Source organism: Dermochelys coriacea, chromosome 2 (genome assembly GCF_009764565.3).
Source record: "Dermochelys coriacea isolate rDerCor1 chromosome 2, rDerCor1.pri.v4, whole genome shotgun sequence".
NCBI classification, from domain to species: Eukaryota; Metazoa; Chordata; order Testudines; family Dermochelyidae; genus Dermochelys; species Dermochelys coriacea.
This window is the reverse complement of record NC_050069.1, coordinates 38263752-38335840: the sequence shown is the minus strand read 5'-3', so window position 1 is coordinate 38335840 and position 72089 is coordinate 38263752. Positions and strand designations below refer to the sequence as shown.

The 72089-nt window shown below is 44.0% G+C and overlaps 1 long non-coding RNA gene across 1 annotated transcript; it reads right to left on the bottom strand.

Annotated features, from left to right (window-relative positions):
- Positions 1 to 51148: 51148 nt before the first annotated feature.
- Positions 51149 to 71597, bottom strand: LOC122458619. The gene is made up of 3 exons (XR_006278688.1): positions 71388 to 71597; positions 55213 to 55216; positions 51149 to 51163 (listed from the first exon to the last, which is right to left on the bottom strand). It is a non-coding gene; the product is annotated as an uncharacterized LOC122458619 (long non-coding RNA).
- Between the last annotated feature and the right edge of the window lie 492 nt (positions 71598 to 72089).

Below are 72089 nucleotides of genomic sequence, written 5' to 3'. Positions count from 1 at the left end.
AAGCAGCCCTGGAAACAAATGCCAGAGTTGCACGGAACTTGGAGCAAGATTAAAGTTCTGGTCTTGTTCTCCCACTTTAGAGTGCTTCAAAGCTGATGCAGGCCTACACAAGAACCAGGCCCTGGGTAGAGGATGGATCGAAAGTCTAGTTTGTAGGGCTTTCTTTATGAGTAAGGCCTGGAGCAAAATATCTTTATAAAGGCCCAGTACACCAAACAACTCAGGAGATGGCCTTCCCCCTGGCACTTCTGACAGCTTGTATGTGCATTTGACTCAAGGAACATAGAGGCATACAGACTACTACTTAGAAAGTTGGTCTTTTTTCCTCATTTTTAGGTTCTGGATCAGATATAATGCCTCAGAATAGAGCCACACACAGGAAATGAAACTGTATAATGGCCCAGAAACTACTTTAAATTACCAGTCTAAAACCTTTTTAATAATCACAGAATCATACAAGTGTAGGACTGGAAAGGGCCTCAATAGGTCATCTAATCCAGTCCCCTGCACTCAAGGACTGCGTAATAACTAGGCCTTTCCTGACATGTGTTTATATAACCTGTTCTTAAAAACCTCCAATGACAGAGATTCCACAACCTCGCTAGGCAACTTGTTTCAGTGCTTAACCACCCTGACAGCAAGTTTTTCCTAATGTCCAACCTAAACCTCCTTTGCTGCAATTTAAGCCCATTGGTTCGTGTCCTATCCTCAGAGGTTAACAAGAACAATTTTTCATCTTTCTCCTTGTAACAACCTTTTTATGTACTTGAAAACTGTTATGACCCCCCTTTTCTTCTCCAGTCAACAAACCCAATCTTTTCAATTTTTCTTCATGTTTTCTAGATCTCTAATCATTTTGCTGCTCTCCTCTGGGCTTTCTCCAATTTGTTCATGTTTTTCCTGAAACATGGATCCCAGAACTGGACACTATACTCCAGCTGGGGCCTTATCAGCACCTGTGTATCTGAAATACAAGAGCAAGAGATTCCTTGTGACGAAGACAAGGAAAAAAATTCTCTATACCTGCAGCATTTTCCTCAGGGGCTAGTAGCTGCATTTTGCCATCTGGGATCGCTAGGTGCTTCACTGTTAAGGTTGCTGAGGGGAATGTGCTGAATTTCTGCAGTACTGGGACCCTCCGCTAATCTTCATATGACCTTGACCTGAGCTGGCAGAAGCTGACAGACTCTGGGGAAAAGCTTGCTCACTCTATTTTCAAATAGGCAGAACTGGCTCTAGCATATTGGGAGGTGCCTGTGTCCTTCTTCTTCCGCCCCTCACCAAAAAATAAATCAGACATGTCTACCATGATCACAACCCAAAGTGCAAGGCCAGTCGCAGAACTCTGGGGGAGGAGTCAGTAAGATGATTGTCCAGGCTACAAGCAATCTTCTCTGCTGGAGCACAAGGGGAGTGGATTGGTGGGTTGGCTCTGTGCCTAATTGCCAACATTTGAAAGTGTTTTTCAAGGGAAAATTCTTCAAATAAGTTAGTGATCTGGAGTCATGATGCCCCCACTATGTGCGTTTTTCCCTCTTCCTCTAATTAGCCAGCCATAGATCCCAGAGTAGCCAGCAATAATGTTAAGTTCAATATGAGTTCAAAATAGCCAAACTATCCTGTTCCTGAAAACATACGGGGCATGTGCCAGAGAACTAAAGTAAAATTAGAGAAAATAAATTACATTACATTAATTAACCTAGACATTGCATGTCTTTGATTGCCATTTTTATTCTCCTGTTTCTCTATCATCTTTCTCTCCTTCCACGTCCAACCCATTCTTTCCTCTCTTCTTTCTTTGAAAGGTATCTTCTCCTTTTCTCTCCTACTTCCTGTTTCGTATTCCCTGCAGCCTGTCGGCTATTCTTTGTCCTCTCAGATGTAAAGCTGTTGCTTTCCTCTGGCTCACCTTTCTCTGCTCTACCTGTCTCTCACCTCTATTCCAGCACACCTCCACAGCCCTTTCTGTCTCTCATTATTATGTACAGCACTTTACTAATATTAATAACAATCAGAATGCACACACGAAGGTCCAAAAGTAAGCATTTTCATCACAACGTTACAGCTGGGGGACCCTAAGGCAGAAAGGTTCAGTGACTGACTAAGGCCACAGAGGTCATGGCTGAGATTAGAATATAGGAGTGAGTGCCTGACCTCAACTCCAAACTTAATCCACTAGACCACACTGCCTCATGTGCTACTGAGCTGTTGTGTCACCATCTCCATGATCACAAGTCATAATGGGTGTTCCCCAAACGAGCCAGCTCATCAGCAGACAGTCAGGAACAGCCAGGGAACTTGTGGTGGCTCCAACATCATTAGCAGCAGCCCAGCTGGCAAATCTCCTCCTCAATAGCCGCCAATTGGTCTGACTTTTGCTGCCCCTCCAAAATCAGGGACCCCCACGGTGGTGGGTTTCACAAGCCCCAAAGACAGCCTGCTGGCTATAAGAGGAACAGTGAATAATTCCTAATTTTTAGCAAAAGTCACTCTGACAGCCAGCCCTAGTGACTGGTTGACATTTTCAAGGCTATCTTTCCCATGAAAATGGCTAAGAAATTACTTGTTTTAAAATGAAATCTGAGATTAGCCTTAACAATTACAGATTCACCCAAAACAGAGAGGAATCACAGGATTCATAGGCCTCTAAATGCTGGCTATGACTGCAGGAGCAGAAATTGGCTCTAAGGGTGCAGAATATGTTTAATTAAATAAACAAGATAGTCTAAGATCTTAAAACACATATCTACAATTCAGGAGACCTGACTTCTATGCCTAGCTATGCCACAGACCTGTTCTACACCCTTTAGGCAGTCACTTGGAATGGATCAAAGAAGGTATTTAGTCCCCTAATCCCCAGATTTAAGCATTTATGTCTTGGGTTCAGAAGTCTAAATCCCAGTTTTGGTTTCACTGTGATCTACAAAACTCCTGCTGAACCGTATAGGTGCCTAAACTCACTCTGTGCCTAAGTTTTCAGAGTAAAAGTTCCCTAGGTGCCTATGTCTCTGCCTCTGGTCTCTGCACTGCTGCTCCACTCCAGGCAGCCAGACACCTAAGCTCCAGAGCAATTCATGAACCAATGAAAGATAGGCATTTGGCCACCTAAGCCACATGTGGGGCCTGATCCAATCAGGGTGCTCAGAGGCTGCCTACAGAATCAGATCCCATTCAAAATCTGCCATCGCTGGCTGTAAATCATCCACAGTGGAATCAGTTATTTGGAGGTTGTGAGCGGGGGGAGGAGGAGGAGAGAGAATGCTAGAGAATGACTCTGTAGTCCTGTGATTCGGGTACCACAGGGGAGGTAGGAGAACCAGGGTCTACTCCCCCTGCCCCAATTGCTCTGTCATTATTTTTCCACAGTGGAAAAGCTTCAACAGGAGAGACTGAGGGAGCCCCACATCAGAATATCCCATAGCTCAGCTATTAGAGCACTCTCCTGCGAGGTAGGAGACCCCTCTTCAAATCCTTTCTCCTCTGGCAGAAAGTAGGGCACTGAACCTGGGTTTCTGACATCCCAGGTCAGTGCTCTAACCACTAGGCTGAAAGTTATAAGGTGGGTGATGGTGACAGCAGCACCACCTCCTCTCCTGCCCATTCTATATGGAGCAAGGCAGCACTCATGGCTTAGGCACCTAGGCCATGTGACTCTAGGCAGCTGGTTCCCATTCATGGACCGCTAAGTAGAAAGACTTCTCCCTGCAGCCTGGATTTAGAAGCCTATCTCTGAGAGAGGGGCAGGTTTAGCAGACACCCCTCTGGTTGGCATCTCCCGTTGGCTAGCTTAGTTGTGGAGCCACCTAGCATGCTGGCTTTTGTGGATATTATCCTTAGGTGCCTATCTCTCCCCATTCATTGTATAAGAGCCTAGGCACCTAACTCAGACTTTGTGAATTGCAATGTGTTCCTGTGATTCTCTGGGTGCCTAAAAGTTAAGTGCTGTGACACTCAGCACAGCAACCCCTAAGTCTCTACATGGATTCCATCTCTGTGCCTCATTTCCCCATCTTTAAAATGGGAATAGCAATGCATACCTAAGATAATTCACAAAGGCACTGAGACACCCTTAGATAGAAGGTTCTATAGTAGTGACCAATATAATTAGAAAGTGTAATTTGTACTTCCAAAACTACCTAAATGGCTTTGGAAATGCTTTAAACAAAAGGCTTTGCAAAGACTCAAGGATAGCATCAATAATGAAAATGCCAGCGATACATTGTACGTTTTTGCTATTCTACTGTACTCCGACACTTGCCATGTTATGTGTTCAATTTGTTTTACTCTCAGGCAAAATAAGCTAATCACTGCAGCTGCAGGGAAAAAAAGCTTTGCTAATTGAAAGATAAGCACACTCCAGAGGAGCCTCCTCCACAAAGCAGTTGACAACACAAAAAGTAGCTAGTGAGAAGTCCCACAGTGCTTAGCTAATAAAGATAAATTATTTTGTTAACAATTTAAAAACTCAAACTAAGCTACACTCATTTTAAAAATGATTATATTTACTTTCTTATTATCTATCCCTTTCCTCTTGGTTCCTAACATTGTTAGCTTTTTTGACTGCCATTGTATATTGAGCAGATGTTTTCAGAGGACTTCCCACCCTGACTCCAAGATCTCTTTCTTGAGTGGTAACAGCTAATTTAGACCCCATCATTTTGTATGTATAGTTGGGAATAAGTTTTTCCAGTGTGCAGTACTTTGCATTTAAAAACACTGCCTTTCATCAGCCATTCCGTTGCCCAGTCATGCAGTTATGTGAGATCCCTTTGTAACTCTTCACAGTCCATTTTATACTATCTTGAGTAATTTTGTATCATCTGCAAACTTTGCCAACTCACTGTTTACCCCTTTTTCAAGATCATTTATGAATATGTTGAACAGCACTAGTCTCACTACAGGTTCTTAGGGACACCGTCATTTACCTCTCACCACTGTGAAAACAGATCATTTATTCCCACCCTTTGTTTCCTGTCTTTTAACCAGTTACTGATCCATGAAAGGACCTTTCCTCTTATTCCACGACTGCCTACTTTGCAAAAGAGCCTTTAGTAAGGGACCTTGTCAAAGGCTGTCTGAAAGTCCAAGTACACTATATCCACTGGATCACCCTTGTCCACATTTGCTGACATCCTCAAAGAATTCTAAGAGATTGGTCAGGAATGATTTCCCTTTACAAAAGGGGTGTGGAGTCTTCCCCCAGCAAATCGTGTTTATATATGTGTCTGTTAATTCTGTTTCTTACTATAGCTTCAATCAATTTCCCTGGTACTGAAGTTAGGCTTCCCAGCCTGTAGTTGTCAGGATTGCCTCTGGAACCCTTTTTAAACATTGGCATCAGATTACCTATCCTCAAGTCATCTGGTACAGAAGCTGATTTAAGTGATAGATTACATACCATAATTAGTTCTGAAATTTCGTATTTGAATTCCTCCAGAATTCTTGGATGAATACCATCAGGTCGTGGTGACTTATTACTATTTAATTTATCAATTTGTTCGAAAACCTCATCTACTGACTCCTCAATCTGAGACAGTTCTTTGGATTTGTCATCTAAAAAGAATGGCTCAGGTATGGGAATGTTCCTCCCATTCTCTGCAGTGAAGACCAGTGCAAACAATTCATTTAGCTTCTCTGCAATGGCCTTGTCTTCCCTGAGTGCTCCTTTAGCACCTTGATCATTAAGTGGCCCCACTGACTGTTTGGCAGGCTTCCAGCTTTTGATGAATTTACAATTTTTTTTGCTGTTGGTTTAAGTCTTTTGCTAGCTGCTCTTCAAATACTTTTTTGGACTTCCTAACTATACTTTTACACTTTACTTGCCAGCGTTTATACACCTTTATATTTTCCTCAGTAGGATTAGCCTGCCAATTTTTAAAGCATGTCTTTTTGCTTCTAACAGCTTCTTTTATTCTGTTTAGCCATGGTTGCAATTTTTTTTGTCCTCTTACTTTTTTATTTAATATGGGCTATTCATTTAATTTGAGCCTCTATAGTGATGTTTTTAAAAAGTTTCCATGCAGCCTGCAGGTATTTCATTCTTATATCTTCATATACAATGAGTTCACAGGCAAAGTATATAACAAATGTGTGTTTAGTGTGTATGTGTAGTTTTGTCAGTGGGTGTAATTTTCAGGTTAACTGCATCTATATCCTTCCCACCACCGAACCCCCACAGATCCATTCCAGGACTGACCAATCAGGTGTCAGGTCTCCAGCCATCACTACCTCTGGGTAGAGACCCTTGTCCTACTCCCTTCTGACCAAGGGGGTTTTAAGGCTGCACATTACAGTGTTAGGCAGAGAGCTATCCCCAGAAACCCAGTCTACCTAAAGGCTGGCACCTGTGCTTTGCTTTCTCTCTGAGGGCTATAAGCAGTGAAGTTGAGTACCAAGTTACCACACAGCTCTTTCTTAGCAAAAACCTATATTCTTAAGGTAAAAGCAGTACAGAGATAATATTTAAAAAAAATAATAAAGGTTCCTATACACATGCCAAAAGCTTACCAGAGGTCACCCATCAGTTTAACAGGGTCCCAGTAGCTCATAGTCCTTCTAATCTTTCTGCAAGCATTGCTCCAGCCCCCTGGGACAGAAGGTCCTGTCCATCTGCTCAGTCACAAAGAAGGCATTGGGTTGGTTCAAACTCATACTATTATACCAAAAGTCCTTTCTTTGTCCCTAGTCTCTGGAAAACCTAGCTTGAATCAGTACGTTTAAACCACTCCAGTGGGTGATACCTCTCCACTGCTTTATTTATAGTGCCAGTTGGCTATCAGCCCCACACGAGGCTGTCAGCTGGAGCCACACACCTGCTTCCCTGGCACTGACAGCCCAAGCTGTCAGCCCAGTGCTGGGCTCACAGCAGGAGACCCTACCCTGCCCTGGGGCTGACAGACAAAGTTGTGAGCCCAGCACAGGGCTCAATTTCACAGCAGAGAGCTGACAGCAGTGAAATTGACATTCTTGTAAGTTTCATGGCTGCTGTTATTTCACATTTCCTCTCTGACTGCAGTAGGGGGAAGGGCTCCAGTTGTGAGCCCCACAAAGCTGTCAGTGCCCCACAATGCTTCACTTCAGTTGGTCAAGCACTCCTTGTCAGGACCCAGACGACCAGCAGAAAGAAGGTAGTGTAGACACCAACAGCTGATTCAATTACTGCGGTGGCTATAGGTCGACCTAACTTAAATTGACTTAATTTTGTAGCATAGACAAGCCTTTAATCCCCTCCCACTGGTTTTAGTTCCTGTAGAGTTGTGGTAACCCTCCCCCATGGAGAAGAATACAATCATCCAGAAACCATTCTCAAATTTAATACAGTATTGCATGTAACTGCAATATCTGTCTGATCTCCCCCATAAAGAAGTGGGGGTAACTAGAGTGCTCAACTATCAATGTAGAAGAACCCTGTGGTTTATACCCTTGACAGGACAGCCAATACCTTTTATCATTTCAAATCACAACAAGTTACATAATAAACATTCTTCCCCATAGCCCAGTTCCTTTTCTCTGGCAAAAGGGTTTGCCTTTTGTTCCCCACACACTGAGTCAAGATGAGCAGCAGTTCCTCCCCCACCCAGCTCAGAGTTCTTTACATTTTCACAGACCATCAGATAGATGGGGAGGTGGGGCTGGGAGGAGGAGTTCCCCCTCCTTTCTGGATGTCTCTGGTATTAGTTTTTTGTTACCTGCAGGGAGGATCCTATCTCCCTTCTCCCTGACAGCTATTCTATTTGCATTTCTGACTGGCTGACACCTCCCTCTGCATGTTTGCAGTCAACTGAGGAAGTTTGATTCACCTTCTCTCCTTTTCCAGAGGAAAAAGTTGGATTTGGTTTTAAAGCCCCAGTTTTATTTCCCAGAATAACGTATCACAAGACAGTCTCCCATATTCCCACAGAGATACCCAGAACCTTCTTTGGTGTCCATATTGACTCCAGCCACAGGCAGAGAGCTGAGGTTCATTACGCCCACCATCTATATGCCTGTCAGCCCCTGATTTGATACACTCTCATGTCTTTCCTCCTGGGTCGCATGAGCATGACTTGACCCTCTTCTCCTGTTCAAGTCAGCAGAGTTTGTTGTGGTCAGCAGCAGGCTTCTGTCACTCTAGCTTGCCTCCAGCAAATCATGGCCCTGCAACCCACTGGTGTGCCTGTATATTCCAGGACTGCTGAACATCTGCCAGCTCCCCTGCTGAGACTGTCTGGTGTGCAGGAAAGATGGGGCCATGGCCCCATCCAGATGTCACCTCTAATTTTGCTCCTGTATGGTTTGGCTAGTCACAAGAGGTTCCTCACACCTTCTCCTCCTATCCAGCTCCTCCATAAAGAACAAGCCATAATTTAGCCTTTAGTTTATGTTTTTCAGACAGCAAAGATACAGGTTCCTGGCTAACAGTATATATGCCCCCACCCTTTGTAATACAGTGCCCAAACCAATGCATTCATGTGTTTATTTTTATGAGCTGGGAGATGTTTTCATATTTATATGGCAAAATAATGAAAAATATAAGAATAGCCATACTGGGTCAGACCAAAGGTCCATCTAGGCCAGTATCCTGTCTTCCGACAATGGCCAATGCCAGGTGCCCCAGAAGAAATGAACAGAACAGGTAACCATCAAGTGATCCATCCCATCGCCCATTCCCAGTGACTGGCAAACAGAGGTTAGGGGCACCATCCCTGCCCATCCTGGCTAACAGTCATTGATGAACCTATCCCCCATGAATTTATCTAGTTCTTTTTTGAACCCTGTCGAACCCTGTCTTGCCATGTTGAGCATACCAAGGCAGATTTATGGATATCAAATATCTTAAGTGGTATCTTTATTTATGTACCCTTGAACCTTCATTCTGAGTCATTTTACAAAATATTCAGTCTACAGGCACAAAGATCTCTTGCTATTTGTTAGAGCTGACTAAATGTCAGAATTTCCATCCCACTGGAAATTCCAGCAGTTCAACATTTGTTTTCATCCTGCATTGAAACAAAAAGTTGAAATATTGATTTTTTTTTTATAAAATGAAAAGTTCAGAAAAATTTCAATTCATAAATATTGAGACATTTAGTTTTGAGGCAGGTCAGCATTAAACTATATCAGTCTCTGATGCCATAATGCCTCATGGGAGTTGTCGTTTGAGTGCCTCATACCCTCTTTCCTACCTGTGGGCTGAGCTCCTGGGTCAGACTACACCTCCCATATGACTAAGAATGATCAGACATTTTTCATATGATATCCTCCAACATACTAAAACCAAATATCCTAGGACTTACTTTCAAAGAATTCTATTAGAGTATCTCCTGGCAGAGACATTCCTATTTAATCTAGCAGTTGAAGCTACATTTTAAAAAATACCTGGGTAATATCATTGCTTTAGTAGCTGAGATATAAAGTTATATACCCAACAAAGGGCTCTGATGGCATCAAACTGTATTTGATAACATCAGCCCTGAAATGTCACTGTTTTCCTATTCAAATTTTTTTTAAATCATTCCATTATCTCTATATATTGGTTAATTACGATATCATCCTTTGTTTTCCTTATTTCTCTGTCATGCGCTGGATACTTCTGCTACCCTTTTGTTCATTTGAAAAAACAAAATCAGTAAAAAAGAATTTACAAGTAGCTATGTTTGCTTGGCAAACCAGTCTTGCTTTGGGGAATAACAATTTTAACTTTTAAGTTTTGTGGTAAGTAGCCTACCTCCAGAATACTGTTCATAAACAAGTTGGATATAGTACTACAAAATACTTAAAACATTTCCTTTTCCACAAAAGACTTAAAATCTGAATAAAAGTGTTGCAAACAAAGAAAAATGGAAGAATTATGAAGTTCTCATTTCTAGGAATCAACCATGACTGCAAAGGATACACGATTTGACCTAAAACCCATTTATATAATTGGGAGTCTCTCCATTGACTTCAGTGGGCCTTGGGTGAGTCCCAAATTCCGATTATTAGGTTAATCTCAGATATAACAATACTAGAAGGCACCAAAGTTTATCTGAACTAAAGATGCACACCACAGTGATCACTACAACTCTGTGACACTTTATTCCTCCATCAAGAGCAGGCACTAGAAACATACTATGGACCAAATCCTGCTTCCACTGAAGTCAGTGGTAAAATGTTCTCTAACCATTAGGACGATCCTATGCTGTGCTGTACAAACCACGAGGGGAGCACATACTGTGCTGCACAGAGGCAATCTGCAGAGAAATGAAGAGATGGGAGAACCATACTCTGGGGTACAAAAACATTCGTGTTCACAAAACAAAAATAAAAGTTAGTTACAAGTTGTTATTACTACTAGGTGTCCTTAAGTGAGAAATAAATAGTATGTTTTATAACTGGACACTACACTTTTTGGCATGAGTAAATTTTTTAAAAAGGTAAATATTCAGACTCACAGACCCATCTATTAGTGGCTCTGAGAGGCACCTTTGTGTATTCCCATATACTGTCAGTTTTCAAACCCACAGGGGACTCATTTTTCCACTATTAACTCCAGACAACATCTCTCTCTGCTATGATCTTTATTTGTATCACAGTATGGGCTGTTATAAATGTTTTGATTTGACTATTTTAATGGGCAAAGTTTGACATCCATTTAGCCATTCTTTTCTGTGGAGCACTTGGTAAACATCCAGGAATGACTAAATGGTCTGTATGTCATGGGAGATGCCTATGTTCCTACCTTAAGTGAACTGCAAGCATGAGAGAGAGAAGTTGCACTCTCATCTTTTACTCCCCCCTCCTCTCTCATGCTTTGTGTGTGTGTCTTGTTTCTTCTTAAGGATCACAGAGATTAAAGCCAGAATGGACCATCAGATCATCTAGTCTGACCTCCTGTATATCACCACTTGCACCCGCACACTAAACCCAACAAATGAAATTAGACCAAAGTATTACAACCCTCAGGAGACTAAGCGATTGCATGCCATAGGCAGAGAATAGGAGGGACTGAGGTGCACCAATGCCTGAGGCCCCTGCAGTAGGAAGGAATTGATGGTGATATATACCTAGATAATCCTGGCAAATGACTCGTGCCCCACACTGCAAAGGAAGGGGAAAAAACCCAAGGTCACTACCAATCTGACTGGGGAGGATGGGGGAAATCCTTACTGACCACCCCTCTATATGGCAACCAGTTAGACTCTGAGCATGCGTGCAAGAACCAGCTAGCCAAGCACCTGAGAGAGAGAATTCTTAGTATCAACTCAGAGCACCAGCTCACCCCGTCCAGTGTCCCATATCCAGTCATGGACATCCCTGAAACTTCAGAGGAAAGAGACAAAAATGAAAAATAAAAGCAGAATAAAAGCAGGGGGGTGGGGAGAATCGGGTTCCTCCCTGAGCCTTGAAGGTGACCATCTGACGACCTAAAGCATGAGATTTTAGGAACATTAGACACACACTGGAAGGGACACCTAGATCTGCCAAGCGCTGCCTCCCACTATCATGAGCAACCCCAACATACAATCTCACTCTTAAATCCGTCCCACTGTCTCTTCAAATTAATTAAGTTGCTTGCCCCCACAACTCCTACTGGGGGGCTGTTCCAAAATCCCACTCCTCTGAGAGTTAGAAACCTTCTTCAAATTTCATGGACAGTGAATACCCATTTGTTCTTATGCCAACATGGTCTTTTATCTTAAATAGCTCTTCACCCTCTCTGGTGTTTACCTCCCTGATGTACTTAGAGAGAAGAAACAAAGCCAGACTTTGACAATAGAGTCAATAGACCTAAACTGACCTAAACTGACAGTCCCTTCCCCCACACCAGAAGGGCATTTGATGCTATCTGAGAAATAATCCAGCAAATATTTTTCTCTTTAAAAGGCTCTATACAAATAATGGGATGGGGGAGAGGAGTGGGTTTGTTAAAGCGAAGATTTACTTTATTTTTTCTGTTTAAAATGATTTGTTTAAAATTATTTTATCTTCCTAGGTGTTTATTAAAATAATTTCTTGTTTGATGAAATACAAGTGAAACCAAGTCCCTAACAACAAAAACCCAATCCCAAATTATCAGTGATGTTCTGGCAGTAAGAAAATTAACAGGTAACAAGAAAACTATAACACCCTAAAAACTCTAGCCAATCTTCAGAGTGAAACAAAAGTAAGGTGTAGAACCTGCTTGAATTTATGGTCTGGACTAGTCCACTAAGACTTACGTGAGGTATATTTTATGAGAGGAAATAAGATATACAGTATTGGTAAAATTCTTCAATCCTCTAGATTCCCAAAGTAATGCCCAGTTCTATTCTATGCTATACAGGAGAGTAAGGGAAAGAGGGTACTATGCTGACACACACACATATCACTATTTTCCACAGAAACAGATAAAAATTTGTCTAGCATTACAGGTGACATATTTGTTTAAATGTTAGAGTAAAATAACACATGCCTCTCATTGTGTACAGCTATATAAGGAAGCACAGACCTGGATACTGGATTTTAAAGTTAATTAAAATTGTATTTCATTTTTAAGGAAATGTTTGGTGCCACAATGCCTACAATGTCAATTCAATTTAACCATTATAGTCTACAATAATAATTACTGGGAACTCCAGGAAACCACAAAACACTAAGTCTGCTTGCAAAAAGACTTACAAGAATATAAATTACACTTTTTTTTCCCTGCAACAAGGAACAAATAACCCTTACCAAGGATTATTCATTCCCTATCACAAGAACACTCGGATTGCTAAAATAAAATAGACCAAAAAAACTGAACAATGGAAACTAAGAAAGAATTAGTTACAAGAACATGTCACAAGCCTTTCCAAGGGTGTTTTTATCCAACCTTGTGGTTGGTTCTATTATGTGTGCTAGGTCAAGAGCAACTAAGCTTAACAATTATTTCAGCTCAGACATCTGCAAAGGTTCAATGTTGCCAGAAAATCTGATGTTCTACAAGTAAAACTTGTAACATTAAAACTTTGGTCCTGTCAGGTTGTGTGGAATGAAAGCCGTGTGTAAACATTGTATATGCTGAGACAAACACAGACAATCAAAAGCAGAGATGAAAGAAGTCTTCCTTGGCAATTTACAGTACTGTAACTGCATTTTGAAACAGCACAGGCCAAACAATGTATTTTAATAAAACTCATTTGTTCCCCCATACAAAAACCATTGACGTTGGTCACATAATTAACATTAATCACATTTTTCTTCTAAATATTTATTAGAGATACTTACGATGGTACATATAGCAAAACCTCAGAAAAAAAAATTAAACTGCCAATTATTTCAACCAAACATAAAATAGTTATGCAACCATGTTTGGTATCCCTATCCAAGACTAACTACTAGACTGAATCAGTGTACTATACAGGAACAAGACATTTTGTGAGGACTATAAATACCAAATCTTTCAGGAAAAGGTGGACTATTTTGGCAGAGTAAACACATTTCCAGGCAAGAATAGTCCAAAAGGAAGTAAGAGATCCGGATGCCAAATACAAAACAAGGAACACTTGTAAACAGCCAGTACATATTTCCATTCTTTGGAGGGTGTACCTGGATTCTTTAAAGCGTGTGTGTGTGTGTACCTATAGTGGCAGTCAATTCAAAACTTTAAACAAATGTAATGTAACTGTTTTGAAAAAGTTCCTCACTTAACAATAGACCGGCCTTCCTGCTTACTGCTCCATTTGTTTCCTGGTTCCTGCTCCCCAAATTCAGTGCTCCAGTTTGTGTGTGTGTGTGTACATACACATAGCATGGGTGCATGTAGTTATTCAAGACTTGCTGCTGCCCTTTGGACTATGATTATGTTTTATTCAGACTGTTGCTGACTTAACTGGTGATTTCATGTTTTGATTGGTGTACCTACCTGCGTGTCTTGCTTTAATTTCCTTATGTTTTAGGATTGCTGCTCTGGGGAACATCAGAGCGTAACACAAGGAGTTAAATGTTTTTACAAGCAAAATGAGTCAGTCTGTAATCGTCCACAAGCACAGAAGCCTGTCCTGCTCCCAGGGAAGAGAGAGTGGGAGTTTAGTCATTGACTTAAATGGAAGCAGGATTATCCCTCTTATTTTGTTGCACTAATAGAGTTCTTGCTCCACACACAGAAGGATGATATCAGCATATCAGCTCAGATAGCTAGTACAGTGCTCTATGCCTCAAATAGGACTACTCAATAACAAACATGAGGAAAGGGTTTTCCATAAAGAGAATGGATAGGAAAGTGTATAGAGAAAAAAAAATCTGTCATTTCAGATAGACCCACCTTCAGTAGTTGAGGGCACACCTGGAAAAAATTTGAAAATATTTTAAAGGCACTAAAATCTTTAAACCACTTTTCGCCTTTAAGGGTACATTGACACTGCAATAAAAGACCTGCAGCATGGCTGCCACTAGCCTAGGTCAGCTGACTCATGTTTGCAAGGCTAAAAACTGCAGTGTAGACATTTGTGCACAGCCCATGCTCCAGCCTGAGCCCAAATGTCTACACGTATGGTTGCCATACTTCAGGTTCCCAAAGAAAGGACATTGCTGGAGGGGAGACTTGTGGGGCTCTGGAGAGTTGTGTACTGGGAGCAGTACTTGAGGGGTGCTGGAGCGGTATTTGGGGGGTGCTGGAGGGGGTACTGCAGCGGGGGGTACTCATTGGAGTGAGGGGCAGTATCGCTCCCTGTGACGGTGGCAGGGTGGCTGGGGCAAGCCCAGAATGCAGCAACAGCTGTCCATCAGCGCCTCCCTATCGGACCCCTTCCCCAGGCCTGGAAGCCAGGGCCTGGTTGGGCAGGATCTGGCAGCTGTGGGTGTAGGGGAATGGACCAATCGGCTGCAGATGCAGAGAGGACCAATTGGGAAGCGGACCAATCAGGGCTCTTTCTGAACTGCAACATCTGCTCTGCAAAAATCCTGGACATTGCCTATTATTTGAAAAATCCGACCAGGCAGAAAATGGAGGATCAAAAGAGAGGCAATGTCCAGGAAAACCCACACGTATGATAACCCTATCTACACTGCAATTTTTAGCCCCACAAGCCTGGATCAGCTGACCCGGGCTGTGAGATTCAGTGCATGGATTTTCTATTGCAGTGTAGATGTAACGGTAGTTTTTAGAGCTGGCTGTTATCTGGCTAAATCCGAGCTGAATATATTTGTCTCTGTCTTCACTGGTGACAACAATGGGTGGTGCAGCCTTGCAAAATTCTACTTATTCACCTCACCTGGAGTACATATTTTTTTTTATGGGGAAGTAAAATATCATTCTTCTCTTTTACAATCATGGTAAACATAGCAGGCAGTAGACTGTTCCTGAATGTCATGACAACTGTGCAAGACTGTAGTAATGTCGGCATGCATTACTGTCTATACTCCCTGTGCACTGGATGATTGTATAGGGTGTGGGAGATTCAGCATTTGAAATTTGGTGCACTGATTACACAAAGAAAGGAAGAGTTTTTGTTGTTTTTAAAAAGAAGCACAGATTTCCTTTTCTTACAATATCACTAATAGTTAAATCACATATACTTATCACAAAATAAAAAAGGAAAAAAATCACTTCATGTAGTTGTTTGAAACTTTTGTATATTTTCAATATACATCCTTTCACTTTAAAAATGAGGGGTGCCCTTAGTGCAAGCAACCCTCACTCAAAATGACAGAAATGATGACAGATGCTAGCATGCTAGCTATACCATTTTAAAATTGATGAGGTAAGTATGCAAAGGGAGAGATGTTATGATTCTGTTTTCTGCCTACTGAATCTTTAAATTCTCACATTATGCTCTTTGTGTATGGAAAACACAACAAGTGCCTCTTTTGTTTTAATGAGCTATGATATTGTAATACAGTCACGATCTCATGCTGAAGCTCATACTCATTCTAGTTTCCTCATCAAATAGAAATATAACATGACTAACAATAAACCATGGTAATAAGCCTTTTATGCTTGTGAAGTTGCATAAACATTTATACCAGTGGTGGGCAACCTGCAGTCCGTGGGCTGCATGCGGCCCATCAGGGTAATCTGCTGGCAGGCAGCGAGACAGTGGCCGCGGTTTGCCATTCCCAGCCAACGGGAGCTGTGGGTGACCGTGCCTGGGGACGGTCAATGCAAACAAACCGTCTTGCTGCCTACCAGTGGATTACCCTGACGGACCACAAGTTGCCACCACTGATTTATACTGTCTCCAGCTGCAACCTATATGGGGTGACATGGTCACACATAGTGAACAGCTCTGCCATTCTATCCAATATGAGTTACTGTGTAGAATCACATTGTGAAAGGACAAGTAGCTACACAAACATACCATATTACATAGAGAGTATGCACTAGTTCTTATAAAGGACATATTTCTAAAAAAATAGCAGCAAGTCCATCAGTTGGTACACATTCCTAATGCTGATTCTTGTATTTTAAATTTGGCCTCTGTTCAAACAGGATTCTCACACACACACACATGCCCCACCCCCACAAATCATTTATTGAGGACATTCTGATGTCACCATTTTAAAAAGAGTTGGGTCGACAGGTCACACAGAAGCTATGCATAGGCCATACCTGTCAAGTGATGGCATTGCACAGTGCACAAAATAGATCTCACCAGTACATGTTCTTATTTTATTTTTATGCAGCACAAAAGGGAGCCACAGTCCTCATCTTGGTCTCTGGATGCTACTGTAATGACATTATTAATAATGTATAACAAACTACAGCAATTAGAAAGGAAAAAAGCACATGGTACACGGTATTTGTATTTTCTTGTAACGAGGAAATTTGTGGAAGTTTCCATTTAGCAACTAAAACCGATAGCTGGTATTCTGGGTTCTCAGTATGGGTCCCTGTCTGCGGGCTCCAATGAGGGAGATTACATAGAAGAAAACCTTACCAAGAAGAGAACAAGATCATAAGAGAGAAAGTTGGCTACAAACACTTGTGTGGCTGCTTCTGCTCCGTGTTAAGTTCATTTCATGAAACTGAACATCTCTATGGAACATCAAGGAACACACTAGAGACTTATTAAATAACACCACACACATTGACACAGCCTGTAAAAAGTGATAGTATTTCTGTGTCACTTCTCCACTGCCTCTGCCACTGTGGGGCGAAGGGGAGACCTCAGAATTTCTTTCAGAACCCCAAATGTCAGTGTTTCCACCACCACACTTTCCTAGTAACCATTTCAGGCAGAATACCACCACCAGGTGCCAGCACCACTACCCCAGCTTATACCAGTGCACACTCCTGGAGTGAATCTGGACCCATCACCAGAAGGGATCATCAGAGAGCAATGTAGGGCATCCCCCATTCTAAACAAGAGAGTCAAACTAGACTAAATCATCTGCAAGATTCACAGTTCAAACTATAGACAGTGTTGACCTTTTCATATTGAGGACTGGGTAACCCAAGCCAGGCAAACTCAATGAGCCTCCCTGTCAGTGGAAGTTACCATGGCAGACATATGGTAGGAAAGACTGATGGTGGAAGACTGAAGGCAGGCTGTGGCCACCTGCAGCAAAGATGGCCAATTGCTACCTGCTCACGTGCCAGAGTATTCTCTCAGCATAAAGCCAGTGCTGGCTTTGTAACAAACCAAAGGATCCTGCTTACCAAAAGTAATGTTGAGCACATCACTTTAGTACCTTTGGTGTTCTACTGATATACTGTATAGCATATATCCATGATTCTACACATATAGCATACATTCAAGACACTACAGATAGAGAATGAGCAGAAATCCACAAATATATACACCCTATCACCAGCACATTTCATAGCAGTTCTAATGAACAAGTGGAATTTTCTGCTGATAGAAACTGTAAACCATTGTTTCCAGCCTACTAGCACTTGTAGGCTTTGAAACATGAACATTTTTAAGTCCTTGTTGTATTTACCAAGGGCTTCTCATTAGGTGACTATCTCTTTATCAACAGAAACTCTACTCATATGATAGACAATCATAATATTTAGTGAGATAAAAGAATGGAAATAGTTACTAACAAAGCTTCATTCATAAGAGACTGTACAATCAAACTGTTTAATTTGTTCTGAAAGTCAGATTCATAGTGTTAAAGCTCATTCTTTACAGTGTTAAAGCTCAGGATTTATATAACAGCACTAACGGGAACTCCCTCTTCCTAATTAAACATGTGTTATTTGTACTGTAAATTATACAGTGTTGCTGTAAAAAGGTGACAGTGTTTGAAAATCATCTCTGTGTCAGAGCCATGTTAAAACCAATAATCTCCAAATACCATTCCAACCTTTCCTTAAGCCTTATTGAGTTTGGATGTTGCCTGTATATACACAAGCATCACATGCATTTTACAGCGCTTTATAGTCTATGTGTGTGTATATTTTATAGGCACACACACACACACACACACACACACACACACACACACACACACAGAGAGAGAGCAGGAGTGTATATATGTACTCTGAATGCAGACAGCCTCCATCTCTTCAGCTTCCAGGGGGAGGCACATCCGGAAACAGCAGCCGAGGGACTTCACAGTTCAGCCACTCCCTCTCAGGACATCACCATTTGAAACTTGTTAAAATTCTGTTTATGTTGTCATAGTAATCGCAAACTACAGCTTGAACATTCACTGCCCAGCCACCCTCCCACAGCCCTGACTCACCAGCCGATCCAGCTCATTGCCACTGCCGCTCCTCCCTAGCTCTGACTCTCACCAGCCGATGCAGCTCTCTGCCACGCGGCCACTCCCCCATGGCTCTGACTCTCACTAGCCGATCCAGCTCATTGCCACCTACCGCACCTCCATGGCTCTGACTCTCACCAGCCAATCCAACTCATTGCCACCTGCCGCTCCTCCATGGCTCTGACTCTCACCAACCTATCCAGCTCATCGGCACCTGGCCACTCCCCCGTGGCTTTGACTCTCACAGCCGATCCAGTTCATTGCCACCTGCCGCTCCTCCCTGGCTCTGATTCTCACCACCCAATCCAGCTCTCTGCTACTTGACTGCTGTCTTTCCCAATTCCTCTCATTTTCCCTTTTTCTTCTACCATGAGCTCCACCTCCTTTCTCCCTCTCCCCATTCTGACCCAACAAACCTAGCCCAGCTCCAGATCTTCTTTTGCCATTTCCTTGCATCTGGTGACATTTCCCACAACCCTGGACTTCCATTTGTCCTGACCCTCTTCACTGCCTTCAGTGGACCCTGTCTCTCAACCCTGTTGTGTTGGCTGGGTGAATCTAGTGATAGAAGAGAGCAAAGGAGCTGAAGGTGTTGAGTGGGAAGAGATTCAGCAAATGAGCTGATGGAGGAGAGGGAAGAGAGGGCTGTGTGGAGGACAGGAAATGAGGTATTTCAAATCAGCTGCAGCACAGTATTATCACCTACAAAATCCACTAATCAAAAAGATACTGGCAAGCTGCCACTATGATAACTCGTGTGGTATTAAAGTAAGGCCTATACTGAAGGGTCAGTATCAACTCACAACTCAATGGTAAAACGGTCTTGGAGGGAAAGTAAAATGAGTGAAAACTTGCAATAGTAATATTCCTATATGAATAAAACTAAACTAGGAATTACCTTCTGTGATGGGGCAAAGCCAGATGGCTATGGAAGAGTAGTCTTATTGGGATCCGGGAAGTGGGCGGGCGAAGCCCGTCCACTGCTAAAGGATCCCCCACAGCCTAAAAAGGGGATCCACAGGACCTAGATACCCAAAAAATTCCGGGGGACAACTAATAAAATAACAGGGACAGGAGTGCGGTCAAAGGGTCAAAAGAAGGGAACCGGACGGGGACACCGAGCAGAGAACCCCGGACAGAGCCCACTGCTCCTCAAAGGCGTCAAGGGAGTCAGAGGACGCCGCCCAGAGGAACTCTGCCCGGATACGTGAACGGACCGAGGATCGGAAATAGGCCCTACAGTCACAGGAGACTCCATCGGCCAACCTCCTCACTCTGGTTTTGTAGATGGCCATTTTAGCTAGGGCCAGGAGGAGGTTGACCAGGAGATCCCGTGACTTTGTGGGGCCACGGATAGGGAGTGCATAAATGAGAAGGTGAGGGGAGAAGTACAACCAAAAACGTAATAAGATATTGGTGTGGAGCCGGAATAGGGGCTGCAGCCTGGCACACTCCAAGTAGACATGTGCCAGGGTATCCCTCACGCCGCAAAAGGGGCAGGTGTCTGGGATTGTGGTGAACCGCGCCAAGTACACGCCCGTGCTCACGGCTCCGTGAAGGAGCCGCCAACTGACATCCCCGGCGGGCTTTGGGACTAAGATGGAATATAGGCTGGCCCACCGGGGCTCTTCACCCTCCAAAGGTGGCAGGAGGTCCCGCCATTTTGTATCAGGGCGGGACACGAGGGTACGGGCGTGAAGGGTGTGAAGCACGAGCGTGTAGAGATGTTTTCTTGGTGCGGTTTCAAAACAGACCGGCTGCATCTCGTGCAGCCGGCTTCTAGTGAAGGGGTGAAGGGATCGGTTGGGTCCACGGGGCAGGGGTCCAATTAAAAGGTCCGGCGGGCCTGGGGTAGTGGGTGGGCGGGGCGTGCCCTCGTGCAGGACCCGGTCGAGATAAACCCGAGCAGCGGGCGGCAAAGCGGCCTTCACCTCCTGAAGTATGCCTCGGGGTGTATAAGGTCTGGAAAGCCTCATGCGCTGAGCGAAGGTTAGGGGATCCAGCCAATCTCCCCGGTCATAGTCCAGGAGGTCTCCGACTCTTGTGACCTCTGCCAGGACCAACCTCTGGCGCACCGAGCGGGACTCCGCCACCTGCAAACGGAGCTGGGGGTTGTGTAGCAGGGGCTCCGCGAGGAGATCTGCCCCCTCGGTGGCCGCCACGGACCTGCTCGTTGTAAAGAGTTTCCAGGTCCGGAGGAGGTCCTGGTAGAAGACCGGCAGCCCGGAGAGGTCTCGCGGAAGACCTCTCGGATGGAGATAAAGGAGCTGCCGGTCGTATCGGAGCCCTCGGAAGCGGCGCAGGAAGGCGTGCGCCAGTATGCTCCACGCCGGACTACCTGCACCATAAAGGAGCCTCTGCAGGGTCTGGAGGCGGAAGACATGGACCTGAGTAAGCAGACATTTCAGGCCCTGCCCTCCCTCCTCCACAGGTAGATGGAGAACCCCTGCAGGGACCCAGTGCAGTCCTGACCAAAAGAACTCCAGAATCGATGTCCGCAGGTTGGTCAGGAAAGCCGGGGCTGGGACCAGGGTGTTGAGCCGGTACCAAAGCATGGACAGGATTAGTTGATTAAGCACTAACGCTCTCCCTCGAAGGGAGAGGCACCGGAGTAGTCCTGTCCATTTCCGGAGCCGCTCTATCACCCCGCCCTCTAAATTCTGCCAGTTCTCCGGCGGAGAGGGATGCGTGGCAGAAAGGTAAACGCCCAGATAGAGCAGCGGACCCGTGCTCCACCGGATGGCTTGAAGCGCGGGTGGGCGGGGGCTCGCCTGCCGCCAGTCCCCTACCACCAAGCCAGAGCTCTTGACCCAGTTGACCCGCGCAGAGGAGGCTGCTGAATAGATGGCCTGGCAAGCCTCCACTCACACCAAGTCGCCCGGGTCCTGGACCATGAGGAGCACGTCATCAGCGTACGCCGACAGGACCAGCCGCAGCTCCGGCTCCCTCAGCACCAACCCTGTCAACCTCCTTCGGAGGAGACAGAGGAAGGGCTCGATCGCCAGAGGGTACAGCTGGCCTGAGAGGGGGCACCCCTGCCGTACTCCTCGCCCGAAGTTGACCGGTTCGGTCAGGGTCCAGTTGAGTCTTACCAGACACTCTGCGGAAGCGTACAGCACCCGGAGAAAGTTCACAAACCTGGGTCCGAAGCCAAATGCCTGCAGAGTGCTCAGGAGATACCCGTGATCCATCCTGTCTAACGCCTTCTCCTGATCTAAGGACAGGAGGGCGAACGACAGACCATCCCTACACCCAAGTTCCAATAGGTCCCGGACCAGATAGAGGTTGTCGAAGATGCTGCGGCCCGGGACGGTGTAGGTCTGGTCTGGGTGGACCACGTCCGCCAGCACGGACCCTAGCCTCAGGGAGATGGCTTTTGCCACGATTTTGTAGTCCGTGCTGAGGAGCGAGACGGGACGCCAATTTCGTAAATCGCGGAGGTCCCCCTTTTTTGGCAATAAGGCCAGCACGGCTCGCCTGCACGAAAGAGGGAGGACCCCGCTCTGCAAAGACTCGGCCCAGACGGTGACTAGGTCTGGGCCCAGGATGTCCCAGAACACGCGGTAGAACTCCACGGTCAGCCCGTCCATGCCGGGAGATTTATTGGTGGGCATGCGACGGAGGGCTTCCGAGAACTCGGCCAGAGTGAGGGGCAGCTCTAGCCGGTCTCGGTCGCCCACGCTGACCGTTGGGAGCTCCTCCCACAGCACTCTGCAAGCGTTAGGATCGGTCGGCTCCGGGGAGAAAAGGCTTGCGTAGAAGGCTCTCGCCCTCTCGCACATCTCCACCGGATCCGTGAGGGGGGTGCCGTCTTCTGCCAGTAGGCAGATGATATGTTTCTTAGCCCCCCTCTTTTTTTCCAGGGCGTAGAAGAAGCGGGAGCCGCAATCCATCTCCCGAAGGAGACGGATGCGGGATTGAACAAAGGCACCCCGGGCCCGATGGTCCTCGAGGCTCCGGAGCTCCTCCCGTTTCTCCCGGCACGCTCCGCAGAGGGGTGGATCCTCGGGGCTGGCGGCCAGACGCCTCTCCAGCTCTAAGACCTCCCGTTCCAACTGCTCTATCGCAGCATCCCTCCGTCGGCTGGTGCCCCGGGTGTAGTCACGGCAGAAGAGCCGGGCGCGCACCTTCCCTACGTCCCACCACCGCTGTGCCAAGGGAAAGGCACGCCGCTGCCCTCGCCAGGCCAGCCAGAACTCCCGGAAGGCCGCCACGAAGCCCGCATCCTCCAGCAAGCTGTTGTTAAAATGCCAATAGGCCGGCCCCGGCCTCTCCGCGCAGAGGGAGGCTGTCACGGTGGCTATGTGATGGTCAGAAAATGGGGCCGGCCGGATGCTGGAGGAGTGGGCTCGTGTAAGATGAAAGCGTGATAAATAAATGCGGTCCAACCGGGAGTGGCGTGACCGATGGGCCTCCACCCGGACAAAGGTGAACGTGGAAGTGTCATCCGGGTGGTGGTCGCGCCAGATGTCCACCAGGGAGTGGTGTTCGACTATCTCCTGGAGGACGGCGACGGCGGCCGGGCTCTGCTCGGTTCCCGAGCGGTCCCGTTCCTCAAGGGTGATGTTAAAGTCCCCTCCCAGGACCAGGCACTCCTGAGGATCCAAGGTGCCGAGGAAGGCGGATGCCTGCTGATAGAATTGCAGCCACTCCGGGCTCGCTGCTGGGGCATAGATGTTGACGAGGTTGACTACGAGCCCCTCTATTTGGACCCGGAGGTGCAGCAGGCGACCCGGCACAGCCTCGGCGACCCCCAGCACCTCGGGCCGTAGTTCGGGGGAGAACAGGGTCGCCACTCCACCCGTATGAACTGTGAGGTGGCTAAAGTAGACCCTGTCCCCCCAATCCAGCCGCCAGCTGTCTTCGGCGGTCGGATCCGTATGGGTCTCCTGCAGGAAAACCACAGAGTACCTCCCCTCTCGAAGGAAGGAGAGCACCTGGGACCTGCGGAGACCCATCTTACAGCCACAGGTGTTCAATGTTGCGATGGTAAAGGGTGCCATGAGGAGGGCTGGGGGGGATCCTCGCCGGCAGGGATGCTCGTGGCTCCCGGCGGGCCGCGCAGCAGTCCGTGACCCACCCCATAGGTGAGTAAGGAGTCACGGAAGTGGCGGACCCGCTGGTAGGCCGCGGCGCCCTGTCTCCCGGTCCTTTTCCCCTCCCCCATGAGGGCCCTTGCGGCCCGGAGGATTTGATTCAAGTCCCCCCATCGCTGGAGGGCAAGCTGGACTTTGTTGCGGGAGCCACGGACGTCTTCTAGGAACTCCCGCAACTCCTCTCGCAGCGCATGCGGGGCTGGGGTTATGGTCTGGTTGCTTCCCGATGGGGCCCTTGGTACAGCCCCCTGGCCCAGCGAGACGGGCAGACAGGGTGCGGACCCCCGACGGGGCTCTTGATGGGTTGACCTGAATGCTGGGGCGATAGGGGGCGGCGGAGGGAGGATAGCAGCCCCTGGTGGGTCGGGACGGGCAAACACAAAGGCCATTCCCTGGGAGTCATCTGTTGGAAAGGGGAAGGAGACTGTCCCGGGGTGGCAATAATATCTCGGGAGGTGGGCGGGAGAAGGGCAGGGGCAGGGGTAGAGGTGAGATACTGGGTCGGGAGAGGGCTCTCACCGATGCCGGGCGCAAGCTGTCTGGTGGATTTGGCAGCCACGGCATCAGGAGGTGGACTTTCTTCTGTAGGGTCCTCTCCCGGAAAGGAGGTCGAATGCTCCTCACCAGCGAGGGATGCCCCTGGTGGCTCAGGTTCCAGCCACGTGGCACTGGCCGTCGCCTCAACTGGCTCGGCGGCTCTCAGCGGGGTGCCCTCTGCAGCCGGGTTGATGGAGGAGTCCAGGGGCTCCTCGGAGGTGGGAGCAGAAGCAACGGTTAGGGGGAGGGAGTATGGGGAAAGGGGGGCTGGAAAGAAGTCGCCCAGATCGAGGCCCGCTGGCATAGGATCATCCTCCCCCTGGGTGACCGGGGTCAGACCCAGGGCCTCGATCTCCTCATATATAGAGGGGAAATTGTTTTCCGCTACCCCGGGATTCTCCCCGCCGGCACCTGAGGCGATGGTTACTTCGGGGCACACTGGGGTTTCAGATGGTGCCTCGGGGGTCTTGGAGGGGAGGGACTCCCGTGGAGGGGAGATACCGCCTTCCAGTGCTGCCACGTCTTCCCCAGCCGGCTCTGGTGGGTGGAACACACCCGGGGGTAGAGCGGAAGGCTCGGCATCGGTGCCCCCCTTCCTGGTCTTCCGGGGGGCCTCCGCATCAGATGGGAGGAGCGGAGCTCGAGCCTTCCGCTTGCCCCGCTTCCCCTGGACTAGGGCCCAGCCCTCCATGGCATCATCCGGGGGCTGGCTAGCAGGGGTTGTGTCAGGGGGCAGAGGCGATGGCTCAGGGACTCGAGGGGGTAACGGTGGGGCAGCACAAGGGAGGGAAGATTCCCCTTGGGGTGGGCCCTCTCCCATACTTGGCGGTGTCCCTGCCGCACCCTCCTCCACAGGCCCCGCCAGATTGCAAACAGCGGGGGCGGGGTTCTCCCGCTCGTTTGGGCATAGTGGGGGAGGTACCCCTTGGGCCCGAGCAGGAGCAATGGTGGACTGGGAAGGAGGAGGGGCGGTTTCGGGTGCCGGGCAGCCAGGGGCGTCGGCGATGACGGGGCCGGTGTCCTGCCGGGGCTCGGGGGTCCCGAATGCCCCTTCTTCCCGGGCCAGGGGGCAGTCCCTCCGGACGTGCCCCATCGCCCGGCAGAGGTAGCACCGGGCCTCCCCCGTGGAATAATGCACCCTGTAACGGGCCCCCTGGTAGGGGACTAGGAAGGACCCCTCGAGTGCCTCTCCGTCGCGCGCCGCCGGCAGCAGTTGAAGCTGAACTTGCCGGCGGAACGAGAGGACGTGACGGAGGGCGGGGTCTTTGCAGCCCAACGGGAGAGGGCTGATGACAGAGATGCGCTTTCCCAAGGTAGAAAGGGCGGGTAACAGGGCGGCATTGGGGAGAAAGGGAGGGACGGAGGTCAGGACCAGGCGGACGCCCAGGTCCTCTAGCGGCTCTAAGGGGACGAACACGCCCCCCACCGCCAGGCCCTTCTCCACCGCCTCCTGGGCGGCGGCCTCTGATGCTAGGAAGAAGACGACCTTGCCATACATTTTGGAGGCCGCCACAATGGCCGTGGGCCCCACCACCCTCGCCAACGCCCGCACATAGGTCTCCACGTGGGGTGAGGCGGGCACCAGGAGGCAACGGACGCCGTGCTTCCTGGTCATGGTGGGAAAGGGGCCCCGGCCGCTATAGATGGTAGCGGAGGCGGTGGGCTGGAGAAATGATGTAGCGGCAGGCGGGGGGGCTGCCGCCACCTGGGCGTATGCTCTAGGGGCCGGGGGAGGGACACCTGCAGAGCTGGTGGAGGGAACAGCGGGGAGGGGCGCCCCAGCTGGAGATGGGGCCGGGGCATCGGGGACAGCCCCTGCCATGGAGGGCCTGGTCTTTTTAGCGGGGCCCTTCCCCTTCTTCTTCCCCTGGCCCTTCCCGCCGGCTGGGAGGACTCCCCGCAAATCTGAGGGGGTGATAGACGTGGCAGCAGTGGAGGTCACCCCGGTGCCCGTCGCTGCTGGTGCCCCAACGGGGGCGATGGCAGATGGTTTGGCAGCAGAGGTAGAAGCTTGGGGGGGTGACAGAGGGGCAGGCGTGGGAGGGGGAGCTCGGGCTACTGGAGAGGTCTCACTCGTCTCATCCCCCGCCATCATGAGCAAGGAGGAAAGGGAGGACATCAAAAGGAGGAGGGGAGAGGGGAAGCAGGTCGACCACTCCTCCCCGCTAGGCTGCAGGCAGGGGAGGAGGGCGCCAAGAGGGGTGGGTTGGACGGGGGGCAATCAGGGGTTAGGGGTCAGTCACCGACACAAGGTGGAAATTCCGGCTCCTCTTGGTGCACTGGGGGGGGGGATTCAACAACATTGAGGGTGCAGTGAAGAGGGTTGCCACTAAAATGGGGAATTGCACAAGCACATGGGAGGGGGCATGGGCACACGGAGCGAGGGGCTAAGCTGTCTGGGGGTAGAACAGGGCAACCAAGGGGCTAGCTTCAGATGCTGGGGCGGGGCAAACAAACAAAGGCTGCAGAAGGAAATGGGCGGGGCAGGCAAACAAACTGAAGCTAGTAAGGGGGGCTGGAGCAAAAGAGGAGGCAAAGCAAGTGGCAAATGGGGCAGGTACTAAAGGGCAAAGCTGGGGGGTAGGCAGTCCAGGGGGGGCACATGTGCCCATGTGCACTTGCACAAGTCTTTTTTAGCTGGCTGCTGCTTCTGGCCCAAAGGGTGGAATAGGGCGTGGCAAGCCAAGCAAGCAGCTGAGTCCAGAGGCAGGAGCTGAGGCAGATGGTATACAGCCAGTGGGGGTGGTGGAGGGGGCAGCGGTGGTGGTAATAGTGGTGGGGGTTGGGGGGGACACACAGATGGATCGGGGGGCAGCTCCACACCACACCCCCTGTGTCCCTACAAACACAGTCAAGACCCCCACCACAAGAGCACAGTTTGAAAATTACTCAGTCTTAGGGCCCCCTCCACGGTGGTCTGCAGAGTCTCTAGGTGCTTCCCCACTGGCAGATGATCCTCTTCTTCTCCTCCTCGGGCTTCAGCAGCTCCAGGCAGCGGCCTCTGCAGCAGCAGCAGCTCCAGGAACTCCAGGTGGTCGTCCAGGCAGGCAGAAAGGACTCCTCTCAGGTGGTGGTGGTGGTATCCACAACAGCAGTGGCTGGGGTCCCTCACTCCTCCGCTCTGAGGAGTGGGCTAGCAGCCCCCTCCCCACCCCAGGGCTGCAGTTGGAGCAGTAGCAGCACCCAAGAGTGGGGGGTCCAGCAGCCAAGTAGCAGAGAATGGGGGGTGTCTGGCCCAGGCAGGGGAGCAGCTGGAGCAGCAGGGAGAGCTTAGGGCCTAGCAGCAGCAGGAGTAGCAGCTTCCCACCTCCCTCCAAGCTAGAAGGCTATGGGAGGGAGAGAGAGATTCGCTTCAGGCTAATCCCTGGTACCAGGTTAAGTGAAATGGCAGCTGCTCCAGGTCAATTAAGACACCTGGGGCCAATTAAGAACTTTCCAGAAGGCAGGGAGAAGGCTAGGTTGATTGGGACACCTGAAGCCAATCAGGGGCTGGCTGAAACTAGTTAAAAGCCTCCCAGTTAGTCAGGTGGGTGTGCATGTCAGGAGCTGTGGGAAGAAGTTTTGTTGGAGAGGCTGAGTAGTACACACCATATCAGGCACAAGGAAAGAGGCCCAGAGGTAAGGGTGAAGTGGAGCTTGAGGAAGTGAGGGCTGCTGTGGGTGAGGGAAGTAGCCTAGGGAATTGTACATGTCATGTTGCTAAAAGGTCAGCTACCATAGCTGATACTATTAGGGTTCCTGGGCTGGAGCCTGGAGTAGAGGGTGGGCATGGGATCCCCCGACCTTTGGCCCCTGTTTAATCACCGAGACTGGGAGACAACAGAGACTGTGCAAGGAAGGATAACTTCTCACCTTCCCCGCTGGCTTATGATGAAAATGGCTCAGTAGTCTGTGACCCTTGTCTCTAGAGAAAGAAGGGTTACGTGGAAGGTCACAGTGAGCCTCTGAGGCTAGTGAAATCCGCCAGGAAACACGGGACCCACAGAGACAAGGACAGAGCTTTGTCACACTTCCCATACTCTCTCCACCACCCCTTCTCCTTCTCCATCAATAATTCTACCACCCTTCCCTTTACCCAGGCTCATTACATCGTCTGCCCCTTTGACTCAATATCCAACACCCATCCGCTGCATAGTTTTCACATTGCCATTTAGGTCACATCGGAATCTGGCTATAGAGTATAGATTTAGGGTCAGGTGACCCAGGCAACCACCTGGGGTGCCGGACTTAGAAAGCACAGGGCTCAGGGTGCTGGTTTTGTTGTTAGCCACAAAAGGGAAAATAGAATGTTTGGTTTGGTAGAGCTCCTTGGAAATACGATAATGTCATGAGTGAGCACCTACATCAAGTAGTTCATAAAGAAGCTATGGATCATTACTGTAGCAAAACAAATTGACTGACCTTATGACAAGGAAGATGCTTGATACCATACTGATCGGCTCAGCAAAGTAAAATATTATGTTGTAATAATGGACAGCACTCCCAACATTAGTCACACTGAAAAGATATTTACAGTAAGATTTGTTGACAACGAGGATGGCTGTTTCCAAGTACAGGAACACTTGATCTGTTTCCAGTCTGTGGACAACTACTGAAAAAGGCCCAAAAGAATTGTTTTTGAGTGTTTTGAATGAGAATAAAATAAAGCTTCAGGACTGCCTCGGCCAAGGCTATAACAATCGTGCAAAAATGAAGGGAAGAAACAGTGGTGTCCAACATGGGCGACGAGTGAAACCCCCCTTCAGAGAAGCTAGCCCCCTGGCCTAGCCCCTTCTGCCTGAGGCCCTATTCCCTATCCGCTGGAGTCCATGCCCCGCACCGCTAGAGTCATGAGCCCCCAGCAGCCAAAGGAGCCCTGGCCAGCCCACCCCAGCCACACCAGCTTAGCCCAAGCATCAGCCCAACCCTGGAGCTGGCCTGAGCTGCCCTGGACCACTGGCCCAATCCCTGGGCTGGCCCAAGCCACCAGCCTGTCCCCCAGGCTGGCCCGAACCACCCCAGGCTGCCCAAATTCTTGGCCACTGGTCCGAGCCCGAAGCTCCAGACCAATGGCTAGAGCTGAGCCCCTACTGGCTTCAGGGGAGAGAGGGAGTAAGGGCATGGCCTCAAGGTGGAGTGTGGGAGGGGCCACGGCCTGCATTAGGGGAGGCTTAGCCTCCTCTGGCTTTTGATACCCGTTGCCTATGGTGTCTAGGCAAGGATCCTTGCACTGAATCCAAGAGCTTTCTCCATGCCTTGTGGCTGCCATTCCCTCAACCTGGTTTTGTCAGATGCAGTGGCATCTTCTTTAGATTCATTATCTCTCTTTGGAATACTGCAAAGGATATACGTCCTGTTTTCAGCATCAACTATCATGTGGAAGATCCTCATGGACAATGTTACAAATCTGACCATGAAGCCACTAAGTGACACTCGCTGGGAGAGCCAGTGTAAGGCCAGTGCGGTACCAAGTGACTGTGGTTTACGATGCCCTGATGGAACTGGCTCAGTCAAATAAAGCAGAGGCCAGAATCCAACAGGAGGCACAAAGCCTGGCAAACCAGATCACTGACTTCAAATGTTTGATCTCAATTGTGGTTTGACACTATATCCTGTTCCAAGCAAACATTGTAAGCAAGGCACTACAAACTCAGTCAATGGACATCATGACTGCTACTACTTTGATGAGAAGCTGCTTGATTTTATTGTAGGCTACAGAGACAATGGATTTAAAGATGACATCATGGCTGCGAAAGAAATGGCAGAAAACTTAGGAGTTGAGCGTAGTCATCAGAAGAAGAGACTGTTTGGTTACAAGGGCATAGATGAGGCGATGGGAAGCTCGAAAGAAAAATTCAAGAGAGGTTTTTTTCTTGCTCATTGACACTACTTGAATGTCCATCGAAGAAAAGTTTGGACAAATGAAGCACCATTAAAAGACCTGGGAGGTTTGTATGACCTTAGTAAGCTGCCGGCAGACAGGAAAATGCTCTTGAACAATTGTACACACCTTCACTGGACGCTGACACATGGGGAATGTTTGGATATCAATGATAAAGACTCTCCATGTCAAATTGGACAACATACATCAAATTTTGCCATGCAGGAAGCATTCTCCACTCCAAGTTCTCCAGTTCATTCATGATGCAGAGTTGAAGGACACTTTTCCTAATGTGTGGATTGCTTTGAGGATTCTGCTCATGTTGCCAATCAAAGTAGCGAGTGGTGAGCACAACTTTTTAAAGCTCTTTAAAACATTTCTTCAATTGATGATGACTTTTTTTCTAACTGACATCGCTTGCTATTTTATCACTTGAAAATGTCATTGGTCACCTTTGGATCTCTCTGACACTGTGCTTCAGTTTGTGAGGGCAAAGGCAAGAAAAGCAACTTTTTGAACTAAAGGATTAGGGTTCTCACTTACTGTAACACTATTTAATACTTGTTCATCTCATGTTGGTGCATAGCTCAATTTCTTGATGTGAGTACATTTCAGTTATTAAAATTAAAAGGTTTCTAGAAGATTAGTGGAAAATAATTTGTTTATATAGGGTATGAATAAATACAGATTTACAGATTCTAGGGTGCAAATTTATCATCTTATATGACAGGGATGAATCAGGCATGCAAATTGTACATTGAAGTCATAAAATGGGCTAAAAATGAAATAAAGGTATTCAAAAGTTTTTGACAAATGGAGCGTGGACATCAAAGATACTCCTTGCCTGGGGTGTCATTTGGTCTAGGACCAGCCTTGATGTCATACACTGCACTATGTTTAATTAAGCCTAATGGTTTTTGGTTGGGACCCATGTTTTTCTTGAGGAGATATGTGCAGCTCAAGACTGATGGCTTGATAAACAGGAATAAACAGGAAAATTAATTCCCTTTACTGAGCTATTGACACCATTCAATGCAAATTCTGAACAGTAAATGTTTGATTACTGAAAGCCTCTTCCCAAGAGTCCATTTGATTCTACTCAAAAACATTACCACCAAGTTTCTCTCAAAACATATGAAGTTTATTCTTATAAACCACTCAAAATAATGTAGGCAGATACAGAAAGGACACTTGCTCTTCACTCTTGGAATTATTTGACTAAGGTAGGTTCTCTCCTTTTTGCTTCCATGAAGACTCAGGAAGAGGACACCTTCTGAGTCTCAAACATAATTTTTCTCTTGATTTTAGTAGCTCTTAGAACCAAGCCTTTAACTCTGAAATAAGGGACTCTGAAAGTCAATAAGCTGAAGCAACTTACTGTGTGTGTGTGGGGGAGGGGAGAAGAATGATGGAGAGGTGTAGTTTCCTTTTTAATGAAATCTGGCATCATCTCTCAATGGAGGGTGTATCGTCAAAATATCCCACCAATGAAAATCTAGACTAATATACATTATCAAGCCAGCAGGGTATATGATCATGTCTTAGAAGCACAGCAATTGACAGCACAGGAACTGCTATAGACTTGTCAGACCAAGGATCTACCTAGTCTAGTGCCCAGTACCAGATGGTCAGAGGAAGATGCAAGAATCTCCAGTTATGGAAAAACCCACCAACAGGAGAAGTTTCTTTCTAACTCCAGGCATTGAGTGGTTATATCTCAGACATTCGTATCCTATTCAGTGGAGCTGTTGATGTTCTGATTATTCATATAAATGTTTAAGATTTCTATTTAATTCTGCTAAGCTCTTGATCTCAGTCACACCTTTTCAGTGAGTTCTACAGGTAAATTAATCCAAAATCCTATTATGCGACTTCGAGGTCTGCTTCTTGGTGGGATAGCACAGCCAGGCCAAGTCCCCAGAGTAATGACTCAGAGATGAGCTCCATCTTGGAGACGTGACACCCTGTAGGGGCCATACATAAGGGCCAAGTAACATCCATTTACCCATCTAAAAGTAACTATACTACAATCCTAATACTTTTAACATTTTTCCTCTACTGTCTCCAATAGGTATTCCAACAAGAAATGATACATTACAGCACCTACCAGGAATATTTTTTTAAAAAAAAAAAATCTATGATCGTTACCCCCATACTACTGCACTTTTTACTGTGGTCTCTAGACTAATTCACCCAGTCAAAGCTATCTTACCCTCAGCTGATAAGAGTCTCAGCATAAAGGCATTGGTATTCAATGTACAGCTTCCATCAACTCTTCAGCCAAGTGAAATGGAGTTCTGCACTCACATATTATCATGTATTATGTATTACTATTTTCCTGAATTGTCTGCGTGTTTGAACAAAAAAGACTAATGCATTGACGTGCGTCATGCAATTACACAAGACTTTTTAAAAGAGATATCCACTTAACAATTTTAAATTCTGGCAAGAGGTTTTTGTGCACAACTAATACCCAAATCAGGCACATCCCCATTCTCTACAAGCAAGGCACTGGGGAGGCAAGGGCCTAGCTGTGAAACTGGCATATTGCTTGCAGTCACTTTAGTCACCGTGCCTCAGTGGATCACAACTGAGAATATCAAATTCAGGACAAACTGCTAAGAAATAGGGCAAACACACCCCAAAATTGGTGGTTATTTTCCCATAAAATATACCAAACCAGCAACATCTCACCACACTGGCTGACAAGAAGCCAGAAATGCAGTCTCCTTAGGTATCTCAGTCCTTGTTTCAACATCCAGACAAGACTTAATGATGAGTGGTTATTTAAAACCAACTTCATCAAACAAAGGGTTCCACTGATCCCAAGGACCACCCACATACCCAAGACAATATATAACTCAGATCTTACCCAATAATCAATCATTCTGTTGCCAATCCTAATATCTAAATCTAAACAGAGGCAGCTGTGGGAGTGACTCCTGTAGTGGAAGACACATTGAGGATGACTGGATGTGGGAGCTGTGGTATGTACGTGATCCTGGAGGGGGGAACCGGTAAGAGTTTTTTCTGCATGAAATGCCGTCTGATAGAGCTGATGGAGGAAAAGATCCGAGGTTTGGAGATGCAGGTGGAAAGTCTGGTTGAGTTTAGGAAGGGGTTTGAGCAGTTGATGGAGCAAAGATATGAGGTATCTGAAGGGAAAAGCTCAGACTCATGGATGGAAGCAGGGCTGGGGAATTTTGAGGGGAGACTGGGTGAGGAAAGTGGTCAGTGGAAACATGTGACTAAAAGAACCAGGCAGAGGAAAAGACGGGATAGTGAAGGAGAAATAGAGCTTAGGAATAGGTTTGCAGAGTTGGAAAATGAAGAAGGGGCTCAGCAGGTACTTGTTGAAGGTGGAAGGGTAAGGAAGAAGAGAAGAGAGGCTAGTCCTATAGGAAAAGCGGAAGAGTCAAGGGAGACTACACCAAATATGAGCCCCAGGAGGATACAGGATGGGTTGAAGAAGATTATAAGGGAAAATAGGAATAGAAAGAACTTACAGCCAGAGGGAACAGGGGAGAGACTGGAGAATAGCACCGTCACCAGGAAAAAGAAAGGTCTATGTGATCGGGGACTCTTTCTTGAGAATAATAGACAGGCCTGTAACTAGAGCTGATCCTGAGAATAGAAGGGTGTGCTGTCTTCCGGGTGCTAAGATACGGGATGTAGACCTGAGGTTGAAAAGGATCCTAAAGGGAGCGGGAAAGAATCCCCTAATTATCCTTCATGTGGGAACAAATGATACGGCTAGATTCTCGCTGGAAAGTATTAAGGGAGACTATGCTAGGCTGGGGAAGACGCTTAAGGAAATTGAGGCTCAGGTGATCTTTAGCGGGATCCTTCCTGTTCCTAGAGAAGGGCAACAAAGGTGTGACAAGATTATGACTGTCAACAGATGGCTTAGGCAGTGGTGCTATAAGGAGGGCTTTGGGATGTATGGCCACTGGGAGGCATTCACGGACAGAGGACAGTTCTCTAGGGATGGACTTCATCTGAGTAGGGAAGGAAATAGACTCCTAGGATCGAGGCTGGCACAACTGATAAAGAGAGCTTTAAACTAGGAATTAGGGGGAGATGGATGGGAGACGTCCAGGAAATCTCCACGCCAGATTTTAGCATTGAGAGGGAAGAAGACGAAGTAAGAAAGGATACAGCCATGGGTAGGAGAATGTATATAAGGAGCGAGGGCGGTGTGGATACTAGTCTAATAGGTTATACTGGCTGTAGAATGACTGTGCCTAATAGGGTACAAAATGTGAGCGAGGCCAAACAGCAAAAATTAAGATGTTTATAAACCAATGCGAGGAGCCTAGGTAACAAAATGGAGGAACTAGAGCTACTGGTGCAGGAAGTAAAACCAGATATTATAGAGATAACAGAAACATGGTGGAATAGTAGTCATGACTGGACTACAGGTATTGAAGGGTATGTGCTGTTTAGGAAAGACAGAAACAAAGGTAAAGGGGGTGGAGTAGCATTGTATATCAATGATGAGGTAGAATGTAAAGAAATAAGAAGCGATACAATGGATAAGACAGAGTCCGTCTGGGCAAAAATTACATTGGGGAAGAAAACTAGTAAAGCCTCTCCTACGATAGTGCTTGGGGTGTGCTATAGACCTCCTGGATCTGATTTGGATATGGATAGAGCCCTTTTTAATGTTTTTAATAAAGTAAATACTAATGGAAACTGCGTGATCATGGGAGACTTTAACTTCCCAGATATAGACTGGAGGACCAGTGCTAGTAATAATAGGGCTCAGATTTTCCTAGCTGCGATAGCTGATGGATTCCTTCATCAAGTAGTTGCTGAACCGACTAGAGGGGATGCCATTTTAGATTTCATTTTCGTGAGTAGCGAGGACCTCATAGAAGAAATGGTTGTAGGGGACAATCTTGGCTCAAGTGATCATGAGCTAATTCAGTTCAAACTAAATGGAAGGATTAACAAAAATAAAACTGCAACTAGGGTTTTTGATTTCAAAAGGGCTGACTTTCAAAAATTAAGGAAATTAGTTAGGAAAGTGGATTGGACTGAAGAACTTATAGATCTAACGGCAGAGGAGGCCTGGGATTACTTTAAATCAAAGCTGCAGAAGCTATCGGAAGCCTGTATCCCAAGAAAGGGGGAAAAATTCATAGGAAGGAGTTGTAGACCAAGCTGGATGAGCAAGCATCTTAGAGAGGTGATTAAGAAGAAGCAGAAAGCATACAGGGAGTGGAAGATGGGAGAGATCAGCAAGAAAAGCTACCTAATTGAGGTCAGAACATGTAGGGATAAAGTGAGACAGGCTAAAAGTCGAGTAGAGTTGGACCTTGCAAAGGGAATTAAAACCAATAGTAAAAGGTTCTATAGCCATATAAATAAGAAGAAAACTAAGAAAGAAGAAGTGGGGCCGCTTAACACTGAGGATGGAGCGGAGGTTAAAGATAATCTAGGCATGGCCCAATATCTAAACAAATACTTTGCCTCAGTCTTTAATAAGGCTAAAGAGGATTTTGGGGATAATGGTAGCATGACAAATGGGAATGAGGATATGGAGGTAGATATTACCATATCTGAGGTAGAAGCGAAACTGAAACAGCTTAATGGGACTAAATCGGGGGGCCCAGATAATCTTCATCCAAGAATATTAAAGGAATTGGCACCTGAAATTGCAAGCCCATTAGCAAGAATTTTTAATGAATCTGTAAACTCAGGAGTAGTACCGAATGATTGGAGAATTGCTAATATAGTTCCTATTTTTAAGAGAGGGAAAAAGGTGATCCGGGTAACTACAGGCCAGTTAGTTTGACATCTGTAGTATGCAAGGTCCTGGAAAAAATTTTGAAGGAGAAATTAGTTAAGGACATTGAAGTCAATGGTAAATGGGACAAAATACAACATGGTTTTACAAAAGGTAGATCGTGCCAAACCAACCTAATCTCCTTTTTTGAAAAAGTAACAGATTTTTTAGATAAAGGAAATGCAGTGGATCTAATTTACCTAGATTTCAGTAAGGCATTTGATACTGTGCCACATGGGGAATTAGTTAAATTGGAGAAGATGGGGATCAATATGAACATCAAAAGGTGGATAAGGAATTGGTTAAAGGGGAGACTGCAACGGGTCCTACTGAAAGGAGAACTGTCAGGTTGGAGGGAGGTTACCAGTGGAGTTCCTCACGGATCGGTTTTGGGACCAATCTTATTTAATCTTTTTATTACTGACCTTGGCACAAAAAGTGGGAGTGTGCTAATAAAGTTTGCAGATGATACAAAGCTGGGAGGTATTGCCAATTCAGAGAAGGATCGGGATATTATACAGGAGGATCTGGATGACCTTGTAAACTGGAGTAATAGTAATAGGATGAAATTTAATAGTGAGAAGTGTAAGGTTATGCATTTAGGGATTAATAACAAGAATTTTAGTTATAAGTTGGGGACGCATCATTGAAGTAACGGAAGAGGAGAAGGACCTTGGAGTATTGGTTGATCATAGGATGACTATGAGCTGCCAATGTGATATGGCTGTGAAAAAAGCTAATGCGGTTTTGGGATGCATCAGGAGAGGCATTTCCAGTAGGGATAAGGAGGTTTTAATACCATTATACAAGGCACTGGTGAGACCTCACCTAGAATACTGTGTGCAGTTCTGGTCTCCCATGTTTAAGAAGGATGAATTCAAACTGGAGCAGGTACAGAGAAGGGCTACTAGGATGATCCGAGGAATGGAAAACTTGTCTTATGAAAGGAGACTTAAGGAGCTTGGCTTGTTTAGCCTAACTAAAAGAAGGTTGAGGGGAGATATTGTTCTCTATAAATTTATCAGAGGGATAAATACAGGAGAGGGAGCGGAATTATTTCAGCTCAGTACCAATGTGGACACAAGAACAAATGGGTATAAACTGGCCACCAGGAAGTTTAGACTTGAAATTAGACGAAGGTTTCTAACCATCAGAGAAGTGAAGTTTTGGAATAGCCTTCCAAGGGAAGCAGTGGGGGCAAAAGATCTATCTGGTTTTAAGATTCTACTTGATAAGATTATGGAGGAGATGGTATGATGGGATAATGGGATTTTGGTAAGTAATTGGTCTTTAAATATTTAGGGTAAATAGGCCAAATCCCCTGAGATGAGATATTAGATGGATGGGATCTGAGTTACCCAGGAAAGAATTTTCTGTAGTATCTGGCTGGTGAATCTTGCCCATATGTTCAGGGTTTAGCGGATTGCCATATTTGGGGTAGGGAAGGAATTTTCCTCCAGGGCAGATTGGAGAGGCCCTGGAGGTTTTTCGCCTTCCTCTGTAGCATGGGGCATGGTTGACTTGAGGGAGGCTTCTCTGCTCCTTGAAGTCTTTAAACCATGATTTAAGGACTTCAATAGCTCAGACATGGGTGAGGTTTTTCATAGGAGTGGGTGGGTGAGATTCTGTGGCCTGCGCTGTGCAGGAGGTCGGACTAGATGATCAGAATGGTCCCTTCTGACCTTAGTATCTATGAATCCTAATATCCAGCATCTAATATCTAAAGGTTTATTTATAAGCGAAAAGAAAGAGGTGAGAGTTAAAATGGTCAAAAGAATCAAATACATACAATAATTGCAAAGTTCTTGGATCAGGTTTTTAGCAGTGATGGTATAACTGCTGGCTTGTTAAGTCTCTGGCTGCTTCCAAAAGATTAGAAGGTCCTCAGTCCCTTGGTTAGAATGTTCCCATTAGTATAAGTCCATAGTCCAGAGATTAGAGCAGGAAAGATGCAAAATGGAGATGTTTCCAGGGCCTCTTATACTTTCTGCCATATGGTGGGTCTGTTCTCAGTACAGTCAAAGTAAAAGTACAGGCACAAGATGGAGTCCAGCGTCACATGAGCTGGTCACATCCCTTGCATGCTTCAATGAATCATAGCAGGGGCCATTATCCATATTCTGGCTAAAACGTCCACAGGAAAGTCCATCAGGTGGGGATAAGCTTCTGCCGTGGCCCATTGTGTTTGTTCATGGGCCATCAAGTGTAATAGTCCATTCACAATGTTCTGGCTAGACTAGATGTAAACTACCTTGTGGGTGTTACCACAGGAGCAAACACATTTGAAATACTGGTACATAATCAATATTCATAACTTCAGACACGAAAATGAGAAATGCATACAAACACAATAATCATAGCAAATCAAAACTTTTCCATTGACTCCTTACATGACATACTTTGCATCAGATTTGTTGCAATTGTATAACAGTTATCGCAACAATGATATATGTGGTCATATTTTAATCAGATAACATCACAATTTGTTCTTTGTACTGTCTGCAAAGAAGAAAAAAACAAGGTCATGTTTCACCAATCTCTCTCTACCTCTCAGAGCACAGTATTCTGGCAAACCTTCACCTTTGACTGTGTAGGAGAAATTAGTGGTTAAGAGAAGGGATCTTTTAATCTTTCCTCATTTCCTCAATCTCTCCAGCTGCCTAATCTTTTAGTTGCTGGTCCTGGATCTCCCTCCAGTTTCTCTACATCTTTCTAGGATTGGGGTATCCAGAACTAAGTAGAGGTTCCACTGCAGACTTATGCAGCCATGCAAGAGGGTCCATTAACTCTCTCCTCCAGGATATGATACCTCTGCAAGCAGCCAAACATCATATGGACTTTTTTATTGACATGTTGTCTCATATGCTCATGTACAGTTTGGTGTTCTCTTTCATCCCTATGGTAGCTTTTTAAGCATGACTCATTTTTATGTTTCCCCGCTGTAGCAGGGCAGTCTGTCCCTTTAAGGGCCTGCAGAATCATGAAACAGCAAACCCTGGCCTCAGGAGAAGCCTAACAGACAGGAGTTCAGAATCAGCTGATCCAGCTAAGCAGCAGCTAATGATTGGCTGATTCCCAGCTGGAACATATAAGTAAAGACCCAGCTCTCAAAGGGAGGGAGGGTCAGGAGAGAGACACTTTCCTGAGCAGCAGTTTTATCATTTGGCGTATGCAATCCGGTCAAGCCAAGCCACAGTGTTCGTAATGATGTTCCAGGCTCAAAGACCTCCAGGAAGTTGAGTCATTTTGGAGTCCTCAACAAATGTGTGTCATGGTTTGTGACTGTCCACACTGACTGTCTCTAAAATGCCACTGAAATTCCACTGCAGCACAAATTCCATATCCGGTACAAAATCTTTTCAGAAGGCTCCATTGCGTTTGCAGTAAATCAAATCCAGGGGTTGATGTTGAGTGGAGTCTGAGATAAGATAATTATTTGGCACTTTCTCTGTGGACCATAAAGCCCACCACATGTCCTTTATTGTAAATCCCTCATCCAGTAAACTTATCCACAATGGCCAACATGAGGGCAGACGACCATGTGGTGGATTAAACAAGATCCTAAGAGTGTCAGAGTTGTAGTTGACCTGTCAATTTAAAGTGTCTTTCAGAGCAGATACCAGGGCAACCTCTGGGGATCTTCTGCCTCAGTTTAGAGTCTCTGGCCCAGTCAGAGTTCAAACAGCAAAGAGAGAGATGGACATTTTTCCTGTGACTTTATTTTTCCACTGTATGCATCTGATGAAGTGAGCTGTAGCTCATGAAAGCTTATGCTCAAATAAATTTGTTAGTCTCTAAGATGCCACAAGTACTCCTTTTCTTTTTATTTCCTTCATTCAGCTTCCAAGTCCACATGACAAGCTTCCTTGCAGGTAGCACTTTCAAGGTGAGATAGGGCCATTAAACAATCCTTTGTGTTGTGATGCTCCTTGATGGCCCATCTGATTTTGCAAAAAGAAAAGGAGTACTTGTGGACTTGCATCCGATGAAGTGAGCTGTACCTCACGAAAGCTTATGCTCTAATAAATTTGTTAGTCTCTAAGGTGCCACAAGTACTCCTTTTCTTTTTGCGAATACAGACTAACACAGCTGCTACTCTGAAACCTGTCATCTGATTTTGCTTATCTTTCTGGATGGATGGGTGGGTGGGAGGGATGAATTCCTGTGCCTGAGTTCACTACTTCAAAGGAAACATTTTCAAAGTTATAAACCAAAACTTGCATATTTTCTTAAGCCTGGAACAGACATTACAAGTGAGATTAATGCATACTGCCACTCTCAAGCATTTCATAGAGTCTAAACTCTAAATATGTTCTTATGGGACTCATACCTATTTTGAGCAAAACTAACATACAGGTGAACTAGTCTGGTCTCTAACTATGACTTTGTCAGTTCTTAGCTAACGCCTGCAGTCTTGGCAAGAGCCAGTGTCACAGCTATTTCATTTTGTCTGCCAATTTTTAACCTCTGTTGGCCTATTTCGTTATTTCTCCTAGTCGTTTAGCATCATTTGCAAAATTTACTTCAAACATTTTTAAACTCCTCTTCCAGATCATTAATAAAGTTGTAAAACAACATCAGTCTCTTTGGCACCTCACTAGACACCTCCTTCCAGCTTGATTCATTGCCGTCAAATCACTACACTTGTTTACAATCCCTCAGCCAATTTTCAGTCCACATGAAACTTCTCATATGAAAGCCAGTTTGAATGACTTCTGCAAGCATGACTTCTGCAATGACTTCCTGAGATCCCACGCCAAATTCATCCCTGATGAAACTCAGCTGGCTTCAATGGATTTATACAAGGGATGAATTTGACCCAATGTGACAAATACTTTACTACAATCCAGATACTCTGAAGCACAAAATAAACAATATCAATTAATTCTTGTTATAGACAAAGGCTTGGAAAAATCCATCAGAATTAACAGACAACTCATATTTGCCACGACGACGACCCATTGCTGAGCTTTGGCAGTGCAAGCACAGATGCAGGCAGCTGTTCATGGTACCTGTTGCTAATTAGCAGGCTGGCAGTGCCACTACATGTCTCAAACTGGAGACTTCTTACTGCCTAGCAATAAGCTGCCCAGCTATAGTTGACCATTGCTTGCACTGACTGCTAAATAGTGTGAATAAGAAACCAGGCCCCAGGGCCTCCAGGACACACCCTCAAAGGTTAGAAGGAGAGGGGGACTGTTAGGAATTAGGGCTTGCAGCTGGGCCTGGGATGACCGAGCTAACTGCAGTTGAAGCTCCTAATTGACCAGATCATCTCACTGGTTGAGCAGTGTTGCAGGTTCAGCTCTTAAGTCCAGCACTAGTATTTGGCCTGTCACTGGTCAATGCACTCGCCTATAGCTGGAATCTCTCCTGTGTCTGCCTTGCTCCCAGCCCTACTCCAACCCTTGCCCTAGCCTTGTCCTCAGCGATGCTCTTATGGGGGCACCATTGGAGCACATTGCTATTTATGTTCGTGGGCCCTTGCCTGGGACCCAGACTCGCAATCAATACTTGGAGAAAGCTACTAGGGGAGAGGCTGCTCTAGATTTGATTTTGACAAATAGGGAGGAACTGGTTGAAAATTTGAAACTGGAAGGCAGCTTGGGTGAAAGTGATCATGAAATGATGAGTTCATGATTCTAAGGAATGGTAGGAGGGAGAACAGCAAAATAAAGACAATGGATTTCAAGAAGGCAGACTTTAGCAAACTCAAGGATTTGGTAGGTAAGATCCCATGGGAAGCAAGTCTAAGGGGAAAAACAATTGAAGACAGTTGGCAGTTTTTCAAAGAGACATTATTAAGGGCACAAGAGCAAATTATCCGACTATGTAGGAAAGATAGGAAATATGGCAAGAGACCACCGTGGCTTAACAAGGAGATCGTCAATGATCTAAAAATCAAAAAAAAGTCCTACAAAAAGTGGAGAAACTCGGTCAAATTACAAAGGATGAATATAAACAACACAATATGTAGGGACAAAATTAGGAAGGTGAAGGCATAAAACAAGATCAAACTAGCTAGAGACATAAAGGGTAACAAGAAAACATTCTACAAATACATTAAAAGCAAGAGGAATTCCAAGGACAGAGTCCAGAGAAGAGCAACAAAAATGATTAAAGGTCTAGAAAACATGACCTATGAGGCAAGATTGAAAAAACTGGGTTTCTTTAGTCTGGAAAGGAGAAGACTGACAGGGAATATGTTAACAGTTTTCAAGTATGTGAAAAGTTACAAGGAGGAGGAAGAAAAATTGTTTTTCTTAACCTCTGAGGTTAGGACAAGAAGCAATGGGCTTAAACTGCTGCAAGGGAGGTTTAGGTTGGACATTAGGAAAAACTTCCTAACTGTCAGGGTGGTTAAGCACTGGAATAAATTGCCCAGGGAGGTTGTGGCATCTCCATCACTGGAGATTTTTAAGAGCAGGTTGGACAAATACCTGTTGGGGATGTTCTAGATAATACTTAGTCCTGCCATGAGTGCAGGGAACAGGACTAGATGACCTCTCAAGGTCCCTTCTAGTCCTATGATTCTGTGATAGCTATGGACTACTTCACAAAATGACCTGAGTCTTATCCAATCAGAAATCTAGAGGCAGTGACTGTAGCAAGGGTCCTTATGAATGAATTTTTCACTACATTTGGGGTCCCAGGTGAGTTACACAAGATCAAGGGAGAAACTTTGAATCCAAAGTGTATCAACAAGTTTTAGACACTATGCTGCAGAGGTTCACAGGTGCGGGATGAATAAGATTGTGCATGTCCACACATACACACACAGCGTGTGTTTGCAGAGGTACATATTATACCCATATTAGCAATCTAAAATCTCCATTCTGAATGAAGTCAAAAATAGGTACATTCACTGAAACTATAATTAAATGATATTGGTATATTTGCAAATGTAAAAATGCTTTAAAATTATATACTGCACCTCTTTAAATACAACATGCTTCTTAATATGCCTCACTGTGCCTACATGGTAACTTAAACTACATTTTTTTGCTTAACTATTTTCACTTAAGGAGGTTTGTTGGGTGAATTACATTAGAGCCCAACCCTATAATATTAGTGAAAACAAAGCCTCTGAATCATATCCACCTGTTCCCTATCCTCCTAAACAAAATATTAGTATTACTGTAGTTTATGGCAAAATAAATCTTTAGACATTTCTATGGCACTAAAACCATTTTTTCTACTCTTTCTTATCTCCCCTCATTTCTCTGCCCTTCTAATGATTACTGCTCTGTCTTCACAGCTCTGCCATGCCTTTTCTAAAGCTTCTCCCTATAGCTCTCTGCTTTTCATGAAAGCAATTATTTCTGACAGCATCTTGTCTCAAAGACAGCAACTTTCATTAAATCTGGTGTACTGAGTAGCAAAGAAGAAGCTGGACAGAAAGCAGCAAGACGGAAATGGAAAGATTCTTTATCTACCAGTACTTCACTTTTGCTATACACACAGCTATGCCTGATATAACACACACACTTAAAATTTGGGGTTGAGTGCATCTTTGGCTTATAAATGTATCACACACTTGTGTGCGCACAAATCCCACATCTGAATGTGCACGCACAAACCCAATTAGCTCACACTTGTTTGGGGGAGAGGTTGCCCATCTGCCAGGGGTGTTCACTCACACCTCTCTTTAAAAATATGAACTCTATCGCATCTCTTATGCTGCTTTTTGTGCACATTATATCTTGGGTTGCCAACCCTCCAGGATTGTCCTGGAGTCTCCAGGATTATCATGTGAGGAAACTGCCAGGAATATGTCCAATCAAAATTGGCAACCCTAGTTATAGCCAGTTGTTCTTTAGATGATTTCACAGGAATACCCATTTGAAAACAAGGCACAGGACTATGTTGGAGGCACGGTGTTGTAATGACTTAGCTACATAGGAAACAGTCTAGTCAAGGAGCTCAGCCAATAGAAGAAAATGGGGGCATGAACTACAACTCCCATCAGGCACTGTGATACCATAGGTAGATGCAGTTTAATGACAAACTGAATTGAAACATTCCTTTTTTGGTTCAGTTAACAAACCAGGGTGTTTTGATTCAGGTCAAACCCACCCAGAATGAAATATTTCATTCTGATTTTCCCAACAGAAATTCCTTTTATGACAAAAAACAAAGTTTGCCTGCAGAAAATTTTAATTTTGCAAAAACTTAATTTTCTGTCAAAAAATCATTTCAACAGAAGATTCCCAACCAGCTGGCAACATTACCCTTAAATACTGTTGTACCACTGGAGTGGATGCAAAGCGTGTGTGTGTTTGTGTACTTATATAGGAAGCTAGTTTCCACCTTAACATTCGAGAGTGTGTGTGTGTGTGTGTGTGTGTGTGTGTGTGGACTTGTATGGGAAGCTAGTTTCCGCCTTAACAACTGGGTGACTACTCTCACTGTTACATAATTATTTGATTTTCAGATATTTGCATTTCCAGTAATTCGCTGCACATTTCACAAAAAATTCAATGCATTGTAAGTAATATTTTCCAAATATGAAAAGGTCAAGGCAGACAAAAATCTTTTCTTTTAATGTGGTTGGCAACGTTATCCCCAATGCAATATTTTTCTTTAGAGTAAAAAAACAAAACAAAAAACTGTTCCTTAGTTGCCTTGACATGTTGATGAGACAACTATAAATACATTATATAATGTAATAGAAGACTGTTTATTCATGATTGCTTAAGTGATGAAACCACATACATCAGAGGTTCTCAAACTTTTTCTTTCTGAGGCACCCCCAACACGCTATAAAAACTCCACTGCCCACCTGTGTCACAACAACTATTTTTCTGCATATAAAGCCAGGGCCAACGTTAGGGGGTAACAGGGCAATTGCCTGGGGCCCAATGCCACAGAGACCCCATGAAGCTACATTGCTCAGGCTTTGGCTTCAGCCCCGGGTGGCAGGGCTCAGGGCCCCAGGTTTCAGCCCCATGCAGTGGGGCTTCAGTTTTCTGCCCTGGGCCCAAAAGAGTAATGCTGGCCGTGCTTGGCAGACCCCCTGAAATCTGCTCGCAGCCCCTCAGCAGGCCCCGGGCCCCTGGTTGAGAACCACTGACATACATCATGATATTTATTTGGTTCCTTAGCTGTAGGAGTAGTTTAAGATACCAGCTGAATGATTCCAATCCCGAGTACATACCTACATATATTTCACTATGATATAAAAGCTTTCAGCCAAATCTAGGGTGAGATTCTGAGTACTTTTAGAACTACCATATGTGCAAAGCACTAGATATATCCCTATATAGTCACGTATGTGTCCAGCTTGTAAATTTGCACACTCACCTCCAGGAGTGCATGCAAAGTGCAAACCCATGCTTCACTAAAAATCAGACTGAATAATTTGCTGTTGTAGAGGTTTATAACCCACAACAGAAAAGGAGTATTTGTGGCACCTTAGAGACTAACAAATTTATTAGAGCATAAGCTTTCGTGAGCTACAGCTCACTTCATTGGATGCATGCATGCATGCATGCATGCATGTAATGCATCCGATGAAGTGAGCTGTAGCTCACGAAAGCTTATGCTCTAATAAATTTGTTAGTCTCTAAGGTGCCACAAATACTCCTTTTCTATTTGCAAATACAGACTAACACGGCTGCTACTCTGAAACCCACAACAGTATTTCCTTAACAGCATTTAACAAAATCCAAGTGCATTTCATCTTATGTGAGAAATCTGGAAGTAACTGAATCCATTCTTCACTGCATAGCAAGAATTATATGAGACTTTAATGCTAAATAAACAAACTGAGCATTGCCTATCTGTGATTCAGGACGAGTGTCCTTTTATAAGGAAATTCTATCCCAATTTAGTCATATTGGTCCTTATCTTGTACCTACATTTTATGGACAACAAAAATTCATTCAAGAATATAATAATTTCAGTTCGGTCTTCATTCCAGTTATACCTTCATGTAAAGTTATATATTCTGTCCACCAGTGAATGTGTGTATAACATGATTTTTTTAAATAAATTATTTAAAAAAATAGTAAGGCCACAACAGAGATCAGGACCCCACTGTGCTACTGGGAATCAGCAGATACCACTACTGCAGATAGAGCTGTAGAACTTTTCTTAGAACTTGAGTATATCACCAGAAAAACTGTTCTTTTTCTGTTTCTTTAAGAATCACCTTCTTAGGTGCAATTGCTGCCTACAGGTTATACTTAAGCAGGGGACATTACACAGTTCCAAAATATTTCAGTTTGGCATTCTGTAAAAACATGAATGAGATCAACAGGAGACTTAGATCTTCAATGACTTAACTTAAAAATGAACTTGGAAATGATTTCTGCAATATTTTTATAATGAAGGACCTCCATTTATATAAAATCATCCATTCTGAAAGATCCCAGTGCTCTACAGATTGAATGTAGAGAAGCCATCAACAATGTTCTTAGAAAGCAAGGGTCGGTAGTGCCGAATGTCCATGACTATGTTGTACGGCAGTATTCCAGGTATCTAAAAGCTCCACACAGTTATTACTGACCTGTTGCAGCAAGGTTAATCATGTATGACCATGTGGCAGCCACTAGTCCATGGCAGGCAATGTCCCCTCCTGACCTCAAGTCTGCTGTTTGGGAACTTGATCTCCACAGTGAGCTATATGACCAAAGAACGCCAACCAACAGTGACCAATGACGACTTCAGTCCTCCCAAGGCCAGTCCTAAATAATACATCCCTATTACTGATAAAATTAAACCCTCTTATGCCCAATAGCTGCTACAGGCAACACACATTAAATGCCTCCAGCCTCCTCACATCTTTTTAAAGCAACTTCCATGTTTCAGATCCATATAGAAGGGTCAGAAGTACACAGATTTGATCAATCCATATTTTTGTATATAATTTCACCTTTTTTTGGCTCCAGACCCTATGCAGGTCCTTCTTGTCTAAGGCTGCTAAACCAATTCTCCTTAGGCTGGATGGATGGCTGTGCCCATTTGATGACAATTTACTGCTTAGATAGATTAAATCATTCACTACTTCCATGGTTTGTCCGGCAGCACAAATGTCTTGTAACACAACTTTTGCGCCAACACTCTGGATTTTTGTTTTTGCCCAAGAAACTCTAAGCCACTCTCTCCGACTACTGAAATGCAGCCACCTCAGAGTCAGTAACACTACACAATAGTGTGGTTTATTTTGTAGGGGCAGAAATGGAAACTAACTAACTAACTAGAGAAACAATTTAAACAGAAGATAAGAGGTTCCTATGGAACACTGTCTTTTATTCACCGAAAGTTCATTGAACATGAAATGATTCTGCAAAACATTTCAGGTTCTGTGAGTTGGCACTTTGTCATAAAAATTATGACCATCTCTAGTAGCAAGGCACCATTTAGCAGAACGCTAGAGGCCAATAAGTCACTTTCATCAGGAAGTTGCTGTGGAATTCCCAGTGCAACAGCAGTGTTAAGTGTTGCTTTGTAGAGTATTTTGTCAGAGCTATATAGAAACAAGCCAGTAATTCCACTTAAAACAGTGTTGTTAATAATACATAGCTCACAGTAACTGTACCATATTATCTGGTGATCATCTTAAATAAAGATTAAATAGCTTGTATCACCTCTGTCCATCCAACTACCTTGTTTTACAAGGCACCAGTGACAGTTACTGAAGCAAAGATTTTTGACACTTGGCTTGAGTCAGAGCTAAAATCTTCTGTTTGACAGCGAAACTTCACTACATTTAGCATGGCACAATTTTCTTAACACCTTAACAGGACCATCTCTAACACTTCAGTTACAGGAAGTACACTCAGCAAAAGCTCTCCAACAGACTTGACACTATTAAGCTTAATATTTGTTCCTGAAGTCTTTTGAATAAGTTATGCAGTCATTATTTACACCAAGTGGTCTCCGAAAGCTTTTAGAAAGCCATCAGTAAAATGGTTTATTTTCAACTCCATATACATTCACGCTGTTCAATAAATGGCAGAGCTCTTATACACATTTATACAAATATGTGTACTATACACAGCAATTACATACAAAAAAGTATGCATAAATGATAAAGGTTGCAAAGTCAAGCAACCAAAAATGAGGAAACGCCAGAATTAAGACTGCCTGTGCAACATTAATTCAGCCACCATTCATAGAATATCAGGATTGGAAGGGACCTCAGAAGGTCATCTACTCAAACCCCCTGCTCAAAGCAACTAAATCATCCCAGAGAGGGCTTTGTCAAGCCTGACCTTAAAAACCCCTAAGGAAGGAGATTCCACCACCTCCCTAGGTAGCCAATTCCAGTGCTTCACCACTCTCCTAGTGAAAAAGTTTTTCCTGAGATCCAACCTAAACCTCTCCCACTGCAACTTGAGACTATTAGTCCTTGTTCTGTCAGATGCATTCTGATACTGCCTAATTACATGATCACATACTATTTTTTCATGGGACCCCCTGCTCTACTAAGAGCATAGAATGGATAGCTCTTGGGAATAAATCAGTGTAGTGAAGGAGGCTGTTGTCTGCAGGATCCCTGCAAAAATTGTAAGATGTGTAATGAATGAGGCAAGACTTGCAAGAAGAGAAAACATGGTCGCCTGAATAAGGCAATTGAATGTTGCCTTGAAGTAGTGGGTTCTATCCCTGCTTCTGCCACAGAGTTTGCACTTAACTTAAGCCAAACTCTTAACAGGTGGCCACTATTTGTACATTCCTCATTTTCTAGGTGTCCAACTTGAAACACCTAGGGCATGATTTGCAGAAGTTCTGAGCACTCACAACTGCAACTAGAGTAGGTGAAAGCTGTGCCTTCAAATAAAAATGATAAGTACTCAGAAAAATCTGGCCACAGGGGCTATAATTGGGCACCCAATATTAGGGGACAATGACAATTTTGGTCTTAATGTCTATGCCTCATCCCATTTTACAGATGTGGTACAAATACCATTTTACCTCACAAGATTTTTGTTTAGATAAATTCATTAATGTCCATGAAGCATTCATACACTATAGTTATGATTGCCCATTATGATGGGGTGTTATGAAGGGAAGGGGTTAAGATGGCTTAGAAGGGGCTAATTATCCTGGCAGGATGACTCTGGGGGCAGAGGTAGGGCTTGTTAGTCAAGCCTAATTGAAGATGAAGCCCATCAGGATCAGGGTAACCTGGGCTTATATAAAACCAGGAAGTGAGAGCTGAAGGGGCAGAAGTGTGGAGTTCTGCTTGGACTACTCTACTCTAATGAGGCAAGTAGGGGAAACCCAGGAGAAGAAGCCCTGTCATCCTGGCACTGAAGAAAGGGTTCACCTGAAAGGGTGATGAAGAAAGCCTGCAGCGGGCAGAATAAGAAGCCCAGGGAAATGGCAGCAAAGGTTGATAGTGCAAATGTTGGCTGCTGATTGTAGGGTCCCGGGGCTGGAACTCAGAGTAACTGGCGGGACCAGGTTCCCATTCTAGCCACTCGGAAAGTGGCACAGTCTGGATTGGGAAGACTACCTGGAATGGCACCCAGACAGTGGGTCTGGGGAAAACTGTATCATGACTTGGCTGGAGGACCAAGCCACGAACAGGAAGCACTGTGACTCCTAGAGAGCAAGAGGGGCCACGGCATGAGCTGAAAGAAGGAAGGGGGTGTCAGTTGAGGCAGTGCTAATCCCCAGATGTAGCCAGGAGGAGATGCCCCAGTGGGGAGTGTACCCTGTGACATCCATGATGAGAAAAGCCAAGAAGGAAATTAATTCCAGATTCAGTGCAATGTTTGGATGGTGTGCAGTTAAAGGAAAGAGGGCACACCTGGAATGATGACAATACTGAATAACTTCCCATTTAATGAAAAGGAGTACTTGTGGCACCTTAGAGACTAAAATTTATTAGAGCATAAGCTTTCGTGAGCTACAGCTCACTTCATCGGATGAAGTGAGCTGTAGCTCACGAAAGCTTATGCTGTAATAAATTTGTTAGTCTCTAAGGTGCCACAAGTACTCCTTTTCTTTTTGCGAATACAGACTAACACGGCTGCTACTCTGAAACTTCCCATTTAATGAGCACTTGACAGCCTTGGTGTTTTTAAGTTTTTGTAAGTAATTATTTTAAATTTTTTTTTTTAAAAGCGGCTAACCTGGTGGCTGAACTTTGTGACTTTGTCCTCATCCATAACTATTTCACATTTGGGGACAATGTATACCTTCAAATCAGTGGCACTGCAATGGGTACCCGCATGGCCCCACAGTATGCCAACATTTTTATGGCTGACTTAGAACAACACTTCTTCAGCTCTTGTCCCCTAATGCCCCTACTCTACTTGCGCTACATCGATGACATCTTCATCATCTGGACCCATGAAAAAGAAGCCCTTGAGGAATTCCACCATGATTTCAACAATTTCCATCCCACCATCAACCTCAGCCTGGACCAGTCCACACAAGAGATCCACTTCCTGGGCACTATGGTGCTAATACGTGATGGTCACATAAACACCACCCTATATCGGAAACCTACTGACCGCTATTCCTACCTACATGCCTCTAGCTTTCATCCAGATCATACCACATGATCCATTGTCTACAGCCAAGCTCTACGATATAACCGCATTTGCTCCAACCCCTCAGACAGAGACAAACACCTACAAGATCTCTATCATGCATTCTTACAACTACAATACCCACCTGCTGAAATGAAGAAACAGATTGACAGAGCCAGAAGAGTACCCAGAAGTCACCTACTACAGGACAGGCCCAACAAAGAAAACAACAGAACGTCACTAGCCATCACCTTCAGCCCCCAACTAAAACCTCTCCAACGCATCATCAAGGATCTACAACCTATCCTGAAGGACGACCCATCACTCTCACAGATCTTGGGAGACAGGCCAGTCCTTGCTTACAGACAGCCCCCCCAACCTGAAGCAAATACGCACCAGCAACCACACACCACACAACAGAACCACTAATCCAGGAACCTATCCTTGCAACAAAGCCTGTTGCCAACTCTGTCCACATATCTATTCAGGGGACACCATCATAGGGCCTAATCACATCAGCCACACTATCAGAGGCTCGTTCACCTGCGCATCTACCAATGTGATATATGCATTCATGTGCCAGCAATGCCCCTCTGGCATGTACATTGGTCAAACTGGACAGTCTCTACGTAAAAGAATAAATGGACACAAATCCCACATCAAGAATTATAACATTCAAAAACCAGTTGGAGAACACTTCAATCTCTCCGGTCACTCAATTACTGACCTGAGGGTGGCTATCCTTCAACAAAAAAAACTTCAAAAAACAGACTCCAATGAGAGACTGCTGAATTGGAATTAATTTGCAAATTGGATACAATTAACTTAGGCTTGAATAGAGACTGTGTAATGACTCATCCATTCCCAAAGTAAAACTATTTCCCCATGTTATTTCTCCCCCCGACCCCACTGTTCCTCAGATGTTCTTGTTAACTGCTGGAAATGGCCTACCTTGCTTGTCACCATGAAGGGTTTTCCTCTTTTTCCCCCCGCTGCTGCTGGTGATGGCTCTTCTTAAGTGATCCCTCTCCTTACAGCGTGTATGATAAAACCCATTGTTTCATGTTCTCTGTGTGTGTATATAAATCTCCCCACTGTATTTTCCACCAAATGCATCCGATGAAGTGAGCTGTAGCTCACAAAAGCTTATGCTCAAATAAATTTGTTAGTCTCTAAGGTGCCACAAGTACTCCTTTTCTTTTTGTGAATACAGACTAACATGGCTGCTACTCTGAAACCTGAAAAAAAAAACTAGAAATTTCAACACGTGCAATCATACTGACCCTTACGTGGGTCATCAGCAGACCTAGAACCTTTAGAATGATTGCACAGACCTCTACCACGTGAGCTAGCAGGGTAATTGGTAGCAGTAGAAGATAGTTATCCTCTATGCAGACCAGTCAAAAACAGCAGATGAAATATGCTCTGGCAATGTTTTTCACAGCTATTTACTGACAACAGAGGAATGTTGGGAATATTCCAGGTTCTGGAAGGGAATGTACTGTAGAGTTATGGATCTTTCTGCTCCCTCTCTCCAAACTTGTCCCACAATTTTTTTTTCAAATGAATAAAATAAAGCATTTGTATTTGTCTTAAATAAATATTGTTACTATAAGCCCATTATACCCAGGAATGTCCACAAAGAGAACAATATTTCTAATCCATAGCTAACTCTGGATGCTATAAATATGCATTTTGTGCTCTGTGCCATAATCTGATTAGGATTCAAAAAGTTATTTATGAGCTTTTCTGGCTAGCTGAGCCAGTTACCTGCACACAGATGAAAATGCATTATAGGAAGTTCAAACTTCAGTTCTTACATCTTTTTTTTTTTATTAAGAATAAAATATGTAGGTGTTTACCTTTAAAGCTGTCAACCAGCTCACCCTGAACAACTTCTCTTTCCTCTCCTCTACCAAGATGATGATGGCTTTTTATCCTACATAAAGAATAGGTAAAATACTTTATTATCCAATTCTCCAAATGTGCTCTGTTCTTTAAAGTTAGCCTCAGAGCACTAATTCAAATTGTCAGTTTTCCTGCTCCATTAGAATTATGTCACTTCTGATTTGATTTTTTTCTTTATTCACTTTATATTGCACACCTATAAATTTTTTTTAAACTGAAGGCCCACAGTAATCCTGCCCCTCAACACACACTAGATCTATGCATGCAAAGGATTGTACGAGTTGTAAAGGGCAGACCCATTATTTTCCTTATTTCTCTTTGCAGCCCTCTTTGTGCTCCTTTGCAGGACATATACTGAGAAACCAGAGGCAATAAAAGAACTGAAAAATTATAAAGCCTTTCGCAGCACCAGAGATTATAGAAATCAGTTATATACAAATGATAGTTAACCAGTAATTAAAATTAGACAGACTCTTAATATTGCAGTAATAACAGCCCAGTGCCTCAAATGCAAAGAAATTCGAAGTTAAGTATTAGAGGTGAAACCCTGGCCCTACTGAAACCAATGGGAGTTTTGCCACTGACTTCAGTGGGGCTAGGATTTCACCTAGATATACAATATCAGCATCTAGATAGCAAAGAGCTCACCGTAAGTAATTCACATGGTAGTTTTATCACTAATTTCAACGGGAGTAGGAGCAGGAACAGGCTTTAAGAAAATTTAAAGCTTTGCAATTAGTGCATGTTATTTGTGAGATTGCATTTTTGTTACAACTATCCAAAATGTATTATTTTAGTCCATTGTCAGTCATTGGACTGTCATGATTACTCTCACAACACTATTTACTGTAATTATATCAAACTACTTCTTATTATATATTGAGGGTAGCAATGTGCTAGGGGCCATATAGGGAGATGTGATCTATGAGCAGTTTACAACCTAGAATAGACAGACAAAACAGTTCAGATACTGGCATAAAATATGCTCTGCAGTATGTAACAGGTTGAGTTGGTGTCAGAATCTTGCAGATGTCATTATCCAAACTTTGCAGAAGAAATTTATCTGGAGCTCATGAAAGCTTATGCTCAAATAAATTTGTTAGTCTCTAAGGTACCACAAGTACTCCTTTTCTTTTTGCGAATACAGACTAACACGGCTGCTACTCTGAAATTTGGAGGAGGTACCTAAAGGATGAGTGAGACATTTTTAGGCACACAATAAGAAGGTAACAGAGAAGGAATTAAGATCAGAGTGGGAGAGGGAAACAAAAGAGAGGTTAAAAAGACTAAGCAGGGTAGATTTGATTTACAAATTTCAAAACAATTTAAATCGGTGATTTAAATCACCAAGCGGAAAGCCTCAATTTAAATCAATTTTAATCAACTTTTCTGTTTGCACTTCAGTAATTTTCTAAAGAAAGGTGCATTCTTGTTGGTTGATATAACCATTAAAACATGTTGATTTACAACTAAATAGAGCCTTTACACTACATTTGGTACATCTTTTGCTATCTAGGAGAATTCATGATAACTATATACATTTATTTAAGCAATTAAACATAGTTTAATATTTTTGGATTCTTATTAATTAGTAGAAAATGGTCAATGATATATTGCTTATTTACTTGATAATTACCTTTTTGTTCATTATTTGTGTCAAGCTGAACTAGGATGGTAACTGGAGTTCAATTAAACATACAAACAGCATATAAACTTTATTTTTATTAAACAAAACATGCACTTCATAGAGTACATGACCTACTGTTCCATATTTATAAAGCTTGCTCTCAAAAGTTAGAATTTAGGGAGGGGAACATATTTATATAGAAAAAGCAGCTTTTAACTCAAAGTTTTTGATAGAGGACCATGCATTCATCATATTTATTTTTTTATTTAAATATTTTGAAGATAATAATAAGTTTAAGCCTCAACATATTGTGTGCAAACTTCAGATTTTATTTTTAGGTTTATTTTTTAAAAAACGGTTAATGTAAACAAAATTTTAAAAATTCAACTTAAATAAAAAAAATTTAAATTAAAAGAATCCAATTTTATATTGTTTTTCCAAAAAATTAATCAATTTTATCCACCCTGAGACTAAGAAGAATGAGATCAGAAATATAAGCAGTTCAAGACTTTGAAGGTGAAGATAAGAATCTTTAACTTGATGCCGAAGACAAGGGAAAGCAAACAAAGGGATTCTCAGAGGAGAGTGACATGATCAGAGCAGAAGGAGAAAAAGATGTTTACAGCAGCAGCTTTTTTGAGGGAGAAGAGGAACAAGAGGATAGGCCACAAAGGATGTGGTCTTGGTAATCAGGACAAGCGATGGCCAAGATGTAGACAAGGGTTCTGGCTGTAGATTCATAGATACTAAGGTCAGAAGGTGATCATTCTGATCATCTAGTCTGACCTCCTGCACAGCGCAGGCCACAGAATCACACCCACCCACTCCTACAAAAAACCTCACCTATGTCTGAGCTATTGAAGTCCTTAAACCATGGTTTAAAGACTTCAAGGAGCAGAGAAGCCTCCCTCAAGTCAACCATGCCCCATGCTACAGAGGAAGGCGAAAAGCCTCCAGGGCCTCTCCAATCTGCCCTGGAAGAAAATTGCTTCCCGACCCCAAATATGGCAATCAGCTAAACCCTGAGCATATGGGCAAGATTCACCAGCCAGATACCCAGGAAAGAATTTTCTATAGTAACTCAGATCCCATCCATCTAATATCCCATCTCAGGGGATTAGTCCTATTTACCCTGAATATTTAAAGATCAATTACTTACCAAAATCCCATTATCCCATCATACCATCTCCTCCATAAACTTATCGAGTAGAATCTTAAAACCAGATAGATCTTTTGCCCCCACTGCTTCCCTTGGAAGGCTATTCCAAAACTTCACTCCTCTGATGGTTAGAAACTTCGTCTAATTTCAAGTCTAAACTTCCTGGTGGCCAGTTTATACCCATTTGTTCTTGTGTCCACATTGGTGCTGAGCTGAAATAATTCCTCTCCCTCTCCTGTATTTATCCCTCTGATATATTTATAGAGAACAATATCTCCCCTCAACCTTCTTTTAGTTAGGCTAAACAAGCCAAGCTCCTTAAGTCTCCTTTCATAAGACAAGTTTTCCATTCCTCGGATCATCCTAGTAGCCCTTCTCTGTACCTGCTCCAGTTTGAATTCATCCTTTTTAAACATGGGAGACCAGAACTGCACACAGTATTTTAGGTGAGGTCTCACCAGTGCCTTGTATAATGGTACTAAAACCTCCTTATCCCTACTGGAAATGCCTCTCCTGATGCATCCCAAAACCGCATTAGCTTTTTTCACAGCCATATCACATTGGCAGCTCATAGTCATCCTATGATCAACCAATACTCCAAGGTCCTTCTCCTCTTCCGTTACTTCTAATTGATGCGTCCCCAACTTATAACTAAAATTCTTGTTATTAATCCCTAAATGCATAACCTTACACTTCTCACTATTAAATTTCATCCTATTACTATTACTCCAGTTTACAAGGTCATCCAGATCCTCCTGTATAATATCCCGATCCTTCTCTGAATTGGCAATACCTCCCAGCTTTGTATCATCTGCAAACTTTATTAGCGCACTCCCACTTTTTATGCCAAGGTCAGTAATAAAAAGATTAAATAAGATTGGTCCCAAAACTGATCCGTGAGGAACTCCACTGGTAACCTCCCTCCAACCTGACAGTTCTCCTTTCAGTAGGACCCGTTGCAGTCTCCCCTTTAATCAATTTCTTATCCACCTTTTGATGTTCATATTGATCCCCATCTTCTCCAATTTAACTAATAATTCCCCATGTGGCACGGTATCAAATGCCTTACTGAAATCTAGGTAAATTAGATCCACTGCATTTCCTTTATCTAAAAAATCTGTTACTTTTTCAAAAAAGGAGATTAGGTTGGTTTGGCACGATCAACCTTTTGTAAAACCATGTTGTATTTTGTCCCATTTAAAATTGACTTCAATGTCCTTAACTAATTTCTCCTTCAAAATTTTTTCCAGGACCTTGCATACTACAGATGTCAAACTAACTGGCCTGTAGTTACCTGGATCACTTTTTTTTCCTTTCTTAAAAATAGGAACTATATTAGCAATTCTCCAATCATTTGGTACTACTCCTGAGTTTACAGATTCATTAAAAATTCTTGCTAATGGGCTTGCAATTTCAGGTGCCAATTCCTTTAATATTCTTGGATGAAGATTATCTGGGCCCCCCGATTTAGTCCCATTAAGCTGTTTCAGTTTCGCTTCTACCTCAGATATGGTAATATCTACCTCCATATCCTCATTCCCATTTGTCATGCTACCATTATCCCTAAGATCCTCTTTAGCCTTATCAAAGACTGAGGCAAAGTATTTGTTTAGATATTGGGCCATGCCTAGATTATCTTTAACCTCCACTCCATCCTCAGTGTTTAGCGGCCCCACTTCTTTCTTAGTTTTCTTCTTATTTATATGGCTATAGAACTTTTTACTATTGGTTTTAATTCCCTTTGCAAGGTCCAACTCTACTCGACTTTTAGCCTGTCTCACTTTATCCCTACATGTTCTGACCTCAATTAGGTAGCTTTTCTTGCTGATCTCTCCCATCTTCCACTCCCTGTATGCTTTCTGCTTCTTCTTAATCACCTCTCTAAGATGCTTGCTCATCCAGCTTGGTCTACAACTCCTTCCTATGAATTTTTCCCCCTTTCTTGGGATACAGGCTTCCGATAGCTTCTGCAGCTTTGATTTAAAGTAATCCCAGGCCTCCTCTACCTTTAGATCCATAAGTTCTTCAGTCTAATCCACTTCCATAACTAATTTCCTTAATTTTTGAAAGTCAGCCCTTTTGAAATCAAAAACTCTAGTTGCAGATTTATTTTTGTTAATCCTTCCATTTAGTTTGAACTGAATTAGCTCGTGATCACTTGAGCCAAGATTGTCCCCTACAACCATTTCTTCTATGAGGTCCTCGCTACTCACGAAAATGAAATCTAAAATGGCATCCCCTCTAGTCGGTTCAGCAACTACTTGATGAAGGAATCCATCAGCTATCGCAGCTAGGAAAATCTGAGCCCTATTATTACTAGCACTGGTCCTCCAGTCTATATCTGGGAAGTTAAAGTCTCCCATGATCACGCAGTTTCCATTAGTATTTACTTTATTAAAAACATTAAAAAGGGCTCTATCCATATCCAAATTAGATCCAGGAGGTCTATAGCACACCTCAAGCACTATCGTAGGAGAGGCTTTACTAGTTTTCTTCCCCAATGTAATTTTTGCCCAGACGGACTCTGTCTTATCCATTGCATCGCTTCTTATTTCTTTACATTCTACCTCATCATTGATATACAATGCTACTCCACCCCCTTTACCTTTGTTTCTGTCTTTCCTAAACAGCACATACCCTTCAATACCTGTAGTCCAGTCATGACTACTATTCCACCATGTTTCTGTTATCCCTATAATATCTGGTTTTACTTCCTGCACCAGTAGCTCTAGTTCCTCCATTTTGTTACCTAGGCTCCTCGCATTGGTGTACAAACATCTTAATTTTTGCTGTTTGGCCTCGCTCACATTTTGTACCCTATTAGGCACAGTCATTCTACAGCCAGTATAACCTATTAGACTAGTATCCACACCGCCCTCGCTCCTTATATACATTCTCCTACCCACAGCTGTATCCTTTCTTACTTGGTCTTCTTCCCTCTCAATGTTAAAATCTGGCGTGGAGATTACCTGGACGTCTCCCATCCATCTCCCCCCAATTCCTAGTTTAAAGCTCTCTTTATCAGTTGTGCCAGCCTCGATCCTAGAAGTCTATTTCCTTCCCTACTCAGATGAAGTCCATCCCTAGAGAACTGTCCTCTGTCCGTGAATGCCTCCCAGTGGCCATACATCCCAAAGCCCTCCTTATAGTACCACTGCCTAAGCCATCTGTTGACAGTCATGATCTTATCACACCTTTGTTGCCCTTCTCTAGGAACAGGAAGGATCCCGCTAAAGATCACCTGAGCCTCAATTTCCTTAAGCGTCTTCCCCAGCCTAGCATAGTCTCCCTTAATACTTTCCAGCAAGAATCTAGCCGTATCATTTGTTCCCACATGAAGGATAATTAGGGGATTCTTTCCCGCTCCCTTTAGGATCCTTTTCAACCTCAGGTCTACATCCCGTATCTTAGCACCCGGAAGACAGCACACCCTTCTATTCTCTGGATCAGCTCTAGTTACAGGCCTGTCTATTCTTCTCAATAAAGAGTCCCCGATCACATAGACCTGCCTTTTCCTGGTGACAGTGCTATTCTCCAGTCTCTCCCCTGTTCCCTCTGGCTGCAAGTACTTTCCATTCCTATTTTCCCTTATAATCCTCTTCAACCCATCCTGTATCCTCCTGGGGCTCATATTTGGTGTAGTCTCCCTTGACTCTTCCGCTTTTCCTATAGGACTAGCCTCTCTTCTCTTCTTCCTTACCCTTCCACCTTCAACAAGTACCTGCTGAGCCCCTTCTTCGTTTTCCAACTCTGCAAACCTGTTCCTAAGCTCTATTTCTCCTTCACTAGCCCATCTTGTCCTCTGCCTGGTTTTTTTAGTCACGTTTCCACTGACCACTTTCCTCACCCAGTCTCCCCTCAAAATTCCCCAGCCCTGCTTCCATCCGTGAGTCTGAGCTTTTCCTTTCAGATACCTCATATCTTTGCTCCATCATCTGCTCAAACCCCTTCCTAAACTCAACAAGACGTTCCACCTATATCTCCAAACCTCGGATCTTTTCCTCCATCAGCTCTATCAGACGGCATTTCATGCAGACAATACTCTTACCAGGTCCCCCCTCCAGGATCACGTACATACCACAGCTTCCACATCCAGTCATCCTCAATGTGTCTTTCACTACAGGAGTCACTCCCACACTGCCTCCCTATCTGTCATCGCCTTCCCACCTAAGTCCTGTTAATCTGGGAAACACAAGTCACACCAAAAAGACCACACACCCCCCCAGCAAAAGCAAACCCCAAACAAGCACCACAATACAAATTCCCCTGTTTACAGCTCTGTTTGCTAGCTCCTGTGCCACTGCAGCTGTCTGTGCCGCTGCACGACTGGCTGGCTACCTTTATAGGACCTCTAGTCAGAAGCCCCACCCCCTAATCAGGGCTCAGCTGCTCTCCCAGCACAAAGCCCCTACACACAAATACTAAAAATACAAAACCAAATACAACTACCTTCTCCTCCAACAGAACTCCCACTCAAACTCCCCTGTTTACAGCTCTGTTTGCTAGCTCCTGTGCCGTTGCAGCTGTCTGTAGAGATAGAGAAGAAAGGATTTTATTTAATATATTGTTTGATACATGAATAAGGCATCTATGTACAGAGACTTAGCACCTTACAATTAAATCCGTACAAAATACTGAATTTAGAAATAAAGATTAAGAAGCCAGAACAGACCATCAACCAGCACTAAGGTGTGACACAAGCCCACTAGCCCTCAGGCAAATCAGTTCACCAAACAAAAGGATACAATTCCCATTTCAGAGCCGCTGTTCAGCAGAGGTTGTCGATTTTTTTCATTGGAAGTTCTACAGTTTAACAGAGAGACTGCACCCTGAACAACCTCCTCTCCCATTCATGGTGGCACAAATCAATACCACCTGATCACATAATACCCGCTATAACTACAGCAATTGCTTATGTGAGAAAGTAACATTCAGAAAGTATTTAATATATTTTAGCTGTTATCACAATTTATTTATTTATTACAGGGGTTCTCAAACTGGGGTCGTGACCCCCCAGAGAGTCATGAGGTTGTTATGTGGGGTTCGTGAGCTTTCCGCCTCCAAGCCCAAAGCCTACTTCACCTCCAGCAATTTATAATAGTGTTAAATATTTAAAAAGTGTTTTTCATGTATAAGGGGGGGTCTCACTCAGAGGCTTGCTGTGCGAAAGGGGTCACCAATATCAAAGTTCGAGAATCACTGAGCAGCTGAAAGCAAGCAGGAGAACCAAGTAGATGGTCACAAGCTCTTCTAGTCAAGGCTAGCCATAAACATTTGCAGGGCATTTAGCCCTGGTATAAGCAGATACTGTCCCTATTGACTTCAGTGGGAGATGTACCCTCTTATATCAGCCTTGAATTTGGTACATTTAAAAAAAAAATCCTTTAAAAACACCTTTCATTTCAGAGAGGCCATTTAGGAATCCTAGTTCTGTCTGAGTTTTACAGACCCAGTTGGAGTCTTCAGAATTCTTGCAAGGAGTACCTAACTTTTAAAGTACATAGGAAAGATAAATAGCCTTCATCTGATTAGAGCAAAGGATATAAAGTCCTTGCAAAGACCAGCACACACATCTTGTGGTTGCTCTTTTAAATTCCCTCCATCTGTAGAGGCAGTAAGAGCCTCAGGCATTTTCTTCTCAGATGGAAAATGTGCCATGACTCTTGAGCAAAGTGACAGCACAAATATTGCCCAAAGACTTCACAAACTACATGGTAATGGGTGTATACAATGAGAACACTGCATCCATTCCATGACCTCATACATACAAAGCCATATGCATAGCCCTGTTCACAACAACAGGATGAGTCACAACCCAGAACAGCGGGAGCCCGATTCATGGGTGTCCCTTGCTACCCAGTACAAATAATAACCACCATGAGAAAATGTATATATGTTTTATAATTTCTGACTGCATCCCCTGACTCTGGGAGCCAGGGCTATGATTTAGGATGAGAGGAAAGCCCTAATGAAGGGCACATGGGGGGGAGGGATAGCTCAGTGGTTTGAGCATTGGCCTGCTAAACCCAGGGTTGTGAGTTCAATCCTTGAGGGGCCATTTAGGGATTTAGGGTAAAAATTGATGATTAGTCCTGCTTTGAGCAGGGGGTTGGACTAGATGACCTCCTAAGGTTTCTTCCAACCCTGATATTCTAAGTGTCTATTGTACCTAGGGCTTAATCTGGCTCTGTCCATGGTGTATCTAAACCACAAGGAGGAGAAGCCAACCATGGAGAAGCCAGCAGAGCTCATATGATCATATTTTGAGCACCTGCACAATCTGCTGCAAGTGGCATCTCAAGTGAGTAGAACCTGGGAAAGTATCACCTCCACCTCTCCCCAACAATTTGAGCCCTGGCTGATTTATAGAACTGCATAGGGCTGCCATATCTCTTAGTACCCTTAAGAGATGGGGCACCATAAGATGGAAAGGACATAAATGTGATCACACATAAGAGTGTCTGTAAATAAAATGCTTATGACATAGTTTATAATAATTGGCTTCAACAACAGGAGTGGAGTCACTTAGCAGAACTCCTTACTGAATGCAGGACTCTTAGATTGCTAAGAATCCCTGTCTTTCACCAAAGAATAAGAAGCCCACCAGAATATAGTTTTCATAGCTTTGTATTAGTTTAATGGGAGAAACTAATATTTTTGTGATAATCTCAGGAAAATGAGCTGAGTGATGAGACAATGTGAATGGGGGTTAACTAAATAGTCAGCAAAACAGCATACACAATAAACCACATTGTGTGAGAGTCTGCTATTCATTCCCTTTGTGCCATCACACCTTTTTTCAATTCTGCACAATTGCTACACAGAAGATAGTGTTCTTGAGCAAAATCTGACAGTTTCATATCCTCTATCAAATTGTTCTTTCAATACAGCAAGTGAAACTGTCAGCCACTGGACAGGCACCATGCTTGGATATGAATGAAGGTAGATCAACTCAGATCTTTTTCTTCTGTGTCACAGGAAAAGGCAAGAGACTGCACATTTCACCTCTAGATGAAGAAAGTCAGACCCCTGCCTACTCTGACAGTCAGATGAGCTGCACTGGTATTTCTAGGGGCATTTTCTTCACATTTTCTCACAGCTGGAAGAAACACCATAAGAGTAAGCCATTACAGAAATAAACTCTTATAGTACACCCCTATAGTATTCAGCAGTAAAAGCCATTTAGCTAGCTGCATACCCTGCAGTTCTATTCTAAGCCCATATTCTCCTCTCACTTTAACCAGCTATTCACCCTGGTGAATCTCTTCAATGGAGCTACTCCTGATTTGCACTATTTTAAATAAGAAAAGACTCTATCTAATTTTAATTCTTCTGATTAAATGAAAAACTGATGTTTGATTCTTCTCCCAGAAGATGAATAATTCCACTTTCAACCTCCTATAACCCTGTCATCTCATTCCTCTCCCTCATCACACAGACTTTTTAGAAGGACATTATTTCATACTCTGCACTTGAAGCAAGCTGAACAAATGAAAAAGATTCCTTTCCTATCATCTCTTGACATAATGACCCTTGGAAAAACATCCAGCAACACTGAATTTCCTCTTGTCCCTTTGCGTTCGGAGACATTGTTAATACTATTTAAATGTGTGGTATACTCTAACATCAGAAGGCAGCAGCCTTGCACCACTGGATAACGATCAGTCTGACACAATCTAAATTAGAGAGCCCCAGTTCACATGGGCATTGGAGGTTAAACTGCTTTGTGAGTCACTTGGTGGCTACTGTTGCATAAAATATTTCATGTAGAATAATATTCATTAGGTACATACAGATAAACCCAATACAGATATCTGTAATACAGATAAACCCAAGATCGCTGTACTTAAAAATCAGTAGCTAAGGGCCCTGTACTTCTTGGTGTAGATGGGGTGAAGAGGATCAGGGCAATGGGGTACAAAGGGCCCATAAGCCACAGAAGGGATGGTGGCTAGGACCAAGAAACCATGCACCTAAATTTCCCCTATGACCATGGATGCTTCTCTGCATGAACTCCATACAGCTGGAGCACCATGGGATCGTGAGAGATTCAGGATGGGAGTTAAACTAGTAGGACACATTCCACAAGAATGCTCCCCTGGTAACCCAGTGGTATTGCTTCTGGAAAAATCAGCAGAAGTCAATTATGAAGGAGCAGCAGTATTTCCTACTCTGTGACATATATTCTCCTCAGAAAGAGAGTGGGAAAGCATAGTGTCTGTAGGTGCAAAGATCTCAGATGCCACAGTGATAGGTGCAGTATAGATTCCTAGATAAAGTGAGATATGGATAGTGCCAGCCAATGGCACTATAGTTCATGAGGTACCCTCTTGTCAGTGGCACACAGACATAGGGTAGAGAGGTGCAGGACACTGGGATCCAGGGAGTTGGATTTTGCCTTCTACACAATTTTTGGGCTACTTTTGGGTCTGGAGGTTCTGCCCCATTCACAAGGCTGCAAACTGAGACGTGTGGAAGATGTATGAGATGAACATCATGTCTCTCTCTCACTAACAGGTTTTATCACAGGTCTCCTTTTTTAAAATCCCTGGATATAATTGTCAATACCACATCTTTGATTTTGAATTATTCATAAACTGTTAGGTGAAAGAAGCTGAAAATTTAACTATAGAAGCTTGGAAGGAAAAATAATTCCTTATTTAAGTAGTTTAAAAAATCAATTTGTCATTGATATACATGAAATATTTGAAACCTTTTCATCATGGAATAAAAATACATGACCAACCTTTTTAAAAAAAGGAAAATTAGACAAGTGACTGTTCCACAAACCAATACATAGATAATTCAAAAAGCAAATGAACTTTGAAACACAGTGCTTATTTTGGAGTGCAGTTGCAATCAAGTCTGAAAAAAACTGGCAGAATAATAAAATTATATGTGATTGGAGAAACCACCTCTGAGCATGGACAGTAGGCATCTGAAATTTTTAGCAGCACCTAATTAACTCTCTCCTTTGTGACTTCACATTGCACATTCTCTTTACTCAGCTTTAAAGGCACAGAGGTTGCAGCTCTCAGGTTAATGCTAAAATAACTTGCTTGAGGGAAATTATAAATATTTCACTAAAACACACATACACAGAACACAATTCTTCAAAAATGCCCAGTCTTACTACCTTCAGGAACAGAAGAAAGCTGTGGTTGTTAAAAAAACAACCAATGATTTCACAATTGTAGTATACCTCCACAATTTCTGCTTAGGATCATCAGTTTTGCCACACTGAATATAATGGTGGTCTATCTAGTACCTTATCCTTTCTCCAACAGTAGCCCAGTACTAGATACTTAACATAAAAGTGTAAGAATCTCCATTTGTTCATTATGGAATAATCTGCCCATAAGGGAAGTTTCTGTCTAACCACAAGGAGTTAATGGTTTGGTTATGTGCTGAAGCATCAGTACATATTTGATTGATAGATAGATAGAAATTGTGAATGCTAATTACCTATACAAGGCTCCAACCCGACAACTGACTTGACTCTCAGGCAGACCCTTAAGCCCACACAGAGTCCAGTGAAGTCAAAGGGGCCTTGTAAGGCCACAGGAATACTCCCAGGAAGAGTCAATTGCAGGATTGGTGCCTAAATGCTTAATCCTTTTTAAAATCCTGTTAAGTTCTTGGACTCAGTTTGTCTGCATGCCTCATTGTTAGTGAACTTGGCACCTAACCGCCTTTCACCCTATCCAAAGGCGAAGGCTGGCACATAGTTACCTTCTTAGAACCAGTAAATTGCTTTTTGTTTGCAAAGCAGGAAGGAAGCCTATAGTGGGGTAGTCACCAGCTCCCTGATCTGGAAAGAGTTACAACCAGCCCTGGGCAAGGGCTGGAGCTGCAGGCTAAAAGCTATGCTGATTGGGACAGCAGCCACAGCTGGGCCATGCCCCAATCGGACCTCAGCTGGCCCTGATAAAAGGGCTAAGAGCTAGACACTCTTCCTCTAGCTTCTGAGGGAGAGGGACCTAGCTGCTTAAGAGCCAAGGGTGCAGGCAACCAAACAGGGCTGGGGAAAGGCAAGAGAAACAGGGGAGCTCCCGCCTGGCAACTTGGCCTTGTCAAAGGCCAAACCAGGTACTGGGGTTGCAGAGACTGCAGCCCAGAGGGTAGGCAAAGGCAGAAGGTCCAAACCCACCTTTGCCAATGATGAATGGCTTGTACACTGCAGTCTGCCCCAGTGAGCAGGGGCTAGATGGTGACTGGCAGTAGCCATAGACTGAGGTGAGGTGGGGACAGAGGGTTGGGGGTTCTCCTGGGTGGGGAGACCCAGAGAGAGGGTGTACTGCCAGGGGCCAGCACCCAAGATAAAGGGGCACTGGGGTCTGGGAGGGACATGGGCCAGTGACATGTAGGACACCAGCCTGCAGAGTGCGCTCTGGAGAGCTAATTCCCAGGATGACCAGCGGAAGGTGCTGCACTGGTGAGTCTCGGCCTTGCTACAAAGCCCTAATGATGTTTGTGTAACCAGTGTGGTTGGTCCTCCTTCCTTCCACTTATCTGTGCAATAGGACTTCCTAGAATGCAGTGACTCATCTAGGGCAGAGTATGGTCTACCCACTGTCCCAACTTCTGAACACAAAAAAACAGTACACTTGATAGAAAACAAATAGCTGAGACTTGCCACCTTCAGGATACAATGCAAGTCTCATGTCTGGCGCAGGCATTTTCCTAACTAGACATCCAAATGAAACAGCACCTCCTGGCTCTGATGCTATTTAAGAAAGAGATAATGACAAAGAAGGAGAAGAGAATTTATGTTCCTCTTAGAAATATTTCTGGATTCTAAGTTACCTGGAATCAACTTACTGCAGAATTCTGTAAGGGGTGCCAAGATAATACAGTGATGGGCACCTCAAAAATGTTGGGAATAACAAACTAGATGCAAAACTGATTGCACAGAGGCTTTTAAATCAACTGTTGATTGCAAAAGTAGCTAATTCATACCAGTCTTTTTACTGTGATTTTCTGCACAGGTATTCATATATAAAATAAACATCTTTTTAAGCCAAAGGACTCTTCATTTTGAAAGATGGGCATAGACTCTTCAAGTTAGGAACTTTTAAAATGGGAGCACTTTCAAGGTAGTTCATTTCTTAGGTCTAATTACTCCCAAAAATGTCTTTAATAACACAGAGGATACATTCTGATAAACTTATTTTACACTACACTTCATAACCACTTGGATCAAACAGCAGTTTTTTTCTATTGTTTATTTAAGTCTATATATAATATCAAAATCTAAAATATACCAAAAACATTTTGTTTTTCCTTTTATCAGATTTTAGGAAGCAAAAAGTCACAATTACACCCTGCTATGTAAAATGCAATGTATCTGTTTGGGCAAGCCTAATTCAGATCACCTAAATTTACAGGCTTTGCATGTGTCTCCACATACCATTTCCAGATATTGTTCATGTCATCAAATGCATATAACTGTAATTGTCATGGGCCTGAACCTGTCCCATGAAAATGAGTGGGAGTTTGGTTGCTTATTTCACAAAGAGAAAGATTGAGCTTCTAGTTTGAATACTTCCGAAAGTAAGCTCCATTTTGCTTTGAGCTCAGGTGCTCTATGGAACTTATGCTGAGAAGCTTTTTCACCTTTACAGGGATGTCAGCCAAAGGTAGGAATCCTAACAGTGTTTCACCTCCCTTCTGAGACCAAGAAGGGAGATTTGAAGCCATCAAGGTACAATTACATCTTGAATTTTTTGTTAGCTTCAAATCAGCTGAAGAGAGTTTGAGTATTAGGACTACTGTACTGTTAACAATCCACATAAATTAGCTCCAGTCAGAGCTTTTACATTATAATACTACAAAACCTATTGCAGCTGATGTTTAAAATGAGAATTCTTAGTTTCATGAAATTTTGTATTAATATTGTAAACCCTATTATGGAGTTAAAATACCTCATCAATGATACAGAACTCTGTGTGGGAATTGCTTTATTGCATTTTTTTTTAAATCATTATTCAGTAAGGGCCCATTCCTGTAATGGGAAGAATGCCTTCAAATTTGATTAAAGCTGTGGTACTTGAGGGTGCCCTGTATGACTCAGGAGAACTCAATATAGCATAGAAACACAGGTTAATTTTCATAAAAATCCATACAGCGGGAGAGATACTGTAGAAAAGAACATAACAGGAGTTCAGTCAAGGACTTAATTAAATAACAAAGGGAATGGATAACAAATCAGGTTTGGCAGGTATTCAAACTACTATTACTATTTGTTTTACTTGGAACTACCAGATTTTAATGTCAATATCAAGTAGCAGCTGATAATTCCTTGTTTATTATTACTAGTAAGTAAACCAAAAAACATTCTGCTTTTCTAGGAGAATGTCAATTTAGGAAGTATGCCAAATTGGAAAGAGTCAAGATTTGCACATGCACACATATACAGTAACATTAGCCAGTAATATACTTCCATGTTTTTTTACATGGACATTCAATAACAGCATGTTCGAAGATTTAATAGTCAGTATTTTGCCAATAGTTTTGTTCAATCTGTCTTCCTTTGTCTTCACACACCTATTTGGAGCCTAGATTACAAAAGTACACTGGGATCACTGACACTTCAGATTAGCAAGAGCCAACCATAGGCCTGCAAGGAAGACAGGCATCCTATAATCCAGTCCACCACCATGTTGCGACCTCCTTCTTCCTTATCTTTACTTCCAAAGATCACATGGAGTCTAGCTGTGTTGACTATGTACCAGCACAGATATGTGAGACATTTTATTTTGAAAATAAGGAAGGGAGCATGAGGAGGTGCTGAAAATGACAGCAGGGGGAGGTAAGAGGGTGTTACTGCGTAGGGGAAGAGACTGGAAGAACAAATTATAGTAAGAGATGAGGGAAAACTCGTATTGAGGGAGCAGCTCTGGCTACAGACACACTCAACCCAATTGCTCCATAGCCCAGATCATTTCAGGTCTCCATTACAACAAGCACACTGAGCACCTATCCAGCTGCTAAATATTTTTACACACCCCTAGTGGCATGCTCCTCCTTGTCCAACTCCATTCCCACAGGCCTACAACCCCCCTCTTAATTAAAATCACACCTTACTGGCACCTTTAAACTTTTCTTATAGGTAACATAAAACTTTAACCTTAATGTAGATATATCTCTGAAGTGAAAATTTTAAGGAAACCCTTTATGCTGAGGGTTTTATGAAGGTAAAGTTTTATCTTAAAGTGTGGTCATGCTCTTAAAACCTTACTATGAAAACATAGCAGCATCTTAATCAATTTTACAAGGTTTGTTTGTTTGTTAAATAATTTTTTTTATACATACTGGGCCAAATTCTATGCTGGCTCATGCACATCATGCACTCACGCTGAATGCACAGGGTATAAATCAGCACAGAATTTGGCCCAGTACGTGCAGCTGAGGTGGAAGACGACAATGATACTTTTGTTTGCTAAATATGTATTAAAGTATATTTTGTTTACTGGTAAGGAAACATTCCTGGAATAAAATAAACACCTGTTCAAATCATTGATTTCCTAAGGTTAGGCAGAAAATTCTTTTATGGATTGGTGTCAGAGACCTCTACTCACCACTCAGCAGTGCCTCCTCCTGGCCACTTTAGGGATTAGCTCTTTCAGCCTGACACCCTCTTTTTGAAGTTTGGTGCCTCGTCATTTTGCTTTCTCGGTCTGCATGCCTTCTCTTGCTCCACAGGAGCTGCAGCATTTTATCTTGGTGGCCTAGCCCTCCAGCCAATTTACAAGAGTCCTCCCCTTCTAAGATAATATAAACGTCTTCCTTGCCATTCAAGGCAGTCCTTAGGTCCAATGCCCTGGCTGGGCCACTCCCTCTGTGGCTAGAACACAGGGACACAGACAGCTTTGAAGTTCACTGCCCAAATTGTTCCACTCACTCATTGGCCAGTAGGAGAACAGAGGATCACCCTCTACTCTGAGTTCTAGTCCAGGGCCTTATCTTCAGCAGCAAAGGTCTGGGCATCCACAAACCTTCCTGCCACTCCCCTGAGCTACTTATTACCTTGCCTATCCCAGGCTTGCGTTCTCCATCCTTCTAACCAAACACCTTTCCTCTGGGATTGCCTGACAAGTCCCTCCTCTTGGCTCCAAATCCCTATCTCTCTCTCTTGGCCCAAAGAACACAGAATCATAGAATATCAGGGTTGGAAGGGACCTTAGGAGGTCATCTAGTCCAACCCCCTGCTCAAAGCAGGACTAATTATCAATTTTTACCCTAGATCCCTAAATGGCCCCCTCAAGGATTGAACTCGCAACCCTGGGTTTAGCAGGCCAATGCTCAAACCACTGAGCTATCCCTCCCCCCCATGTGCCCTTCATTAGGGCTTTCCTCTCATCCTAAATCTCCCCTGGCTTGCAGTCTCATGGATTAACTGGCCCATCTGGACTGTGTAACCCTTTCGAGGTAAGTGTGTGGAGTACACCCCATCACAACTGGTTATTCCATAATTGTCTATTATAGGTGTTCATCTTTCTCTCTGACATCCGGTGCTAGCCATTCAGTCAGCAATCAAAAGTGCATAGATCACTGGTATGATCTGGTACAGCATATGATATATTTCTTTGTTTACTCCTGGGAGAATTCTGAGCCAAAAAAATTAAAAATTCTGAGCGTATTTTAAATATCTGCAAAATTTTACATATTTTATTTGTCAAAATAACACAATACAGTTGTGCTGGTTTCAATTATTTTTGTAATTTATTTCAAAATACCTGTCAGCAAATGTCTCTAATACATACAAAAAAAGATTCAGAACATGTTTTTTTGACAAATAGATTGGAATTTGTTGTGCTAGTGTGGAAGAGGAGAAAAGAGAGAATGAACACAAAGTGTGAGAAACAGGACAAACAGAACAGAGGAAAAGAGAGAGAACACTAAGAGACAGAATGAATATTAATTAAATTGAGAAGGGTAAGGACAAAGAGGAGGAAAGAATAAGCAAATGGAAGAGGAGGCCAATGACAACACACATTGTCAGTGAGAAAGATAACATAGTTAAAAGAGAATGAGTTAGTAGGGAAGCTGGAGTCAATGATCAGAGAAAGGAATGTGTGTGAGGTGCAAAGAGTAACTAGACTGATTGGAGTAACTGAGGGCCAGAACAATATGGAAAGCTAGTCCCCTGCTTATAACAATAAGCAAGCAACTCTACCACTGCCCAGGCAAGCATTCATGTACAGATCACCTCCAACGGAAAAAAACATACCAGGAAAAGCAGATGCATGTCAATCTAATTAATCTGTAAGTGTTCCATCTGGCTGCATAGCAGGCTCAAGGACCATTCTCAAAGAAGTCCATATTGTAGTGGGGAAGTGAGGAAAAACTTACATTTATATGACTATAAAGATACATAATGCAAACATGACTATAACAATCAACAAACAAATATACATCAATGTTTTAAAACCATTGTCCTAGATGCTAACGACAAAAGAATGTTTACTTACCCTACAGTAACTGTGGTCTTCAAGATGTTGTAGTCAGTGTGTATCCCACTGTAGGTGAGCACATGCCTCAGGTAGATGAGATTGGATTCTTTTCAACAGCTGTGTCTGGTGGGGCCACACATGCACCCTGTGTCTCCTTGTATTCCCATGTGAGGTCATAAAAGGCAGAGCAGACATGATCGTGTCTCAGTTCCCTCGCCATTTGAAGCCCATGATAGCTGGGGATTCCAAAAAGTAGGGATGGAGGGCAGGTCATGGGATCCATAGTGACAACATCCTGAAGAACCCCAGTTACTAGATAGTAAGTAATCGTTCTTTCTTCTTTGAGTATATGTCAGTGAGGATTCCACTGGAGGGGACTGGCAAGCAGTATTCCCTCTGGACAGTTGGATGAGGCAGTTCAACTGCATCAGTCAAACAGATTGCAGAGCTCTCCTAAACTTGCCATCAGACCTGGTGGCTAAGTCCAAGGCATGTTTGACAAAGGTCAGTGGCTTATTCCACGTTGCCACTTTACAGATTTCTGAAGCAAGCAGATACTGCTTGTTTTCTTGTGGGGTAAGATACAGGCATAAATATACTGGCACATGAAAAGAAGAGAGTTGCCTTACAAGTGGAGAACCAGTGATATATGCCATCATGTGCCAGCAATGACCCTCTGCCATGTACATTGGCCAAACTGGACAGTCTCTACGTAAAAGAATAAATGGACACAAATCAGTCATCAGGAATGGTAACATACAAAAGCCAGTACGAGAACACTTCAATCTCCCTGGACATTCAATAACAGACTTAAAAGTAGCCATACTACAACAAAAAAAACTTCAAAGAGAAACTGCAGAGCTACAATTCATTTGAAAACTTAACACCATTAATTTGGGCTTGAACAGGGACTGAGAGTGGTTGGCTCACTACAAATGCAATTTTCCCCCTCTTGGTATTGACACCTCCTCACCAGTTACTGGGGAATGGACCACATCCACCCTGACTGAATTGGCCTTGTCAACACTGGTTCTCCACTTGTAAAGTAACTCCCTTCTGTTCATGTGCCAGTATATTTATGCCTGTATCTATAATTTTCATTCCATGCATCTGAAGAAGTGGGGTTTACTACCCACTAAAGCTTATGCCCAAATAAATCTGTTAGTCTTTAAGGAGCCACTGGATTCCTAGTTTTTGTGACACCTTAAGCAGCTCTGAGATTACAGAATCAGGACCCAAGGATCTCTTATACAATTTCATGTCCTCTTTGACAAGTTGGGAGCTCCTCTGGGGAAAAAACGGTAATTAGGATGACTTCGAAGGAGGTCCATCACTGGTACTTAACTATACGAATTAACATAAGGCAATTGGCTTGTTCCTCCACCATTCACAGATCTGCTATACATTTCGAAGACAGATATATCCCATGTTTACAATTCGTATAAATGCTATGATGTCCTTTTGGTATCTGAATTAACATAATACAACATAGATGGGGACTGTTGATTACATTGTTGACTCTACTCCTATATGT